The sequence below is a fragment of the Miscanthus floridulus genome, chromosome 3, assembly GCF_019320115.1.
Source record: "Miscanthus floridulus cultivar M001 chromosome 3, ASM1932011v1, whole genome shotgun sequence".
Lineage (NCBI taxonomy): Eukaryota > Viridiplantae > Streptophyta > Magnoliopsida > Poales > Poaceae > Miscanthus > Miscanthus floridulus.
The window spans coordinates 103,325-174,702 of NC_089582.1; the positions used below are offsets into that span (position 1 = coordinate 103,325).

Sequence of the window (71,378 nt, forward strand, 5' to 3'; positions counted from 1 at the left end):
ACTGAACGAGTAAATGCTGTTTTGGAGGATATGTTGAGAGCCTGTGTATTGTCTTCCAAGGGATCATGGGAGTCATGGTTACCGTTAGCTGAGTTTTCTTATAATAATAGCTATCAAGAAAGCATCAAGATGGCCCCATTCGAAGCTTTATATGGCAGAAAATGTAGAACACCATTGAATTGGATCGAGCCTGGTGATAGAAGGTATTATGGCATTGACTTTGTAGAAGAAGCCGAGAAGAAAGTTCATATTATTCAGCAGAATATGAAAGCTGCCCAATCACGTCAGAAAAGCTATGCAGACAAAAGAAGGAGACCCCTTGTGTTTGAAGTTGGTGATTATGTTTACCTGAAAGTCACACCAATGAAGAAGAAAAGGTTTGGAATCCGAAGAAAGCTTGCCGCAAGATTCGTAGGACCATACAAGATCTTGGAACGAAGAGGCCCGGTAGCCTACAAGTTAGAGTTACCTGAGACAATGAGTACCGTTTTCCCAGTTTTCCATGTATCACACCTCAAGAAATGTTTGCGTGTTCTGGAGGAAAGAATAGAACCTCGAGGTATCCAACTCAAATCAGATTTGGTGTATCGTGAACAACCAGTCCGAGTGTTAGACACTAAGGAACGTGCTACTCGGAATAGTGTGGTAAAAACATACAAGATACAGTGGGATCATCATGATGAGGGAGATGCAACTTGGGAAACAGGAGAGTATCTACAAAAAGCTTATGAAGAATTTTATAACAAATGATTCGTAACCCAAATCTCGGGACGAGATTTTTATAAGGAGGGAGGGCTGTAACACCCTGGTGTTATTCTTGCCTAATTGCACTTGCATTTCATATTCATGAGCATCATTCATCAATTCATGAGCATATGTCACTTGAAACATGGGAAACATGACTTTGAAACAAATGTATCATTTCAAGTGTTTTCATCATTTTAGCACTTTTAGTGCTTGATTATTGTATGACCAATGTGTGATATAGCTAAATCTATTGTTAAACATCTTAGCTATGCTTAGAAAGTCATTAGGAACAATGTTCAAGTTGATCATTTTGCCCAATTAAGATTTCAAATCATGGTTTGACTTGTTTTGACCCTAGGACTTTTTGGTTTGACTGTTTAAAAAGTACCACTTGGAATGTTTGCATGTCAGAGCAACCTAAAACAAAGTTGTAGCAAATTACATAAGGAACAAAAGTTATTTTGTGACCAAGTCATGAAAATGTGCACAACATGCTCAAAATGGTCCCACAAGTCAGAATTTGGGTTGATTTCAACACTTAGAAATTTCTAAGTGTAAGTTTCAGTTTTCAGTTTCTTGAACCCGACTTTGACATGATTTTACTCTCTGTCCTTTGCGAATTAGGTCTTGATCATTTAAGATGAATTACAGATGGTACTTAGAGCTACCACTCTTGTGTAGATGGTATGAGCTAATACTTCACGGTTTAGTAGAAAGAACGTTGTCAAATGGCGTCGTCAGGCTCTGATCGCGGGTCTGATGATCGTCTTCGTCAGGCCGAGTGGCCGACCGCCGTCAGGCCCAGTGCGCCAAGTGGAGTCCGTACGCCGTCGCAGCCCCCGCAGGTCAGACCGTCGCTGCCACGACATCGCCACGCGCCCCGCAACTGGCCTATTTGGTTCGCCCGCGCTCCTTCGCATCGTCAGTCCCCTCCGAGCCGAGCTCGCGCTTCCGCCATTGCCGCAGGGAGAGTCGCCGCTGCTCAGCTCGCTCGCCTCCGTGTCGTTGCCGCCTCCAGTTAGCGCTCAGCTCCGTCTTCACCTCCCCTAGCTACTCCATCTCACCGTCGAGCCGGATAACCCAAGGTAGTGGCCTAATTGAGTTCCCGCCGCCACCGCAACTCGCCGGAGTTGGAGCTCACCGTGGCTAGCACGGCACAGCTTCTCTCTGCCTTCCCTACCTCTTGTTTTGTCTTCTCCGTCGCGCGCTATTGCTCGAGTGATGGTGTCACCATCCTCGCCGGCTCCGTCTGGCCGGAACGCGGCCGCGCACCGCCGTGCGCCATGGCCGAGCCGCCGCGCTCCGTGGCTGGAGTGCTTAGGGGTCAGTAGGGAGCAAGGTTAGGGTACCAATCGACGCGGTTCTTCACGTAGGTCACGTTGGTGCCGTCGGTTTCGCCGGGGAGATCACCGTCGGCGAGCTCGATCATCGCCGCGCCGACGTGTGCCGTCTCCCCTGTTTTGTGTCATTGACACGGGGGTCCCGCGTGTCAGCCGCCGAGCCAAAGAGAGCCAGGCTTGGGCTGCGTCGTGTCGTGGGCCGGCCCAGCAACACTTAAGCGAATTGTTTTCCATTTATTATTTGTTATTTGAAATCAAGAATGGTTTGAAAAATGTTTGGATGATCAAACTTGTTCCAAATTTGTTGAAACAAAATTTGCTAGGTTCCTTATCACCAGATCTACTTGGGAAAAATTATGCATGTCATTTTTGAGATACTTTTCTGTAGAACTTTATTTAATCATGAATATTGCTGATCACTTGAAAAATATGTAGAAAAATATATAGGCTTCAGAAAAATATGATTTCAAGTTTGTTAATCTTCTTGTGTCATGTACTCCTTAGGAAAAATATGTTTCATGCATGTGCTGTGGAAAAATTTTGAGGTGTAGTTCAAGCTCCTTTTATAACTGATTTTTGTTATTTTTGCTAGAGAGCAAACTTTGTATAAAACATGCATGTGGTAATTTTTGTACAGTCACTATATGCTATTAAGAACTTAGGAAAAATACTAATTCTGTTGTTTGACACTTTTCATAGTACAAAGTAATTTCATGCTCATTTTTATGCTATAGCTTGTCATTTTTGTGTAGGATGGTTTACTTATCCAAATGCCATGAAATTTTTATGGTAGTCTGTTTAGGGTAGTAGTATGCTACTGCAATTTTCTCAGATTTTTAGGAGCATCAGAAACATAGGTTGCTATTCAAACCTATTATTAACTAGGGTTTAAGCCAGTGTCGCTTTAAGTGTGATTAAGAAAGTCGTAAAGCTTTGGTGTATCTTTGAAGCATTTCATAAGATAGGTTAACTTAACATATTAGTAGTAGAAGAGAATGCAGTAGATGACATGTGCTTGTAGTATAGTTCTTCGATGATGTTGACTACCTTGCATTTCAACATATCCATTGCATTCATCTCCTTCGATGCACCGTTTGCATAATCACTTTCACGCATTGCATCATACAGGATCGCAAACCGAGAACCCAGTCGTCATACCCGAGGAGCCTGAGGAGCAGCTCGAGGTGCAGCAGCAGGAAGTGCCAGAAGCCGACGAGGAGGACGTTGAGGAACTTCCGGAGTGCCCCGATCACCGTCCGAGCTCCTTCGAGAGAGGCAAGCCCCGGAGCATTTTTCTCCCGGTTTGCAATTAATCAATTAAATGCTTTACTTTAATTGATGCATTACGTTCAGGAGTTGTTTGCAACCGTTGCTGCATTATACCTTGTTTACCTTTGTTATACTATATCCTTGTTACCCTGGTATCCGCAGTCGAGTCAATGCTTAGCTGGCTTAGACCGGTAGAAGTCGGGTGATTTCCTGTCACCTGCGAGCTATAGGTGGTTACCTGGATCTGCTTGGATGACTATGAAGTCATAGTATAACTAAGTGTTAAATGAAGTTGAGACCGGACGGAGACTTGCAGAGTTTTGAACTGTAGTGTTTCCGTCTGTGTCGATTAAGGACCGACCGTTGTTGGGCCTCGAGTCATGTTGAACGCATGCCTTACATTTAGCTGGCCGGATAAAGTACCTTCCGACCGCGAAGCTGGGAGATTTTTCGGGCCGAGTAGATTGCCCGCAACGCACTGTACCGGAGCAGGTGTGGTAGGACACGGGGGCGGGATGATAAGACCAAAGTGCAGTCGGTCGGCCCCCGGGTACATGTGGTTCCTGGCAAACTCGAGATTCCTGGAAAGTTGACTCGGTGATCAATATCTCACTTTAGCGGGTGAGTGAGGTTTGTGTAAGGAATAAATCACCAGCTGGTTAGGAATCGATTCGAATCGCCATCGCTCCTGGATAGTGAGCACTTGACTTGAGTTACTTCATCGTAGTAAATGCTATGGAACACTTGGACAGTTATAGTGAATATGACAGTATGGAAGTTGTTTAATGATCATTGGTTATCATTCTCTGCTTAATCACATGTTTACTCTAGCATAGGTGCAAACCTAGTTGACAGGTTAATAATAATTAACTTGGCAATAATGCTTTTAGACAGGTTCTTGAATTGCTAAAAATGCTTCTTTTTGCAAATGAGTCAGCTACCCTACTATAAAGCCCTTCATAATCCTTGGTGTCATTATTTTTGGTTATGTCGGGTAAGTCTGGCTGAGTACATTCTCGTACTCAGGGTTTTATTCCCACTTGTTGCAGATGGGCAAATGTACTATGGCTACTATATCAACTGCCTGTATCCTGCGATGGGTGATGCTTAGGACCATGGGCATGGTCATTCCTTACGTCTCATCTGATGCTTTTGTTGGAGATGATCATTCGCTGGCACTATATTTGAACTCCGTGTGAGTGTGTGTGGTTTTAAGCAAATGACTTCCGCTACTTTTTATTCGAACTTGTTTTGTAATAACTATGTTTAAACTCTGATGTATCTGTTATGCAAACTTTTATGTAATATGTGATTGGTGACCGCTAAACTTAGTACGATCATGGCTGGGACATGAGTTGGTTTGAAATCCTTCGTGATTTCACGGACTACCGGGTTATACGGGCTTAAGTTTGCTAAAGCGTCTGCGCTGGCGGATGATTTTCTTACTTAATTTCGTATAATTGGTCGGTTCTGTCACATCCTTCTTCTCAACAGGCACAATATTAGAGACCCACTCTGCATACCTGCATGGCTGAATAAACCCCGCTTGCAATAGCCGATTAATCTCTTCTTTAATCCTATCATAAATTGTTGAATTAAATCGGCGAGGGTTTTGCTTGAAAAGCCTAAATCCTTTCTTAATGGGGAGTCGATGCTCAACAAGCTCTCGGCTCAATCCAGGCATCTCTATATAATCCCATGCAAAACAATCAACATATTCCTTGAGAAGTGCGATTAACTCAACTTTGTAATCAGCTTCCAAGTTTTGATTAATAAACGTCGGTCGGGGCACAGAGCCATCCCTAATATCAACTTGTTCCAAAGGGTCGGCCAACGTAAAACCTTGGCCCAACTTATCGAGCTCATCAAAATCATCAATAGCTTCACAGGCATCGGTCTTATTAGCCCGATACTGTTCAACACGATGTTTTAACCATTCAACGTTGGCATCCATTACAATAATGATTACATGATGATATTGGGTCGATTATCAATCGGCTTCAAGGACACATGAACAAAACCTTGCCTGGTAACACTAATAAATTCAAAGCTAGAAAGGTCTCTACCAGACAAGCAAGCAATAGCATCATGCCCCCCCGAGCATAGGAGCATCAGCTACAGCAACATCAGCCGATGAATCTGAATGCACAACCTCAACAGCATCTCCCACCCATTGGATGAGAAATTGGTGCAAGCTAGATGGCACGCAGTGATTGGCACGGATCCAATCATGCCCAAGAATCAAATTATAGCTACCTTGCACGTTGGCGACAAAGAATGTCGTAGCCAAAGTCTTGCTTCCAATGGTGAGCTCCGTGTTAGCAACTCCTCTGGCTGGGATGGGAGCACCTCCTCTAACACCACTGATTGTCATGTTGGTCTTGATCAGCTCCTCATCAGTGCCACTGAGCTTCTTGTAAAGCGGATATGGCATCAAGTTCACTATTGTCCCACTGTCCACCAACATGCTATGGACTGGTGTACCATTGATATGGCCCTTCACATGTAGAGGCTTGAGATGGTTGATGGAGTCATCTGGCTTCTGAAATACAGCACTCTGCGTTGCGAAGTTAAATTCCACCGCCGTAGAGTCATATGCTACGATGTAGTAATCGGTAGACAAAAGAACCACATTGATCTCCCCTCGTTCTGGGGTGGCCTCATAATCAACCATCTCCTCATCGGGAACCTCAGGGACCTCCATGCCAACCAGGGCAGTAACGGTAGTAGCGAAATCATCGGAGGACACCTTAGAGGCACCAGGGACAGCAAGAGTTGGCTCAGTCGACCCTGGGCTTCCTAGAGCAGCATCAGCAGGGGAAGTCGGCTTAGCCGACTTGTGAGTCGGCTTAGCTGACTCTGGCACATCCACGGCGATAGGGGCAGGCAAAGTCGGTTTAGCTGACTGACTCTGCACAGGAGTTGGCTTAGCCGACTATGAAGTTGGCTGAGCCAACTGGCCAGCAGCAGTAGCGGCGTTCTGATCTTTCAAAGGATTTTCGACGTGTACGGGGTTGAGAATTTCACCCTCCATCTTGGCAAGCTTCTCCCTCTTCTGTTGCTTATGTCGGGTACGCTGCAACTTATGCCTTTGAGTTTTATTCAACCCACGAGGACACCATATGTGTTGACACAAAAATATGGCGATGTGATCAACACACAGCAAGCCGGGAGATCTGAGTGAAACGAAACCAGAGATCTGCTTGGCTTCAACACAGAACCAGTCGATTCTGAAAACCCAACGACGTGCTAGTCAATTTGACCTGCAATTGACAAGAAGAGAAAATCTTATCAGTAATTTAAGGTGAAACATGTCGGTGTTGCACCAAACAGTTCCAAATGTAAGGCTAGAGAGCTGATTCAATGAGGCTATGCGGATAAATCGACTGTCTGATATAAATGAATCTACAAACAGTTTGAATCTAATCTATTATCATCAACAGTGAGGTTCGATCAGATCAATGCAGCTATGATAATGATAACAAACTAAAGCCAAAGAATCTATAAAACCATCTATATGTTGACAGATTCATAAAAACATGCTATATGCGTGAGGGTATAGGCAAATCGGCTAAAATAGCCGATGTAGTCATAGCAAACAAATAGAGTACATATCTTGATCATGAACAAGACCACTAATCGATAATTTCTAATCTAAAGTCTTACCAGTAAGGTTCGACCAGATCGATGCAGCTATGGTAGTGTCATTAGATTAGATCTCGTTAACTAATGAGTTTATTCAAGATTGAAACATGTCTTTGAATGCATACTATGTTTGATTGGAATAGAAATAGAACAACCGATCTAGCAGAATTAAGCCATCAATCATAAGATTTAAAGCGTGACCAGACTAGAAGACGACCAATTAAGATGATATGATGTCAATCTATCTCTATCTCAATCAGGTGATTTTGTTATAATTAAGAAAACATTAATTATAACAAGACCGATAACTGGTGAATCAACCAAAAAAGCAAGGAAATCCTACTAATCTTAGCAGATTCGATAACTGGTGATATTGTATTAAACGAGTTATTTAACACAAGATCGATAACTTTGATCTATATTATGATTCGTAAGGGATCAATCAGCTAATGCAGCCTTACAAACTACGATACAGATCGATAACTAACTTATATTATGGCTTGTAAAAGGTCAATCAGCCGATGCAACTTTACAAGCACAATACAAGTTGTGACAGTACTCACAAGCAAGCTAGAGGTCGATCAGTCGATGCAGCCCTATTTGCTAAAGAACTCGTCGGGATCTACAGTACTCCTACTCCTAATACGATGGCGAAAGCCGGAAAGATTGTATTGATTGAATGTTCGTCCCTTTTTCAATAACCAGGGTCTAATATTTATACCTAGAACCAAAACATGGATCTTACTCAAATACGACTCATTCCAATTGTTGGAATAAAAGAAAACTTCCTAACTTAATAATAACTTGGACCCCAATTTTGCTTATTCGTAGATTTCGACACGTCTCCATGGCGCCACTCAAGTATAGCCCATTGACGCCGTCTGCTGACGTCATCCATAAAATAGCTGATTCTGACATTACATCTAAATCAGCTGATACCGATTCTCATCCAATCAATTCCTTGATGACACAATCCTAGAAGTTTTGAGTTTCCGCGTTCTTCTTCCCAAATTTTGGTGTAAACAATATAGGTTGCCGATACTTAGAATCTCCTTCGGAGCGCTTCTTTTCTTCAATTCCAACAACATCTTTAGGAGCTTCATCTTGCTTAGATGCTGGAATTTCTTCAATTACAATCGGCCCATCATGATTAATGACAGGAGCTTCCATGGAGCCGATTGTGACGACCGATTGAGCCCTAGCTCTTGGTGGGAAAATAACGGGAACCTCAACCTTCTTAGGCACATAGACTTGCTGCATTGGTGCCTTTCTCGATTCCTGTGGAGTCAGAATTCTAGAAGTAATCACGCGATCTTGACTTGCACCACCAAAGCTTGATTAACCATTATTCAATCGGCTAAACACGGAGGTCCTTGAGACTTGACCAGTAGGCTCTCCCCACCTTTGTTGACTATGCATAGGCGCTGCCGGAGGATATGGCACCCAAACCCCATAGGGACCCCATTGTGGCATAACTGGAGGCGAAATCAGGGGACCCCAACGAGATACACGAGGAACAACTCTCTGAGACAGAGTTGTTGGTTGTACCACCGCCAATTGCTTGATCTTGTCATCTTCCCGCTTAGGCGGAATAGACTCTCTTTTTTTGAATGACTGATTTGCTTATACTTGGTCATGAGCTTGTCAAAGGTGCATTGCTTCTTCATGAACTATCCCTGGTTCTTCTTCTCATTGGTCTTCCGGGTGCCAATCTCTGGTCGCTGTGGAACAAATATGCGCAAAACACGAACACCGGAGGCGCCGAAGTTGTTGAAACCAGGGCAGTCGGCTAAGCCGACTTGGTTGAGGTGGTGGCAGAGTCGGCTGAGCCGACTGGCCCTGCTGTGTGCTCGAGTCAGCTTGGCCAACTGGTGGAGTCGGCCTAGCCGGCCTCTGCTGTGCCACCGTTGTTTCGTACCACTGCTGCCTTCTCAATTATTGCGTTGATCCAACGGTGATCTTCAACTTGTTCTTGCCCTCATCATCCTTCTCAAGCACCACTTTGCACCCTGAATTCGTTTCGACATTCGGTGCTACACGTGGTTCGCCGATAATCATGTTCTTGCCTTGGGCTTTATCGGCTTGCTCTGGACGAATCAAAACAGCGGGCGCCCCTGCTTCAACCATGTGCATGGGAAAAGGGGTCTTATCAACTTGCATTTCAGTAAGACTCAATCGTCCCTCATTAAGGGCCGATTGGACCAGTCAACGAAAAACATTGTAATCATTAGTGGCATGAGAAAAAGAATTATGATATTTGCAATAAGCCCTTCTCTTTAACTCATCAACTGAAGGCAATGTATAATTGATTCTAATATAACCGAATTTCAACAATTCATCAAAGATTCGGTCACATTTAGAGAAATCAAAAGTAAATTTCATTTCCTCATTCTGATTTTTATGAATCGGCTTGAGAGAAGGACAAGTAACTAATTTATTCTCTGCTGACCATTTAATTTCAGCAGCTAAACATTTTTTATTATCATCATCAGAATCATCGGAACATTCACCAACAAAATGCATATTCTGACGATGAGATTTATAAGCATCACGAGACTCTTTAAGGTGTGATTTAATTGAAACGGCCTTTTGCATAAGTTGATTAACATTGTGAAACTCATAATGCTCAAGTTTTTCTCTAATACTAGAACGTAAACCAGCAAAGCATAAATCAGTTAAATCTCTTTCAGAAATATTTAAAAAGAAACATTGGTTCTTAATCTTTCTAAATCGTTTGAAAAAATCATGGACAGACTCATCACGCCATTGACGAACCGATGAAAGGTGAGACAATCTAGTTTCATGAGCACCGCTATAAAAGTGATTATGAAATTTCTCTTCTAATTCAGCCCATGAACCAATAGAACAAGATGGTAATGAAGTAAACCATGCAAAAGCTGTGCCAGTAAGAGATAAAGGAAAATTACGAACTTTCATAAAATCATAAGCACTAGCTTCACCCAATTGTGCAAGAAACATGCTAATATGCTCCATGGTTGATTTACTATCATCACCACTAAATTTCTAAAAGTCAGGTACCTTCCACCCATCAGGTGCTTTTATGAAATCATAAGTAGAAGGGTACGGTTTTTGATAAGTATTCCTACTAGATTTAAGTTGCACTCCTAAACTACTCTCAAGAGATTTAGCCAATTCATCCTTAAACCGATTCAAAGCATCATCAAAATCGGTAGTAGGGACATTAGGAGTAACATTAAATGTAGGAATTTGACTAGGTGACTTCGGCGGGTTTGGTAAAACATTATGCCCGCCGAAGCTCTATTTGTTGATGCTCCATAATCGGTTCGAAGAGCACGACCCGAACTTTGTGCACCAGCACCTGTATGTGTAGATGTGCTAGCACCAGGCTGATCGACCTTATCGGTTTCAGATGCCGAAGGGGGCGATTGAAATTGGCTAGCGCAAGCATGAGGTTTGATTTTCATAAAAATTCAAAGGCATACCGAATTGAGGTTGTTGCATGACACCCGATTGATCACAATCGGTTGTCTTGCCCTCTAAATTATCCATACATGCTTGAAGTACATTAGAAAGATGCTGAAGATTATTATTATGCAATTTCCTTTCATCTATCAACATCTGAGCAAAATTGACATGAGTAGGATAAGCATCACTATTTACCTCCTCCTCATACTTAGCTTTTCCATCTCCCTTCTCCCTGGCGCCTGAAGATGTGGAAGTAGTAGCATCGCCTTAGGCGGGTTCATGGAATTGAGTAACCTTGTCGTGCCGATTCTTGGTGCAGCTCTCCAAGAAAGCCTTGACATTGGCATTGAGCTTGGCTTGTAGCTTCTGGCGTAACTCATCTGGAAGTTCGTCCATATTTTGAGGAAAAATCATGTTAGCCTCATTTAAGGGGCTGGTCTTATCACCCTTGTCGGTGGCAGCACCATCGTTGCCTCCCATATTGCTAGTAGATTGATTCTTGATTCGCTTCGCTTCCCCAGCAGAGTCGCCAAAAAATATGTTGACGTTGAAGATGACCCAAGCCAACACACCAGCAGGGCCTTGGACACCCAAAGAGGTTGCACACAACCTGCAACGCAGCAAGAACGCGGCGTAATCGATCAAACCGATCTAGAGACCGATGAGACCGATGTAGAGCCTGTTCTCGGCCAGAAAAGCTCCCGAACTTCTCCCGGGAAGACCCGTCGGGAAGGAGCACGTGGAGGATCTTCTAGGACCAGTAAGGCCGCCTAGGATGCCGCTGAATCTCGTCGAAAAACTCAACGAAGAGCAAGAGGGGTTGAGAGAGGGGAATTAGGGCAAAAGGAGTTGATAGATTGGTTTATATGACGATCGGATAGATGGAAACAAAATCGGCCATGATTCTCTCATATATATAGAGGGGGTGGTCTTATCCCAGTAGAAAACCTCTCCGATACTTAATCTCCAAGTTTCCCATGAGTTTGAAAGAGTTGAGATCGAGTTTGGACTCTCCCTGATTCAGACTACGAAAATCAGAAGTTCTGACAGGGGGTCAGAAGTTCTGATTTTCGCGCAAAGCCGGCACCTCCAGGCGAACATCAGAAGTTCTAACGAGGGTCAGAAGTTCTGATTTCCGCACAAAGCCAACACTTTTAGGCGAACATCAAGTTCTAATTTTCACACAAACTCAGAACCTCCAAACGAAAATCAGAGGTTGGGGTTAGAAGTTCAGGTAAGGTGAGATTTTCTTAAGAGAATAACTCCTTCATCCAGACTCCGAATTAGACATTCCTTATATGTTTTTTGACCGTCTCGATGAGAGGAACGCAATGATGAAGTCTATTTCACATTTTGACAACTTCACAAAATGGACAATTTTGATTGTCAATCAGAGTCTTTGGTCTGCTTGCTCAAAACAAAGACCAGAGGAACTGACAAAACAAGGTGAGATGCGGTTGAATTCCTTGCACGTGCATCCAACATATATGCTAGTAGTAGTCAATTACTTATCAATTATATCATCCCGTCAGGTTCAAAACCAAATGGACAGCAATACAGATGACAGCCGGGGTCTGAGAAAGCTAACAGTTCGGATTCGCGGCTTCACTTGCCCAGATGAGTCAAGATCCTGCTGACAAGTACCTCTTTCTTACCAGAAACCGGGAGGTCATGCGCGGTCAGGTAGGATTTCAATTCCGCCGCCGTCATTTGCTTCAGCTGCAAATGACAACCTCGGAATTTAGAAAACAATTATAGTAACCAAACAATATTGTATAACATGTCAATGATTATTGGCAATTGCAAAAACTTCAGCTCTAAATTCATTGGCAAATTTCACCTAGAAGTGATATGCTGAATTCTAGTTGCATGTATACTCAGGAGACAAATTTTTAATTAACTTTAGCTTGTTGCTTAAGAAGAATTTGAGTGCATTTAGTGTCTGCAGAATAAATCCAGTGCCTCCCCGTTTATGGATATGGATCTTGCTAAAAGGATCTGACTACTCACTTTTCCATTGTCTGCAAGTTCTGCCCAATCATAAGCAGCACTTATCTGCGCAGCTGCATCAGTGATTTCCTTCCTCTTTTTTGAAGCATCACCACGGGAAGCTTTCCCTGCTGCTGCTTCTGCCTCCTCTTGGTCATAATTTTCACCATAGACTGAAGTCTTGAATTCCTCAATAGCTTTGACTACCCCTGGCCTGAGATAAGAATAGCAAGGAACATCCCACACAAGGCACAAATAAGATAAAGAGATAACTATTGCAAATTGCTTTTATATAACCAACAGGAATTCAGCTTGTTCAAGCATTCAATAAGTTATGCTTCCATCTTGTTGTGCCCTGTTTGGGAAGAGTGACATCACCAACAAGATTACCTATTTCAAAGAGAAAGGGAGTATATAGTTTAGCATGCATATAAATAGACAAGCAAAAGAAGTACCTAGACAAGCCTTCTTCGTCAGGCAGGGTCTCATCCTTTATATCAGGCATCTCATCTTCGCCTAAAGCTAAGGCCTCCAAGATCCCATAGTGTCTTTGCAAAGCTGTTGATGTTGGACAACAGAAGCCGTATCAGAGCATGTACATGTGACTGAATTTTGTGTAATTACGGAAGTGATTCGCAAGTGAATAAAATGCTTGTTATAATATACATCAATGACATTTTAGCCCAACAAGCAACATCGCATGTTCAACAAGCACTTTTCAAATATTGAGCATTTATGTAATCCACCAAAAAAAATGTGCCTGCAATAGGTCTCCTGATCTTCATTAGAGCATCATCTGGTAAATGTAAATACTTTTCAAAGCTATGGAGCATGTTCATAGTGGAGCCTAAAGTAAAGCAGATGATTCTAGATGTTGTGGGCTTATAGTTGACCCTAGACTCTAAAGATAAATTTCTGAAGAAGTTTATGCCCAGGTTAAGAAGACTTTTTCAATCACTTATGGCATGAAACATTTAAGAGGACACAATTTATTCTTGTTCTTCATTTTGCACTCAGCTTTAATATGAGCTAATAAGATAGGGTCAAATGCAGGAGGCAAAAAGATAGCTTAAGAGTAGCATTGTCAATAATGACTTCATAGCTATTTACCTGGGTTAGCAAATTGGCATGCAGAGAAATTTTTTAGATCAATACGTTTGAATAGATTCGAAGCTTTCTTGATTTGTTCATCTGTTGCACGTGGTGCATCATCATAAGTCACATGAACCTGCAAACCAAAGTAAGAAAATTAGCTTAAGGTGATGGTAAAGTTAAACTACAACGCCAGTCCTTACTTCTTCAGGATATCTAATATCATCGGAGTATGGAAGATAGATCATGTGCATGCCAGGCGGTTCAAACTGGCCACCAGAGGAAGTAACCTCTTCCTGTTTTATTGACCAATATAGACCAGAGTTAATTTTGAAAAGCATATTAGGATATATTGATATCAAAATGTTAAATAGACATGGTAGGACAGAATCCCTCACTTGAGCAACAAGGGCTACGAGCTGTGGTCGAGTTGGATTCCCATAAAATGCAAGTGCAAACCTGAAATCATACACATGCTATATTTTACATATATGATTGTTTAAGTAAGTCCATTTTGTTATAGATCACCTCGCCATGTCTGGCTCTCTTGCCTCAACTGGCCTAGCATAAAGTTTGGCTACCTTACCTTGCCCACCTAAGAGTTTCTTGACTTTGAGAGAGACAAATTTACTCTCCCTAACAAGGATTTCCTTGTTCACTGCCAAAGGTTGGTTAAGCAAGGCATGGAAACAAATTATGGCCAACGACTTGCTTCTTGAGACTCAAACTTCCAGACTAACAGCGGCATGCAATTGCATGTCACGGTACCAACCAGTTAACCACAGCTGGTGATGTGATATGTTTTACTGTGCGTGTATTGCATAATTCAAAGCTACTGCAAAATGTCATATAAGAGCATAATAACAATTTACAATGCACTAAGATGATTCAGGCCAGCTTTATCCACATTCAGAGTATTTAGTTTTCTTGATTCAAAGTATTTTCCTTATACAGTTGCTCAAAAAAGGCTGATGGGAAAATAATAGTGGCTAACCTTCCAAGACGTAACATTGAGCTATGTAAAGCAACGAAAACACAAGTGCTTCCAAATATACGCTGCATGAGAGCATAAGGGTGAGCCAACTATCTGATAAATGCACAATAAAAGAAAAGAACACATTATATGGAAGAGCCTCAAAGAAATAACACATAGAATCCTATGGAAGAGCCTCAAAGAAATTTCTACCTCACCTAGAAAACTGCTTTAAGTTTGAACTATCTGTTGATGCATAGCCTTAGTTCTATAGTATGTAATCAGTTCTTGTGTCCCTTGCACATTCTTGTAGTTTTGGTATTGCAGCCCTCTTGTGCAGTAACCCATTGTTTGCCTAAACTGAGTAACAATTTATTTACTACACTAGTCAACGTTCAGTAGGGTCCTCTACTGTCCTTATATGGCCAAAGAATTATTTTGGTTCAAATTAATAATAACTAACATGATGCAGACAAAGTGCTAACTCATTGTTGAAACAAAAGATGAAATTTTATATGAGAAAAAAAATCACTAAAGTTGGTTTAGTATGCACCTAAATACCAAATCAAGTTGGATACTGTGTTCACTTCATCCTTCTACAATGAAAATATATATTCACGAAGAAATTCTTTAAATTTTGAACTTATATTATCTGCCAAAAGCTCAGAAGCAAGATGACATGGAAAAAATAACGATATTCTCAGCATTAAGTGGATAGTTGCAGTACAGCAGCAAACTACAACTGGACACTGAAGCAATCCCAGAAGAACACAATACCTGATCACTCGGATAAATAAATGTCGATGGTCTTAAGTTATGATAATCTTTCAAGCAATCCAATGGCTTGAAACCTAAAAGGCGAAGATGATGGCTTGCAACCCTTTTAACCTCAGAGAGTTCATGTACAGAAAATTTGACAATTGTGCTGCACAAAAAAAATGCATGAATGGATAGTAAAAGTGAAACTAATATATAACAGTGTAATCCAACACAATGAAATCCATCAAAATACTAGTGCAGCCAAAACTATCTTGCAAGGCATGCATGCAAAAATAAGCTTCATGATCTTGCAATATGCAATAGACTTTCTAAAACATAAAAAAAGGTGTTATCAGTGCACAAGTGAGGTTAGTTTGCGATTTGAAACTTAGAAGTGGTTTCAGAGCCATCCATGTCTGCGAATTCTCAGTGCTCCATAGGAATTCATTTCTTCCATCTGAAAACATGCTCACATGCCAGCTCCCATGGCTTTTCTCAATATAATGTTTAATAATGATATGTTCTAAAAGGTGTTTGAAATGAAATTGTTTTGTGCAAGAGTGCAGTTATAAGTATCCTCCTTTTCAACCACATTGATATAGATAGCAAGAAGATCATACAAGTCAACAGTAAACCATCACCCAAAGATCATACACGAGTGCCAGTGTCGTGTGTGCTTACTCATTGTACATCTGGAAACGTGTCTGTGCATCCTGAAGTAGAGCCCCAGTATCATTGCATATGAAAGACCTCTCAGCCTGCATAAACATTCTAGTTATTATATCTTATATGTGGAAGAATCATAAAAGTAACATTGGTCACTAAATAAGACTCAAACCCAACTTAACAATTGTATATGGTTGTGCATCCAAGCAATCATATGAATAGACTTTTGTGTCATGTTAAAAGTCTCTAGGCACTACAATAGTTCACAAAGAAGACTTTGAATTATGGGCCAATTTCCTTTTTGGTGCGGTAGATACCTCTCATCTCAACAAGAATTAGCCTTACATATTCAATCAGATCAGATCACTGATAAACTTTAGCTCCACAGTCATATATTCATGTGGCTTAGCTATTCCTTTGCAGTCTCGTCCCATCCATTAATCAAGGGAACTGGACACTAACATATGTGCCTGTAGATTTTCAGTTTGGTTGTTACTGGTTTTTGCATGTTATTATCTGGTTGTGAAAGAAACACAGATCCACAGTTTTTTAAGAAAAATCACAAAAATGTATTGTAGAGTATCCCAGCACTTGCAAGTTATGATAATGTATATTATACTGTAGAATAATAATAAATAAAATAATTTACAAGTATTTTTTTCATTCCTCTCTCGACGTGTATAAAGTATGGCCGATTATTCCGCAATTCTATACCCATGTCTGTGATAAGCGATAAACTGTGAGGAGCTCAAGATTCAACCAGAGCGAATCCATTTTGCAGCAGGGGGACTGGGACACTATATACTCAAAGCCATACTGCCATAGAGACATTAACATAAGAGAGTCCACCTGCAACATAAAGCCCCTGAGGCGATTTTGACCCATGCAGTTCAATACTTTGGTAAGCACTAATGCAACATTTGAAGGTGAAAAAAAAGGATGACCAAAACCTATCAAGGGTACCATTATAGAGAACCCCCCCCCCACCCCCCCCCTCAGGGTACAAGATAATGCCATTCATAATATGGGTTTGCGAACAACCTGATATATATTTGTATTATCGATGATCCTATAATGTCAGCAATCTCAAAACAAGAGTATTAGGCCAGAAGTATGCATGGTCATTATGGTCTGTGTTGCTGTGACCGGTGAGGTGGTTTACAACTTTTTCTACTCCCTCCGTTCCAAATTATAAGTCGTTTTGACTCTTTTGGTTCATCCATTTTGCTAGATACATAGCAAAATAAATGTACCAAAAAAGTCAAAGCGACTTATAATTTGCAACGGAGGGAGTATGTATCATGTATGAATTAACGACAACTTCTTTCATGAAAGACAGTAAACAAAACTTGTTCACAGGTCAAAGTTTAACCAAAGAAGAGCAACATGGAACTGATTTTAATCATATGCTCACCTTTAATGGAAGGTTACTTAGTGAATCAAGCCATGTGATTGCCCCTAAAAAAATAATCAGCGTATACTTAGATGTTTCAACACCAATAGTTTGTAATAAAGCATGAAATAAACCAAAGTCAGAGCATGCCTGGAGTAGTAGGACGGACCAGCGCATATGTATTCACTTCTATGCACACATCATTTGTGATTGCAAATGAAAGAGTTTTGACTCTGCGCTTCTTCATTATTCGTTTTCTCAGTTGATTAGTCATATCCTCTAGCCTTTAAAGACATAAATGAAAAATTGTGGTTTCCTCAGTTGATTAGTCATATCCTGTAGTCTTTAAAGACATCAATAAAAAAATGTGGAAGAGAGAGAATTTAAACTAAAACGTCCATTCAGAGAAAATACAAACTTCCCAAATGATTAGAGATCAACAGACCAGCAGCATAGCAAAGCATAAAAGACCAAGCAAGACACAAACATATGGTATAATTTTTAACATACTCCTGCATAGCTCTATAGCTGGAGTCTACAAAACCTCTATAGAATAAAACAATCATTTTTAATAGATGCACTAAACACAAATAAGTAATTCATGTTCTACTATTGGATAGTGGATAGTAACACAAGAAACCCACAAAATATTGTATCATATAACATCAAATACATGGATAACTCTGTCCGATTTTTTCTCAAACACGGAGGAGAGCTGCACATTTTTATAATAAGAAAAGATGAGAAAAAAAGAGGGGGGAGGGGGGGGGGGGGTAAGGAGCCCCCACGAAAGAAGACCAGCCCATACACACACACACACACACACACACAAAAACACTACAGCAGACTCACACACTGACAAAAGTCCGTGCAAAAGTGCCCTCCATGACAGAATTTTTGATAGAGGTCAAGGACAAGTCTACATGAGATACTGCTATGAAGCTGTGGTGCATAGTGGTGTGTGGTTGGTGTTTATTCCCGTGTGTAGAGGGGTGGGTGTGTTCAATTAATTGCAAAGCTCTTGCCCTCTGTTCAAAGAAGAAAAGACAAGTCCAAATGGAAACAAAAGAGAGGCAACTGTGATTTCATAAAACATGCTCGGGCCTGTTTGGTTGTGCGTCCAGGCATAGTTGCTTGGCCAGGCAGCAACACCAGGCCATCGATTTTGAGCGCCTGGCGGATGGGATCGCTGCCTGGCCAGCACCCTGCCTGCAGGTCATAATCCAAACAGCCCTGTTATCTCCGTTTATAACTCAAGTGTGAATGTCTGATTTATTTGTGCTAGGAGATTGTAAGAATAAAGTACGGTTAAATAAATATCATCTAAATCCAAAAAATACATAAGTAATATTGATGTTTCAAGAATATAGTACCTAACACCAGCAGATGGCAAATACTCGGTTATCTCATCCCCATCCAGACCAATTAAATCCTGGGCAATTGGAGCTGTTCAGCAGTTAGCACATAGAGAAGAGAAAAAAGCAATTATGGAGACTTACTGCATAAAACAGGGACATGTCGAACTGCTCATCAGGCCGGCTCAGTGGAAGAAGTTCAATAGACAGGCCAAGATCTTGTGCATCCTGGAGAAAAGAAAGTATTGTTATGGTAAACAAAGGACAAGAAAACATTTTGCGATGTGCTGGCAGCATGCAGTTTTAAATAGAAGAATTGCCTTTGCACGTTGAACTGTTGTCCTAATCATATCAGTTTTCACTGCTCCTGTAATAGTACCAAAAGGATCATCTTCATTGGTGAATATAAGAATTCGTTTACTGACGGTCTTCACAGATCTGAAAAGTTTCAAATGAGGAACATGGAATGACTAGATTCAGACAGGCATTAAGTGGTGCAATTGAAGGAAGACAAAGCACTATATGCATGCTACATTCACTTTACCAATCAAATACCTACACAAACTGATGCAGTCTAGTTTGTATAACGTGAACAAATTTTAGCTTCACTGAGTGATCCTACATGAAAGGTTGATGTACAAAGGCTACATAACATGTCAATAGGCAATAGCCCCCACTAAACAGCAATTTGTTATTGGATGCAAATTACATGACACTGCTCAAAGGCCAAAAGAAGGGAAGTAGTCATACCCCTTGGGCAGCAGAGCCTGAGCAACCCAAAGAGCATTATACAGGGTATTCTCTCGAGATCCAGATGTTATTCCATATCGACTTCCAATGGTGCTCATAAAAGAATCTGCAGTTAGTTGAAACAAAGGTTTATAACCAGAAAAGAAAACAGGATTGCTAACTTTTCCCCCTATACATATCTATCAATCCAGGCCAAACGAAATTTATATCTATATCTATATATCTTATAAAAGCGGTCCACACTACATATCTATCTCTCCATGCAAACTATCCACGTCTGCAGCCCGCTAGCATGCAATTATGAAAGCTCTCTCTCCATGCAATCTACCGACATCAGCTAGCCACAACACCTATTAACATGCATTTAGTTGTCCACATCAGCGAGCCACATCATACAGCAACATCCATTTATGATAATCTACCCCTCCATGCAAGCTTTCCATACCAATAAGTCACATAAGCCAATAACTATAGACCGTCCCATTTTCATTCCAAACCATCTGCGATTCCCACAGCAGTGTGCGGGGTATCCTTCTAGTTAACAAGAAAATCTTATGAGTATGATAATCTAGGCAGTATATACTGTTACACACTACACTGCGTCGAATTTGAGAACATGAAACCAGCCTGATGAGAAACTATAATGAGATTTGAGATTTATTTTTTAATTAAGTCTATATGTCTTATGTTTAGACATGTGAAGTTTTACTCACGAGTTATGAACTAATGTTACAACATAAAAGGCGGTAGACTTTCTGTACTTGAGAAAGTGGGTGGAACTTGGAAGCAATATTAGTGACATGGGAAAAACAGGGAGACCCAAACAAAGACACTTGTATGACGAAGAAACATCACTGCACCCAAACGAAATCAAGGATTCTACTGGACGATAAATAACTTTAGCCAAAAATATTATCCACGAACCACATCCTACTGAAAAAAGTTGAGCATGCATATCCCTCAAACTTTGACCATGTGTCACCAAGGAACAATTCATACAGTGGTATTACCTTCTATGGAAGAAAAATCTTTGATAAGTTTTGCAGTGGGTCTATCAAGTTCTTCTCTGTCTCCAACATTATAAACATAAACACCAGCTGAGTCCTGTAAATTCTTCTTCTCTTTCTGCGAGTTGTGAGCAAACCGGATCAAGGAACTGGGCACTATGCTTAGCAATATCTGTGCAATGGTTCTACTTTAAATGCTATCAACACAAAGTTCATGAATAGTGCAAGGGACCTAAGCAGGCAAAGTTGAATATTTGTTGAGAAATGACTAATAACTAATACAAAAAGGACAGTTGCATAGTTAGCTCATTATTTCACTTTTAAGAAAATAAGCAAAATACTGCAACCCATCTGCATCTATATTAAAGAAACTGTCATTCCTGACTCCGACCCTCTCGTGTCTTACTGGATGCAGCAGCACTTGAACTGTATTATTTTCGGCTTCATGCTCGCTAGTCATCAAGCTTAGTGCCTTAGTTCGCTCTATGCAGTAAATAATAAGTAATGTTGGGGGTCACTGAGACACATCCAGTGAAGCTTTCAAATTTTGCCTATTGATGTTTTCTGTTAATAATTAATTGCAATCTAAAACTGTGTTTAGATTCGTCTCACAACACACTATATTAATATTATATTTTCTAGGTTTATAAATGAAGTTACAATAGAAACTAGTGGTCACATTTGTGTTGTTATGAGCATATGGCCCTTTTGGATACCATTTTGGTTTCCAATATCCAATTATTTGACAGGTGGTAGTAATGATATATTGAGTAAAACTGGAAATGTGCAAATAGAGTTCTAACATAAAGCAAACAAGAGTTGACAACATGCTCTTTCCTTCTTGCACTCTTACGCCCCGCAGATGCTTGCGATAAAATCAAAGTAACTCAAACAGGAAAAACAAAACTGCAAACTACAAAAACTGCTAGAAGCAGAGGTGTATGCTTACTGATTTGAGAAAGCTTACAGTGTTAAAGAAACATATTGCGACTTCATCGTAAGATCTACCAATAATTTGTGTCTTTAGAGACTCTGTGATGCAGCTAACAATGGTGTGGAAATGTGTCTCCTGCTTTTCATTGTCCTGAAAAAAAATGTTACATTGTTATTTAGTAATGTCGCAAGCCCCTAAAAGAATGTCAGGGCAAAACTTGGCCACATAGACTGAATAATTGGATACTGACAAAAGGGCAAACTGACAAAGTAGTACATTTAGCATTGCATTACCTAAAGGTTATGAGGAGTACTCATCAGTTGCCTTCTTCCTAAAATCCTATATGGCGATGGATCACAGACAAACTACTACTAGCGAAAATCCAGAACAAACTTAATGATCCAACTTCAGACTAGGTCTTAATTTCCAAATAGAGACATAAAAAACTGATACCCAGAATGTCAAATTAAGTGGCGTAGAGTAATTGTGCCTCACCTGGGTGGTAGCAGGGGTGAACATTTTGGGCGAGGCGTCGACAAGGTAGACAACCATCTCCTTGTTCGCCTCCCTCTCCTGATTCCCCGAGCAAGCAATCCACAACACGCGAAGAATGCGGCGCCGCAGCAGCCAGCAGGGTCAAATTACTTTTCAGAACACTGCTCCAATAGAAGGGGGAAAGAAGAAGAAAAAACGCAGGGAAGAGCCGGTACGAACCTGGACGGTGTCTTCGTCTTCATCGCTGTCGTCGCGGAAGATGCCCTCTGGGTCTAGGTCCATGGCGCCGGCTTCCGAGCGAGGGGTCAGGCTTCTGGAACTGGAAGGTTCTAGAAACTCGCTAGGGTTTAAGACAGAGCAAAGGGACGAAGGGCGCGTGGGAAGGGACTACTGCTGCGCTTGCTCTGTCTTCTCGAGGAAGAAACAAAGCGAAACACTCAGCAGGGCCTACGGCGCGTCTTCTCGAGGAAGGAGGAAGCGAAACTCAGCTGGGCCTACGGCGCGGGCCAGAAGCTGCGGATATGGCCCATGGGCCAACCTACACACGATCGGGGCGACCGGGTCAGGCACGCGGACGACGAGGCACGCGACTCGATGGTGGTATGGCGCTCGGAGGCACGCGGACGACGACGGCAAGGCACGCGACTTTTATGGTGGTATGGCGCTCGGCGGGGATGAGCTCGTCGGCGGGGAGTCGGTCGACGGGCAGGCATTCGCGGTAGCATAGGCGGAGCTAGCTAGGTGGACAGGTGGTCCATGGACCACCCTAAAATTTAGCTCAAGAAACTACAGTAGATAAGCTCTTTAAAATCATGAAAATTACACATGGATCACTCTATAATTTGGTTTTACATCTATAGTGAACCACCCTTGCTCCAGATCCTAGTTACGCCACTGCGCGGTAGGGAGGCAGCCGGCGAGACGACCCTCATCGGTGGAAAGGCTCTCGGCGGGAGGAGGTCATAGGAGCGGAAACAGCCGACGGAGAGCCAGAGGCGCTTGAGGACCATGACGATTGGCGGGGAGGCCCATGCATGACCGAAGGAGCGGACCAATAGCTCAGGTGTTGTTTAGTTGCACTTCATTTTGCAAAAATTTTCAAGATTTCCCGTCATATCGAATCTTTGGACGCATGCATGAAGCATTAAATATAAATAAAAAATAAAACTAATTACACAGTTTAGACGAAATTCACGAGACGAATCTTTTAAGCCTAATTAGACTATGATTGGACACTAATTGCTAAATAACAACGAAAGTGCTACAGTACCATTTTCCAAAAAAATTCGCGAACTAAACAAGGCCTCATTAGAAAAAAAGCGGTGGAGTAGCCAAACGCGTATAATAAATAAAGTAATCAAAAAAGAATATTAATTTTTTTTTATATTTGTATTTCTCAATCAAAAACGAAATGAGTTTTTTTTTAGACTGGGGAGTATACCTGGAAAAAAAAAGGAAATGTTACTCGTTCAGAAAAGATAGATTTTACCTTTTTTTTAGAATTTGATAAAGACTTAATAGAGCATTGTTATGTTATTGCTAACATTAGCTTATATGTTATGATGATCACAGAAAAAATTATAGCTTTTAAATTTTATAGAAATGATAAAAGATAAATAGATATGTACCATTCACGTTGCTGTTTTCTATGATCGTTTGATTTTTTTTTTCTTCAGTTGCAACGCACGGGCATATTTGTTAGTAAAAAAGTAATCAGAAAAGAATATTAATTTTTTTATATATTTGTATTTCTCAATAAAAACGAAATGGGTTTTTTTTGAACTGGGGGAGTATACCTGAAAAAAAAAGGAAATGTTACTCGTTCAGAAAAGATAGATTTTACCTTTTTTGAGAAAAAATAGATTTTACCTGAACACTCTCCAACGTCCAACGGGTCGAGGAAAACCGACCACGGATAGGTGGGCTCGAAACACAGCCAGCCAGAAATAGAAACCCATTTCCGTCCGGTACGTGCCCACCTGTCCATTCCCCGAGAATTCGAACGCCCAGAGAGGCAATGGCAAAACACGGACGGGTCCCCAAACGGAAATCTCCCGCCCCCTACCCAAAAACGGCACCGTTCGCTGGTACGAAACTCGGCCGAAGCCGAGGGTAAGCCGGACATGCATCCGCAACGAGCGCGCCTGCCTACTCGTCCCCTGGCCGCCACCGCGCAACGAAACCGCAATCCGCTCCAGCTCATCCCGCCTGCGGCGAGCGCGCCTCCCCGTCCACGCACACCACGCGGCCTGCCAAATCCCAGTCGCGCAAACCAGAATCTCTTTTGGTTTTGGAAACAACGGCGCCGCTCTGCATTCTGAAATGCCAATCACGCAAACCAGAATCCTTTTGGTTCTTTGGGAAGTATTAATATGTAAGCAAAGCATGATTCTAGAGATTTCGCCAAGATTCCAGCGTCATTTTCGAACAAATCCCGAGCCTTTTCTCCGTATATGATGATGCTACGAACCTTCTCTACATCCAACAAAATCAACTAATCCAACAATTGAACGAAGAACCCGATTACAATTGCAGTCAAATGCAGAAACCAGAACCAAGCATGATGCAATGCTAGGATCCTCCTCTAAAATCCAAATCCAACAAAATCAACCAATGCAGGAATTGAACAGCAACCAGGAATCCAAACACAATCCAACCAAAAACGATCTGACAGCATTACGGCAACAGTCCAGGAATCATGAAATAGCATAATAATAATACTATTATAGCTTAACTCGATGTTCATCATACAGGCAGGGAGGAGCATGAGGACTGATCGCACACGATCAACCATCCCACGTTTTTTACAGACAGGCTACTACCCTTTTGAAGGCTCTGAGGCTCATGCCGGAGCTACTGGCGAATCTAGGAGCTACTGACAAGACGGATCAAAATCCAGATAGGGAGGGGGAAATCTATACTATAGGCCGAATGGAGCGAGGGAGGGGGTGACTCCGGCGCCAAGGCAAGCAGGCAGGCAGCCTACTTCTTGGCCTTCCTGGCCGCGCCCTTCCTGGTCGGAGCAGCAGCGGCAGCGGCCTTCTTCGGGGTCGCCGCCTTCTTCTTGGGCGATGCCACTGCCTTCTTCTTGGCGGCAGCAGCAGGAGCAGCAGCCTTCTTGGCTGCTGCCTTGGCGGGCGAGGCCTTGGCGGAGGTCTTGGCGACCTTAGGAGGGCGCCCGCGGGGCCTGGGCGACGCGGAGGCGGGAGCGGGAGTGGCGGGCTTGGCCTTCGCCTTGGGCTTGGGCGACGCCGCCGCCTTGGGCTTCGCCGCCGTCTTGGCCTTCGCCTTCGGTGAGGCCTTGGGCTTGGCCGCGGTCTTGGCGGCGGCCTTGGGGGCCTTCGGCTTGGCGGCGGCCTTGGGCTTGGCGTCGGTGGTGACAGGGCGGGCGGCCGGCAGCTTGAAGGAGTTCTTCACCCTCGTCAGCTTGCCGGCAGCAGCGAGCTTCTTCAGCTGCACGGTCAGCTGCTTGCGGAAGTTGGTGGGGAGCTTGCCGCCGTGCTTCCCCTCCACGTACTTGGCTATGGCCACCGAGCTCGACCCGGTCTTCTCCTTCAGGGCAGCGATTGCCTCTGAAATCATCTGCAACCAGACCCAAAAAAATGCATCTCAGATTCAAGATCGATTTCGCGATGATAACAAAAACCAGCGCCAAGACCGATCCAACAGATTCGTCATCAAAAACAAGCAATCGAAAAAACCAATCCAGCGTTACAACGAATCAGCTCGATCGCAACGGACTAAACCACCGGCGCTCTCACCTCAGCGTAGGGAGGGTGCGCCGCCGGCTTCTTCCCCTTGTCCTTCTTCTCCTTCGGCGCCGCCTTCTCCTTCGGTGCCTTCTTCGCCTTGTCCTTCTCCGCCTCCTGGGCCGCCGGTGCCTCAGCCTTCACCCCTGTCACCGGGACCTCGGCAACTACAGCCTCTTCCGTCGTCATCGCGACTATACCACTACTACTCTCCCAACCCTCTCCGGAACTGCGCGTGCGCTGGTGCGTTCGCTCGCTGCGTCAGCGGCGGCGGCGGCGGCTGTGGGTGATGACTGGTGAGACCGGAGGCGAGGACGAGGCCGCTTAAATAGCGGAGGCGACTGGAAAGGCTCAGGGACGTAGCACCGCGCTGTGATTGGTCGAGCGGGTTCACACGCGGATCGCTACCCCGCCGTGTCTGCAGCTCCCCGCGGACCGTCGGATCCGCCCAGATCCAACGGGTGGGGACGCTCGCCTCGCGGTGGCTCGGATGCTGCCCTCCTGGGTCGACGCCAGCAGACGCGAACCTGTTCAATCTGTGCTTCTCTCCTAGATCCTCAAGCTCACCTCTCGCGACGTGATCCATCGTTTCTCTTGAAACTCAGTGTGTTTGTAGGGGACTAAATTGTCTTTCAAATGCGAGTGGTTTAGTCTAATTTGGTTGATAATTCAGGGAGAAATTGGGGATTCAGTGAGGACAGGTCTGTTTGGGGGAATCTCCGTGCAAGTGTGCTTCTCTTCCGACTTTGGGGCACGAATTCTCCCGGCGTAGTCAACCGTTTCGAACCAAATTTGGTGCCGACATGGATCCCAAAATTATCTTTCGAATGGGAGCAATCCCGTTCGATTTGATTGAGAATGGACTAAGAAATAGTCGATCAAGTGATGGCAGGTCTGGGCGGTGATTCTTGTACCCGGGGCTGTCACGATACAGCGTCTACGGGCTCGCTTTGCCGTGTACCACATAAAGAGTGTAGGTTCAGTTACATACACCCAGAAAAAATTTAGATTAAGACGCGTCACGTATTAGTATGTAGCATTATTATCAGAATCAAACATGAGGATACTAGTGAATAATAGATTCAGCACAAAGGGGAACAGTGATCAAGTTCTATAAGCATATATTTTTTTCTTCTAAATGTCCAAAATTTTCAAACAAAAATGGATAATAGCCGCGTGATTTCATGTTGAAAACAGCAAAAATGCATAATGGAAATTAGATCCATCAGTCAAGAACTTGTTTTTAAAGAAGTGGATCGGAGTTTCTTACTTCGGACTTGCTTGGCAAAGACAACAGATTCCCATGGCAAAGCTGGCATTTCCTGCTTCTCATCGGATGCTTTCGTGTAACCACCATCATTGAATCTTGCTTACTCCTGCCAAATACAAGATTTTTTACTAGTTAACAACGATGGATGTGACATCAGCACACAAGTATATACTTTGATAACGCGAGAGGAATTAAGTGAACATATCAAAGTATAGAATGTTCAAATGTAAAAAGAAAAACATCATTCCTTTCTGATGGAATGCTCGAGTGATTAACTGGGCATATCGATGCTAGATATAGATGTCGAAAGGTCTTTTAAGCTGCTATGCAAGCACGTTGGTTCTGAAGTCTGCAGTGCTCACCAAAATAGGAGTCAACATTGTACCAAAGTTTGCCAATGTCGAAAGTAGTGAGCAGTGAAATTGTATTAGGAAAACTTTAGGCATTCAGGTCAGTGTCCCATGTAAGGCGTTCAACATTTTTGCTCCTTTTTAAGCAAGTTGGGTGACACGGGGAGATGTTCTATAAAAATTGAGTAGTTTCCATGTAGATTACTCTAAGAGAGAGAGAGAGAGAAAAACGCAGCTAAGCCGACAACACATAACTACAAAGAAAGAGAAAAAAGAAGAACGATTTGTAATTCAATTCACGTCATTCGCCACCGCTGACCTCAGCCACTTCCAGCAGGCCAACAACACCCTCGATGTTGAGCCACCCTACCCACCTTCTATCGTCACCCTCCTACATGCCCTCTACTGACTGAGCCAATCGCTCGTTCCCATTGTTGACCTTCCCCGCCAAACATTCTCCATCGTAAGTCACAAGATGTTGTCGTCACCTGGCCTACCTACTCACCCTGACTCCAACCATCCTCTTTAAGATCAATGTCCTTCCAAAACCTAAGACCGCAAATCTCCAATCCCCAAAACCATCCAACCCTAAATCTAGGGTTTTCATTCTTCTTCAACTACACATCGCAAGATCTAACTTCTTCTTCAACCCCAAACCACCATGCCTCCAATATAGGAGTGAGAGAGAAATAAAGAAGGGGAAGAAGAAAGAAGGTTGACTTGCCTGGGGTATCTATCGTAGTTCGCCGCCGCTGCCACCAAAGTCTATGCTACTTGATCTTATCCTCACCAGATCTAGAAGGGAGAAAGAGTTTGGATCTGGGCCGCTAGTAGTAGCACCGCCGGATTCGCACCTGGATGCGCAAGATACACATCTAGACGCGTCGGTGGTGGAGGAAGGGGAGTTGGATCGCTGGATCTGTGCTCGTTGGTAGGGAAGGAGGCGAGGGGCCACCGGATCCACGGTGTTGGAGGTGCTCCGACGATGGTGGTGGCGCCAGATCCGCTTGATCATCGGGGTGAGGGAGAGGTCGTCTACCATTGCCGCTGCTAGAGGTGTCGCGCCCACGGCGGAGGGGTCGTGCACCCGCCACGCCGCTGCTGAAGAGCCACGCCCGTCGTGTCGCCTCCATCACGCCGGAGAGCCGAGCTAGGGAGGGGGAGGGGGCGCGCGTGGTGGGCGCCCCTTGTGTAGTCGAGGGTGAGGGAGATAGAGAGGAGGGCAAGTGAGGGAGTGAGAAGAGTGCGGCGGTCGGGTGAGACAAAGAGAGAAGGAAAGGTAGATTGAATAGGTGAGAGAAACCCTAACTCTGCTATTTATATAAGCCTGATAGGAGGTGTGGTTATGTGCTTTGACTGGGCCTCGACCACATTAACGGGGATGGGTTTTTTAAGCGGACCGCCTGCAAAAATAAAGGCATTTTTGGATCCGTAAATATATTTTAGGAGGCGTTTATTTTTTAACCACCTCCGTAAATCGATTTTGCGAGACGGTTAATTGTGACCACCTCGGTTAATGAAAACGACCACCTTCGTTAATCGCCATGTATTAACCGAGGCGGTTGGATTTTGTAAATGCCTCGGTTAATAAAAGGGCACTGCCTCGCAAAATAATTTGTGTAGTAGTGTTAAGGCCCCAGATTTGAGAGGTTGACGTGCCTAGGATCCATCGTAGTCCACGGCCGCTGCCACCAAAGCATGTGCTACTTGCCCTTGCTGTCACCAAATCTGAAAGGGTCAGAGAGTTTGGATCTGAGAGGAACTGCATCAGTGACCTTGTAAAGAGTTAATAAGTTAAGGCATCAATGGATCTAAGAGGTTGACCTACCTAGGGATATGTTGTAGTCCACAGCCGCTGCCACTGAGCCCATGCTATTTGCCCTCACTATCACCGAATCTGAAAGGAAGAGAGAATTTGGATCTGAGAGGAAGTGGAACGGTGACCCCATGAAGAGTTAATAGGTTAAGGCATCATGAGATCTAAGAGGTCAACTTGCCTAGGGATCCATCGTAGTCTGCAGTCGCTGCTACCAAAGTCCGTCCTGCTTGCCCTGTCCATCACCAGATCTGAAAGGGAAAAGAGTTTGGATCCAAGAGAACGCGTCAGTGACCCTGTGAAGAGTTAATGGGTTAAGGCGTCACCGGATTTGAGAGGTTGACTTGCCTAGGGATCTGCTGTAGTCTGGAGTCACTGGCACTGAAGACTGTGCTCTTGCCCTCGTCTTCATCGGATCTAAAAGGGAGAGAGAGTTTGGATCTGAGAGGAAGTGCGTCGATGATGCCGTGAAGATTTAATAGGTAAAGATGTGGTCCCTACTGCAGAGGAGGAAGGCTAAACACATGATCGATGCAATTAAGTCTTTACTAAATAAAAGGCGTAGGATTCCTACCACATATCCAATGGGTGCAAAAAAGCTTAGATTGACTCATTTATTTGTTCTGTATATGTCAATTTAGAACTCAATTATGTGTTCCCAAATTTTATTAAAACATTATTCGTGTAAAAAAAGACTTTGCATTAGAACAAACCAATACTCCTAGAGAAGTTGCATGTGTATCACAAGTGCATTGTGACACTATCTATCTACTATACGCATCATCGCCCTAACAAGAAAACCAATGATGTTATGTATATGCCACTTTAATCGGAGCAAGATAGGAGGGACGTCCTTACTTGGTTATCAATAAAATTGACATAAAATTTTGGCAAGAAGGCACAAACAAAGTGTCATGCCTTCTTCAAAGGTAGTTGTGTCAAAGTCACATTGTCATGTTTGATAGCTTCAAAACAAGTACATTTCTACAATCATGTTTATAGTATGACATGGAGGTTTTGTGTTACTCTCTTAGTATATATACCAACACAGTGTATAGGATGCATGCAATCAATCTCCCTTTGATCCACTAAAAGATATACTTATGAAGGTAGTAATGGGTAAAGCACATTGTTTATAATGAGAAGGCCAACCTGAAGAAGGTCAAAGTCAATATTAAAATAGGTCCCATCAATAACCTCAATGATGCCTAGAAGCTCACAGGGTGCATGATGGCCCTTAGTTGATTCATCTCCAACGGTCAACTTCCACTATGCAGCATTGTATTAGTAAAAGGATCTATGGATGGCTAGAGGGGGTGAATAGCCTATTAAAATTATCTACAATGACAACAACACCAGGCAAGTTGATTAGAATAAAAGACAATCCTAACAGCCACTAAAAAGCAAGCCTTTCTACACAATACCGGTAGCAAAATTTACTAGAACAACTAAAGCACATGTTGGAAAGTAGCATTTTCTAGCAGGTGATACGGAGAGGGCCTTCACCCGGTCGGGCACCCCTGGTGAAGGTTAAGAAAGTGGTAGGTGGGTCCTGGCAGAATTAGGGTTCTATAAATGCACTCACCAACCTCTCAAACAAGCTTCAGCTCTCCCCTTTTATAGGGCGCTATTCACTACTTTTCCTTTTTACATCTTTGTCCTACAACTGCTACGGTACATTCCCTGAATATCCTCTTGTTAGTGCAGGTGGCCCGGGGAAAACTGGACCTTCCCTTTCTTGCACTGCCTTGTCTCCTTGGGCCTGGATTGCCGACCCAAAGGAAAGCCCATTCCTGGCCCGAGGTCGCCTCTGCGCCATGACCCTCCTACTGTGGTAGAGCCAGCTTCCACTACCACCCATGGCACTGCGGCCTCCGCCTTTGCCAAGCGGCCTTCGCTCGTGGTACCGCGGTCTTCGCCTTCGCCAAGCGACCTTCGCTCACCTTTGCTGGGCAGAGGCCTTCTCATAACTTTCCTGCACATCACACAAAAAACCATTTTGCTTGTTAGTCTCTGTTGTCTCCAGACTTTATGGCCTCCGTGGCTCGTGGTTATTCCCCAACAGCACACAATCTATTAGAGGCAAGAACTACAACTAGTAAGTTATATAAATTAAGCTACTAAAACTACTCCACTCACTAGAGAGCTACCACTTCACTATCAGACAAGCACAAGTAATGAATGTAATTCCAAGTGTAATAGAGAGCAAACCAACAAGGGCGGTTGCTAAAAGCCCTATGTTTGGTTTTAGTAATTGAGACAACTAGTGGACTAACTTTTTGCTAAGTGTGTGATTAAGATAGGTTAGATCCACACCAAGGTGGTGAGCAAGGCATGAAGATGGATGAAGGGTGATCAATCCAATTGAAGCAAGCTCACACTTGAAAAAGAAGAAGAGAAAACAAAATCCTATGGAGTGAAGGCAAAGTTATAAGCTAGAGATATTGTTTTGCTAGTTAAGACGCAACAGAGAGTGTGATTAGGTTTATGATAGCAGTCGTACTATTAAGCGGGGAACTCTAAAGTAAAACCGGTTATCTAAGTGCCACTAGGTGTGAAATGATATTGCATATGCTTTAGACCTAGTTACATGGTAAGATGCAAGGAAAACCCTTTGGGAAAATGTTTGAAAAATGCTAACTCGCATCTAGTAGACACTTGTGGGAGTGAGAACATTTGAAAAAGGGGGCGAAATGGAGATGTTTGGGGTGCCTCTATAAGCACCGGATTGGTCCGATGGTAACCTGTAGAGGGCACCAGACAAAGCACCACGTGTAGGGGTGTCCACACTATGCTAATAGAGGCTAGGGTTAGCCATTGAATTAGTCCGGTGACTAACCCCGAAGACTAGCGGACAAAGCGCTAACTTAGTCTCATGCGTGGGAGTTTCAAGGGAGGTCATCGAACTGGTGATGCTAGGCACCAAACCAATCTGGTGGCCCAAAAATGTCTCTAGTCACTCTTTGGATTGCATCAAATTAGTCCTATGTTCCAGCCAGAGGTGACCATCGTTCAAATGCGCTACAACTCGACTGTTGGGGAGTCCAACGGCTAGTTTCTAGGTCTCAAGCACGTGAAGCCACTGGATTAGTCTAGCGGTGCTAATCAAGGAGCACTGGACAAAAGCGCTAACATGTAATGCTTGTCTGGTGGTGCTGCTCGGTGGTCACTAGACTATATGGTGACTACACAGACAACCCACCAGGACAGCCCAATGACTAGCTTTTTGGGGGCCTCTTTAAATATGTGTTGGCTAGCTCTTTGAGCTCTCTCTTGCCATTCTAAGCAATCTAACACACTTGTGAGCATCCAAGAACACCCCCCCCGCTCATCTCTTGACTTGTGCTTGATCCAAAATGGTCTTAGAAGAGATCTAGAGCATTTGCTTTGTTGATTTGCATCTAGTGGCACTAGTTCTTTGATTGGGCTATGGATTTCTTGTTACTCTTGGTGGTTGCCACCACCTAGATGCCTTGGACCATTGGTGGTCATTAAGGGGAGTGATTGTTCTCTACCTCTAACTCATGATTTTTGAGAGGTATTGATCCCACCTCACGGAGTTGCAAAGGGATACTCTAGTGGATTGCTCATGGCTAGTTGAAGTGCACTATTTGATTGATTCTTGCAGAACCCAGGTTGTGGGTCTAACTTGTCATGCTAGTTATCATGTGAATCATCACTTGGGGACTCATGACAACATGGACGTAGGTTACTGTCGGTGTTTCGTACAAGCACCGGCAAGTAAATCTATAGTAATGCGCGTTAGGCTCGGATGGTGCGCTAATGGACACAGGATTTATACTGGTTCGGGCAAAACGTCCCTACGTCCAGTTTGTTGCTGCTTGTGTTATTAGCACCGTGAACGGTCTGTAGTAAGGGATACAAACTGCCGAGAGAGGGACTGGTCCCAAGTCTCTGATCGAAGGATTGAAAGGTGGTCGAGAGCTTCGTAGCTGCTCGTGTGTTTGAGTGCGTTCTATTGTTCGGTCCTATTTTTTCCGTCCCTTTGATGGAGGATGCGCATCCCCTTTTATAGATGAAGGGACTGGCTTTACAAGGGTGAGGGCTCCAGGATGCGTACTCTACTTAGCCTTGGGGCTCATGTCTACCTGGTCAGGTCCTCAATTCTGATGAGTGCGAAGGAAGATAAGTGCTTACCATGTTGTCGATGTCTCTGTAGGATGTCAGGTTAGTCACAATATGCTGCCCTGTGCAGGGTATGGGCTGTAGTACAGTGGTTTTGACTTAGGAGCCTCCCCCCAGCCTTGCTCCATACGCCTTCTGGTTCCCATGATTCTTGTAGGGAGAATTCGGGGTCGGGGTCCAGTGTAGCGCTGTGGCCAAGGCCCTCTGACTGGGAGGACCTGAGGGGTCGGGAAGAGGGCCCCGCTCCTTCGGGTCCACAGTGCAGTGACGGAGTATCCATCGTTCGTGGAGATAGCAAATCCGTTCTTAGAGCGTAGCGGTTGTCGTATATCTTCGTTGGGTTCCGTGTCCCAGAGCTGAAGGTGGCGCCTACAACTCTACAGAGTGAGATGCACGCACCTATAATACCTTTTGGGCTCAGCGGCGCCCGGAAGGGTCTAAAGCATCAGTCCTATTGCTCCCTGGCAGTCCTTTTCCTGCCAAGGCGCAGGGTATGGTCGTTGGAGCCATGGTTGACCCAAACGTCTTGTCTCGTCCTGTATCCATCATTATGAGGGATAGATATCGATCAGGGCGAGGCTCGTTCTGGGCCGTCGGGTGAGGCGGAGATCAATCCCTATCTCTTGGGCGAGACTAACCCTATCCCTCTGGGATCGGGCGAGGTGGAATCCATCCCTTAGCCCTCGGGCGAGACCGAGCCCGCCCTATAGGCGTCGGGCGAGACGGAGTTTGGCTTTGAGCCTTTGGGCGAGACAGGGTTATCCCATAAAGGCGTCGGGTGAGGCTGACCCTGTCCCTCCGGGATCGGGCGAGACGGAACTCATCCCTTAGCCCTCGGGCGAGACCGAGCCCGCCCTCAAGGCATCGAGTGAGACGGAGTTTATCCCTCGGCCCTCGGGCGAGACCGAGCCCGTCCCAAAGGTGTCAGGCGAGGCGGAACCGAACTCCTGTTACTCGAACAAGGGATGACATGACGCCTTTATGCGTTCGGAAGTTTTTCACATTTGGTGGTTATCGGTTCCACCTCCTGGGGTACCCTGGTATTAGGTCCCCGACAGTAGCCCCCGAGACTCTAGGTGATTCGCGTAGAACCGCCTGGAGGATGTTTTTGATTTCGTCGAAGGTAATTTGCCGGAGGGTGCGCGCGAGCGCACCCGATGGGTGTAGCCCCCGAGCCTCCGGGTGACTCGAGTAGAGTTGCCCGGGGGGTTGTATCGGCCCCTTCGCGGGTAAGGCTGAAGGACTTAGTTTTTTATCAACTGGATGTTCTTCCGAGTGGGTCGTGGCATCCCGTTCGCTGGGAACTGATTCGGGGCTGTCCTAACTGGTGCTTCTGCCCTTGATGACGGATCGTTCGTGGATTCCTTCTTGGTTGGGCCGATGGCGAGTTTCTAGGCCCTAGGTGGGCTAGAGAGAAAAAGAACAGGCCTTTGTGGCTTGCGTTTCCCGGGTGGGTAGAGAGTCCGGATTTGCTTGGGGAAGGCGAACCGTCCGCTGAGATTTTTGGGGTGAGAGGATAGGGACTATGGGCGCGTGTCCCGCGACGTGACGCGGTGGCGCGCGTGGCAGGCCCAGAGATCGAGGCGGACGGTTGCCCTTCTCGCGTCCGTCGTCCCCTATAAAACCACGGGGTTTGCCCCCAGGGTCCCGTATTTCGCTCCCCTTCCTTTGCGTTCTGAAACATCCACCGCCAATCTTCCCAGCCTCTCACGCCCGCATCGCCACTGTCGACCGGCCTGCGTTCGTGTTCCAGCCGCCATTAAGCTCACGCCTGCCCTTCCCCCCTACTGCTTTAATGGAGTTGTGGGGTAGATCAAGCATCACCTCCCAGCGTCTGGAGGGCCTCGTCCGCCGTGGCCTTCTCCGCCCACTATCCGCCGTCCAGGAGTGGTTGCTTCCTGGCAACGAGGGTGAGCCGATGCCGCCTAAAGGGTATGTCGTCTCTTTTGCCCTCTTCCATGAGCGGGGATTTGGGGTACCCGTGCATAGATTCCTTCGGGGGCTATTAGATTACTATGAGGTAGAGCTGCAGCATCTAACTCCCAATGGGATACAGCATATGGCAGCGTTTGTTGCCCTATGTGAGGGTTTCCTAGGGATCGATCCCCATTTTGATCTGTGGCGGTATTTCTTTAGCGTTAGTCTGTCGAAGAGGAAGATTGGGGGGACAGAAGTGAACGCGCCGATGGGGTGTGCCAGCATTCATCTGCGCCATACCCGGTCGAAGGGTTACCCGTACATGCGTCTGGCTACATCCAACAAGGGATGGCATTCGCAGTGGTTTTATGTTAGGGATGATGTGAGTGCCACCCTACCGAAGTACACCGGACGTCTTATTATGGATGCTCCGGCGTCGTGGGGCTGGGGCGTCCAGTCTAAAGACAAGAAGCACATCTCTGACCTTCTCTCCACCCTCCATGCCCTGAAGGGTCGGGGTGTAAAGGGGTCAGGGATTATCGGTGCCTACCACGCGAGGAGGGTGGCGCCACTGATGGTGCGTGTGCTTCCCCTACATCGGATGATGCCAGGGATATCATTTGAGGGGACGGTGCTCGTTGACGAGGCGCTCCCTTATTCAGAAGTGGCGCAGCGTGTCAAGGAGGCGACGGAGCCGACGAAGGATTCTGCCGGCATGGTCCTCGACATCATGTATCCGGTGCCCGAGCATCCTCCAATGCGGCCGGAGCCTGGGTTCTTCGAATTCGTAAGCCCTCTTCTCCTGCACTCTTTTCTTTCTCCTGAATCTCCCTTTTTTAATACTTGCTTTTGTGATGTTGGGGCTAGCTGAGAGGGCTAGTCTTCAAGGATAGTCCGGCTCCACTGCCGAAGGACAGGGCTGTGGCGGCAGCGAATCGACTCGCGGCCGAGCGGGACAAGAAAGCAAAGGAGGAGATGAAGAAGGCGAAACGACTGAAGCAGGAGGCACGGGATCGGGGAGAGGACGTGAGCAGTGAGGATGACGACGATGACGATGATGACGACGACGACGACGAGGTAGCCGTCGACGTGGATTGGGGCGTCCTGGAGGATGAGGAAATGCTGACAAGTGGCCACCCACCCGTGCAGGGGCCCTTCGCTTTTCACGCAGAGGGAAGTGAATCAATGAGGTCAGTGGAGGCCGGCGAGTCCGCTGCTTCGCACGGCATGCCGGTTGAGGATCGGTGGATGGGGGATGCCGGGCTTGCTGCCGCCGACCCTGAGGCGATCGTGGAGGGGGGTGGTATTGGAGCCGCGCCCGGCTTTGGTGCCACGCCTTGTGAGGTGATGGAGGGGAGCAGCTCCGATGCTACGCCCCATGAGACGATGGAGGGGGACAGCTCCGATGCCGTGCCCGACAAGACGATGGAGGGGAGCGACTCCGACGCCGCGCCCGACGAGACGAACCCCCCTGCCCCGGAGCAGGGGGCAGGCATGAAACGGTCCCGTCCGGACAAGTCAGGGCAGGGATCTGGGGATCCGTCCCCAAAACGCTTCCGCCGGCCGAGGACGTCAACGTAAGCTCTTGACTCCTCTGTTTTCATCTTTTTTCCATTTTTATTTTGACTTATCGGTTATTACCTTTGTGTAGGTTCTTGCGGACGGGTCACCCCCTGGGGCTGGCGCCCAAGAAGAGCCTCGCCCTTCAAGTGGGACAGACGGCGTCGCCTGGAGTCACCCCTGTTTTGGGCAGGAGTGGTGCCGATGTCGGGGCCACGTTGGCCGAACCGACGGCGTCCATGGTGGCTCCCACGCCCGCGGAGGTGGAACAGCCGGCCGAGGACCGTATACCGCCGGTGAAGGTGATCGTGACTGCGCCAAACCAGGATCAGCCGGGCGCGGTCGTGGTGGCACCCGAGGGCGTGGTGCAATCCGCGCCGCCAGGCGCCCATGTGGATCCGCCCGTGGCGCCCGAAGTGGTCTAGACGGAGGAGGGTCTAGCCGGAGGGTCCTTGAGTGCGGCGGTGGTGCCGCACAGGGTCAGGAGGGAGCCGCCACTAGCCCCTTTGTCGGGAGGAAGTTGCTCCCCTGTGCGGGGGGAGCCGCCGCTCCAGTGGATGGCCGCTTAGGACCCGACGTCGGCTCTTTTCTCGCTCGATGATCATTCCGAGAGTATGGAGCGAGAAGGTCTTGACATCGGGATCTCGACCATGCTGAACGCCCTGGACCAGGCTAGAGGAGCCCTCCGTGAGATCGTTATCCCTACCTCTTAGGTATTTTCTAGACTTTCTTTCTTCTTTCTTCGTGTGTTTGTGTGTTCTCGCATTTCTGATATCAGTCTTCTTCTTCTTCAGATTCTTGTTGCTCGTAGCCGAAAAAAATCCCAATTCCTCCGTGAGCAGAAGGCGGAGCGGGATCGCCTCTCCAAGGAGGCCCGGCTGCGAGCAAACATGGCCACCCAGCTTGCTATCGTCTAGGAGCGGGAGGCCCAGGCGCGTCAGGATGCGGAGGAGGCGCACGGGATGTTCGAGGACCTGTCAGCGAGGTCTAAGCTGGATGGAGAGGAGATTGCTAGGCTCCAAAAAGAGCGAGACGAGCTGTTGCAGAGGAATGCCACGGCCAATGAGAAGGCCAGCGAAGTCCTGAAGGAGCTGGAGATGGAGCGGGACCTCCGGCGGAAGGCCAAGAGTAGGGCCACAGCCCTCCAGCAGAAGGTGGACGAGGACGTCGAGGTGGTCCGCTCTCTCCGGGCGGAGCTTGATGACGCGGTGAAAGGAAAGTTGAGTGCCGAGAACGTCGCCACCAAGCTGGAGAAAGAGGCTGCCTATACGCGCAGGGCCCTTCAGGCGGAGAGCGATGAGCATGATCTTCTACAAGCTGCGGTCGGGGTGGTCCTTAACGCCCTGAATGTGACGGAGCCGGTGGAGACCAGCCCGCTCGCGGCTCGTGTCGGAGGTATCACGGCTCGGGTGGGCCAACTTGAGGAGAGTGCCTTTCACGCCGGGATTACCCAGGCCTTCACCGTCGCCCACGCCCATTATGAGAAGGAAATAAACCTGAGGGTGATGAGCGAAGGCTTTCCGTCCACCTACGAGGATGAAGAGCTGGAGGAAATGGAGAAGATGGTCGCTCCCCTTGCGAAGAACCTGGCAGACAGTCTGAAAGAAATGGTTCTCCCTTCGCGGGAGTAATTAATCGAACAATTTTGAGAACAGCTTATATGTAATATGTGGACAAGTGTCAGTACTTTTCGAGTCTGGACGCCTTTCATGCTTTTGCGTCTTAATTTCGTTTTGTTTGATTTTTTGCGATTTGATTTTTTACGGTCTTACCAATATGTCCCCCTGAATTATGCCGCTGATTATAATGCGAGGAGATTGTTCCGAAGGGAGGAAAGGAGGTGGCCGTACCTTAACAGCCCCCGAGTAAGGTCCGACCCCCGCACCTGCTGGGGTCGGGTGTTACTGGAGACCGAAATCGTGGTTTTGGTGACAATTGATGTCATCGCAATAATCCCCACCCTGTCTTCCAACAGAAATCCCAACTGGGGACTCTATGGGCTCGGCAAGGTGGGGCCTTTGAACCTGTGTCCCTGCATTGTTTGGCCCGAGCCCCTGAGCCTTGTTAGGGTCTGATAGGGGTCGGCCATTATTTGCGTGTTACCCCGTCCTCGGTTTTCGCAATCGGAGGGGCTGAGTGAACGACACTTGCCTCGACGGCTTGAGTACCGCGCTCAACGAGCTCGCTAACGGGTACGTTCGTGCGGAATCCGGGTCCATCATTTGCTGATGGGGTCGGCAGAGCCCTCTGGTGGCACTCCACAACTTCTTAACCCGCCTCCCGGCAGATGCCTGAGTCGTTCGATAAGCTCAGGGGGCCCGATGGCCTCTCCTCGATGGAGACGTCCCGGTTCGCTTCTGAGCAGGATCGGGCAGGGCTGTTGGGGCTCATCTTGGTTATCTCTCCCTAGCCCTGTTCGGCATGAGGCGGCCTCGAGCCCTTCGCGGGCCGACCTTCGAACCTCAGCCTATGGTTGCCTATATCGAATAAGGCGACAGTCGTTTCGTGGTGCGACACGAATCGTTGGGATGCAATTTTTTGCATATGAAATGTTTTGAATGCAAGATTTAATTGAAAATAAAGGTGGTGACGTTACCTTGGTGGTATGAGTGGCGGAAAAGCTCCTACCAGATGGGTTCGGGCCTTGACGTCTTTCTTTGGTCGTTCGTTCGTCGTGTCTTCTGGGCCGAACGACCGACCCAGGAGATCTGAAAAGGTCCCATCGTCGGGTCGTCCGTGGTCCTGCATGGGGAGGCGAAAAGTTGTCTGCCTATGTGGGTGCCTTAATCGCCACGTCCGGAGCGGGTCAGTGGCGGGCCATACCCAGGTAGTGTTCAGTTTGACCAAAGAGGGACGCCTCGTAGACCGGGGTTTGTCCCGTCACTTCTGGCGCGTCCCCTCAGATATCAATCAGCATCGATTGCATATTAAAAAAGAGGGAAGGGAGAGGGTTTTTTGTCCGACCTTTCGCCTTTCCTTAGTTACAGCGCTTCCTCTTTAAATAGGGAGGGGGAGAGGAGCTCTCATCCCACCTCCCCTTCTGCCTCCGAGCCGCTATCTCTCCTTCTTCTTCCTTTCCGCCAAACGCATCCGTGCGTCGCGGTGGTTCCTGAGTGAGGAAGAGTAATGCCAGAGAGAGATAGAGAACTTACAAACTTGCTCGTGAGTCTGGTGCGTGATGTCGAGCCGGAGGTTATCCAACGTAGATGAGATGGTGCGCGCGGCCCTTGCTGAGGAGTCGTTGCTGCCAAAGGAAAGGAGGCATCGGTGGGCGTCGTACATCGTTGACTGCGCCGTCGTTCGCTGTGCTCCTCCCTTAGCGGGAGGCGTTTCCCGCCCATACGCCGTTGTCAGGGTTATGGCTGGGGATGATGGCGTAGTCCCCGGACGCTCCGGCGGAGGCATCGTAGATGGTGGCACCTTCAAGGATCCAGCGAAGATGTCGCCGATGGAGAGCGTGGCACGGCGACCGCAGTAGACGAGCTGGCCCGTGTACACGCCCCGGACGTCACCGATGGAGAGCGTGGCACGGCGACCGCAGCAGCACTTGTGGTAGAGCTGAGCCGAGACTGTAATGAAATAACGTTGTGGGGAAGCCCCCAAGTAAACAGTCCTCAGAGTATATTGTTCCTTTTTGTAATGACATTGCTTCGTAAGTGGTGAATTCGTGCAAAAAATGAAAAAAATTACATCCTTTGCTTATGGCAAGTCATTTTAGCGCTTTCCGACTCTTCTCATGGTCTAAGTCATAGGAAGCTAGGAACGTGGGCGAACTAATTCTGATTGAACTGGTGAGCAAAGAGGTTGCAGCCACTGGGGCATGGGTGTCTCGCAGTCCTACCAGTTGTATTCAGAATTGGTTCCCAAGATCTTAGCCCTCGAGACTTATTTACGAGGCGAATGGAAAACTTATAGAATGTTTGTAAGTATAACACAGGGATTTTTTGCAAGCGCGATACTTGTATTACACATAACATATGTTACGATCACATGCCAGCCCCCGAGTGAGGTCTGACCCCTCGCGATTTGCAGGGGTCGGAAATCACTAAGGATCGGGGTTCTGTTAAGACAAAAACTGATAAAGAAAAGTGTAAGCTTATTTTAAGGATAGAAACGACGTAGCTGCTCAATGTTCCAGGCGTTGGTGAAGACCTCGCCTTTGATGGTTTTCAACCGGTAGGTGCCTGGGCAAAGTATTTCCGCGACGATGTAGGGCCCTTCCCAGGGCGGGGAGAGTTTGTGACGATCCTTGTTGCTCTGCACAAGGCGGAGGACGAGGTCTCCAACGTTGAAGGCTCGACTCCACACCTGTCGGCTGTGGTACCGCCGTAACGCTTGCTGGTACTTGGCTGAATGGAGGAGGGCGATGTCGCGGGCCTCGTCCAGCTGGTCCATGGCGTCTTGGTGAGATGCCTCGGCTCCCTTTTCGTCATATGCTTTGATTCTTGGTGCTCCATAGTCGAGGTCCGTCGGGAGAACGGCCTCGGAGCCGTTGATCATGAAGAAGGGTGTGTAGCCGGTGGTCTGGCTAGGAGTCGTCCTTAGGCTCCAGAGCACAGCCGGGAGCTCAGCGAGCCAACGCGCGCCGAACTTGTTTAACCGGTTGAAAATTCTGGGTTTGAGGCCTTGAAGAAGCATGCCGTTTGCGCGCTCGACCTGTCCGTTCGTCCGGGGGTGCGCGACGGCTGCCCAATCGATTCGGATGTGTTGTTCATCACAGAAACGAATGAATTTCCTACCGGTGAACTGCGTACCATTGTCTATGATGATGGAGTTCGGTACTCCAAAGCGATGGATGATGTCGAGAAAGAACAACACAGCTTGCTCGGATTTGATTGTGGATATTGGCCGAGCTTCAATCCATTTTGTGAACTTGTCTATGGTGACAAGCAGGTGGGTAAAGCCTCCGGGCGCTTTTTTAAGTGGCCCAACCAGGTCAAGCCCCCAGACCGCGAAGGGCCACGTGATGGGGATCATCTGGAGAGCCTGGGCCGGGAGGTGTGTTTGCCGAGCGTAGTATTGGCACCCTTCGCAGGTGCGTACAATTTGCTCGGCATCGGCTACTGCGGTGGGCCAATAGAAACCCTGTTGGAATGCCTTCCCAACCAAGGTTCTTGGTGCGGCATGGTGTCCGCATGCCCCACCGTGGATGTCGCTCAGTAGGAGTTTTCCTTGTTCGCCAGGGATGCAAAGCTGAAGAATTCCGATGTGACTTCGTTTGTAGAGTTCGCCCTCTACAAGAACGAAGGATTTGGCGCGTCGCGCGAGCCATCGGGCTTCTGTCTTATCGGTTGGTAGTACGTTGTGGAGGAGATAGTCGATGTAAAGCGTTCTCCAGTCATTAGGAGGATCGGGCTCCATTGCTGGGTCTTCTTCAAGCTCCATGACCTCAGGGTCGGGAGGAACAGTTGGCGGATCGGCCTTGGGGATCAGACTAGAACGGCCATCGTCGGCTTGTTCCGACCCCGCATACCGTACCGAGGGTTTGTGTTGATCACTGGCAAAGACGCCTGTTGGAACCGGCTCTCGGCTGGATGCCGCTTTTGCGAGTGTGTCGGCCGCTTCGTTGAGGCGCCTGGGGATATGATTGAGTTTGAGGCCGTCGAATTTGTCCTCCAGACGTCGGACCTCTTGACAGTATGCCTCCATCTTGACATCGTGGTAGCCTGACTCTTTCATGACCTGGTTGACGACCAGCTGAGAGTCGCCCCTGACGTCAAGGCGTCGGATGCCCAGCTCGATGGTGATTCGTAGGCCGTTGATGAGCGCTTCGTATTCTGTAGTATTGTTTGATGAGGGAAAATGAAGCCGAACCATGTACCTCATGTGGACCCCGAGGGGGGATACAAAGACTAGTCCTGCTCCGGCGCCCTTCTTCATCAGCGATCCATCGAAGTACATTATCCAGTACTCTTGATCGACGGCTGCTGGTGGCATCTGGACCTCGGTCCACTCCGCGATGAAGTCAGCTAGTGCCTGAGATTTGATCGCTGTTCGGGGGACATAAGAAATGCCCTGATCCATCAGCTCGAGTGCCCATTTTGCGGTTCTTCCCGTAGCATCATGGCTACAAATGACCTCACCAACGGGGAATGACGTTACTACTATCACGGGGTGTGACTCGAAGTAGTGGCGTAGCTTCCTTTTGGTGATGAGGACGGTGTAGAGGAGTTTCTAGATCTGGGAGTAGCGGGTTTTGGAGTCGGATAACACCTCACTGATGAAATATACAGGGCGCTGCACCTTGAAGGCGTGCCCCTCTTCCTCTCGCTCTACTATTAAGGCGGAGCTAACCACTTGGGTGGTGGCCGATATATATAGTAGGAGGGATTCTCCATCGCATGGAGGAACTAGGACCGGCGGCTTAGTTAAAAATTGTTTAACCATGTCAAGTGCCTCCTGAGCCTCGGCCGTCCACTCGAAGCGGTCAGTTTTCTTCAGGAGTCGATAAAGGGGGAGTCCTCGTTCGCCGAGGCGTGAAATGAATCGGCTGAGGGCGGTGAGGCACCCGGTGATCCGCTGAACCCCCTTTATGTTTTGGATCAGGCCCATCCTCGTGATGGCTGATATCTTCTCTGGGTTGGCTTCGATGCCACGCTCGGAGACGATGAAGCCAAGCAGCATGCCCCTCGGGACCCCGAAAACACATTTTTCGGGATTGAGCTTGATGCCGTTCGCCCGGAGTTTCGCAAAGGTGCGTTCAAGGTCGGCGACAAGGTGGTCAGCCCGCTTAGATTTGACTACGATGTCGTCGACATAGGCCTCAACGGTTCGCCCGATGAGGTCTCCGAAGCAACTAAGCATACAGCGCTGGTACGTTGCCCCAGCGTTCTTCAGACCAAACGGCATTGAAACGTAGCAAAATGATCCGAAGGGCGTGATAAAAGATGTCGCGAGCTGGTCGGACTCTTTCATCGCGATTTGATGGTAGCCTGAGTATGCGTCTAGGAAATAGAGGGTTTCGCACCCCGAGGTGGAATCGACTATTTGGTCTATTCGTGGTAAAGGAAATGGATCCTTTGGACACGCTTTGTTGAGGCCAGTATAATCAACACACATTCTCCATTTCCCACTCTTTTTCCGGACAAGAACAGGATTTGCTAACCACTCTGGGTGGTATACTTCCTTAATGAATCCTACGACCAGTAGTTTGGCTATCTCCTCGCCGATGGCCCTGCGTTTCTCCTCGTCAAAGCGGCGCAGGCGTTGTTTTACTGGCTTGGAGCTCGGGAGGATCTGGAGAGTATGCTCGGCGACCTCCCTCGGGATGCCCGGCATATCCGAGGGTTTCCACGCAAAGATGTCCTTGTTGGCGCGGAGGAAGTCGACGAGCGCGCTTTCCTATGCAGAGGAGAGCGCGGTCCCGATTCGGACTTCTTTGCCCTCGAAGCTACTGGGATCCAAGAGGACGCCCCTAGAGCCCTCTGCCGATTCGAACGATCCAGACGACTTCTTTGCGTCGGGTGTCCCTTCAATGACCTCCTCCCTGAGGGTGGCGAGCTCTTCGGATGCGATGACCACGGATGCGTGTCCACAGCATTCGACCTCGCACTCGTAAGCGCGCTGGAAGGAGGTGTCGATGGTGATGACCCCATGGGGGCCCGGCATCTTCAGTTTCAGTTATGTGTAATTGGGTACGGCCATGAACTTCGCGTAACATGGTCGCCCCAGAATGGCGTGGAAAGTCCTCGGGAACCCTACTACATCGAAGGTGAGGGTCTCAGTCCGGTAATTGGATTGATCCCCAAAAGTGACGGACAGGTCAATCTGCCCTAGCGGCACGGCTTGCCTTCCTGGCACGACGCCATGGAAAGGTGCTCGGACGGGGCGGAGGCGCGTTCGGTCGACGCCCATCTCGTCGAGCGTCTTGGCGTACATGATGTTGAGGCCACTGCCCCCATCCATCAGTACCTTGGTGAGCCGCTTTGGACCGACGATCGGGTCGACGACAAGCGGATACCTTCCCGGGTGCGGGATGGTATCCGGATGGTCGGTCCGATCGAAGGTTATGGTGGATTCCGACCACCGGAGATAAGCTGGCATAGCCGGTCCATCGGTATAGACCTCTCAACGTGCGACCTTCTGGCGGCGCCTAGAGTCGTAGGCCGCTGATCCTCCGAAGATCATGAGGGCACCGGTCGGAGTTGGGAAGGTGTCGTCCTTCTCCTCCGTGTCGTTAGTGGTGGGAACAGGCTGCTTCCCCTGCTCCTCCTTGTTCAGACCCCCGGCCAAGTATTTGCGCATAAGGCCGCATTCCTTGTATAGGTGCTTGGCCGGGAAGGCGTGGTTTGGGCATGGCCCCTCGAGCATTTTCTCGAAGTGGTTCGGAGTGCCCTCCGCGGGCTTCTAGCCACCTTTGCAGTCGGCAGCGGCCGCGAGTGAGTTGTCGCGCCGTTGCTTCTTATTTTTCCCTTTGGTGGGACGGTTGGAGGCGCCTTCGCTGGCGTCCTCATCCCGCCTAGTCTTTCCGTCGGAGCGATCAAAGATGGCTCCGACTGCCTCTTCTCCAGAGGCGTGACTAGTGGCGATGTCCAGAAGTTCCTTAGTAGTTCGCGGGCCCCTGCATCCTAGCTTGTGGACCAGGGATTTGCAGGTCGTTCCGGACAGAAAGGCTCCTATCACGTCGGCGTCGGCGACGTTCGGGAGCTCGTTGCACTGTCGGGAGAAGCACCGGATGTACCCGCGGAGGGTTTCATCGGCCTTCTGACGGCAGTTCTTGAGGTCCTATGGGTTTCCAGGGCGTTTGTACGTGCCCTGGAAATTACCCACGAAGATCTCAGTCAGATCCGCCCAACTCTGAATAGCATTGGACGGTAGGTGCTCTAGCCATGCTCGTGCCGAGTCAGCCAAGAACAGCGGGAGATTGCGAATAATAAAATTATCATCACTCGCACCACCGGCCTGACATGCAAGCCGATAGTCTTCGAGCCAAAGCCCGGGATTTGTTTCGCCAGAATATTTAGGAATGTTCGTAGGCGGTCGATACCTTAGGGGGAACGCAGCGTTGAGGATGTGCCGGCCAAAGGCCTAAGGGCCTGGCAGAATGGGGCTCGGGTTTCGGTCCTCATTGCTGTCGTAGCGCCCGCCATGTCGGGGATGATAGCCGCGGCGCGCTGCTTCTCCATCGTCGCCGTGGGCACGTCTCCGGGCGTCGATGATGCTACGTACGTCGTGGCCACGGCCGAGGCATTGATGTACAGGGATGACGGAGGGCTGCCCGCCGGCTAGCGGTGTTTGGTGTACGGATGCGTCTTTGGTGGGATGCACTGAGGGCGCGCGCTGGCTGGTGTCGGGTTCGCGTCGTCGAGACAACGAACTTTCCGCCTGCTGCACTGCTGCACGCTCGAGCAACGTGCGAATCTCCCGATAAGCGCGTCGATCCTCGGACGTCGCGGCCTCCGGGAGGCCATGCAGCAAGGCGGTTGCTGCGGCGATGTTCTGGCTGGCTCGAGCAAAGTGAGGAAAGGCCCCATCGTCGGTGAGGATCCTTTGATGTACGGTGCGGGCTGTGGCGCGCGCGCGCCCCCCGTCTTTGCGGCGTTCAATCTCGGGATTGATGTCCGCGTATTCCCGTGCGAGCCCTTGCCCGGCCTCATTGATTTCCTGTTGACGAGCCTTTAGCTACTCCATCCTCAAGTGAGATGGGGCTGTCCCCTCCTCCCTGGATCTGCTGTCAGGATTGTTTGTAGGGGTGGCCTCTTCCCTGGAGGCGCTTTCGACATGACCCTCGGGGGTCTGCGTCATGTAGCATTCCCGGGAAGGGTGGTGACTCCCCCTACTAGAATCTGAGCTGGAGAGCGATACGGGCTCCTCATTGAGGAGCTCGTAGAGGGTCTCCATATCCCGCTCCATCGCTCCCACGAACTCGATGTCCCTGGGTGGTTGAACCACACGTAGCGCCAGAAGGCAGCCAGCAGTTGCCGCAACGTTGCGGAGATCGAACGGAAACGCTATCGGGGCGCTCCATACGGACCCTTCCGGACACATGGTGGTGTTGTGAGAGGCCTCCTTGGGTGACGGGTCTCCCCGGGAGTTGCCCAGTGGACCCTCAAGCCTGAGACGGTTTAGGTTGATGGAAGGGAGAGACGGAGCGGCTGAGTGAGTCAGCGCCAGCTCTCCTCCTAATGTGATGATGAAATCCAGGTCGCCGAAACGCAGGTGTGCGCCCGGGGCCCAGGTGATTGCGTGGGCGGCCATCCGAGACCTGATTTGGAACGCGCAAAGCCCCTACCTGGCGCGCCAACTGTTGGTGTTTCGTACAAGCACCGGCAAGTAAATCTATAGTAATGCGCGTTAGGCTCAGATGGTGCGCTAATGGACACAAGATTTATACTGGTTCGGGCGGAACGTCCCTATGTCCAGTTTGTTGCTGCTTGTGTTATTAGCACCGTGAATGGTCTGTAGTAAGGGATACAAACTGCCGAGAGAGGGACTGGTCCCAAGTCTCTGATCGAAGGATTGAAAGATGGTCGAGAGCTTCGTAGCTGCTCGTGTGTTTGAGTGCGTTCTATTGTTCGGTCCTATTTTTTCCGTCCCTTTGATGGAGGATGCGCATCCCCTTTTATAGATGAAGGGGCTGGCTTTACAAGGGTGAGGGCTCCAGGATGCGTACTCTACTTAGCCTTGGGGCTCATGTCTACCTGGTCAGGTCCTCAATTCTGATGAGTGCGAAGGAAGATAAGTGCTTACCATGTTGTCGATGTCTCTGTAGGATGTCAGGTTAGTCACAGTATGCTGCCCTGCGCAGGGTATGGGCTGTAGTACAGTGGTTTTGACTTAGGAGCCTCCCCCCAGCCTTGCTCCATACGCCTTCTAGTTCCCATGATTCTTGTAGGGAGAATTCGGGGTTGGGGTCCGGTGTAGCACTGTGCCCAAGGCCCTCTGACTGGGAGGACCTGAGGGGTCAGAAAGAGGGCCCCGCTCCTTTGGGTCCATAGTGCGGTGACGGAGTATCCGTCGTTCGTGGAGATAGCAAATCCGTTCTTGGAGCATAGCGGTTGTCGTATATCTTCATTGGGTTCCGTGTCCCAGAGCTGAAGGCGGCGCCTACAACTCTACAGAGTGAGATGCACGCACCTGTAATACCTTTTGGGCTCAGCGGCGCCCGGAAGGGTCTAAAGCATCAGTCCTGTTGCTCCCTAGCAGTCCTTTTCCTGCCAAGGCGCAGGGTATGGTCGTTGGAGCCATGGTTGACCCGAACGTCTTGTCTCATCCTATATCCATCATTATGAGGGATAGATATCGATCAGGGCGAGGCTCGTTCTAGGCCGTCGGGTGAGGTGGAGATCAATCCCTATCTCTTGGGCGAGACTAACCCTATCCCTCTAGGATCGGGCGAGGCGGAATCCATCCCTTAGCCCTCGGGCGAGACCGAGCCCGCCCTATAGGCGTCAGGCGAGACGGAGTTTGGCTTTGAGCCTTTGGGCGAGACAGGGTTATCCCACAAAGGCGTCGGGTGAGGCTGACCCTGTCCCTCTGGGATCGGGCGAGACAGAACTCATCCCTTAGCCCTCGGGCGAGACCGAGCCCGCCCTCAAGGCATCGGGTGAGACGGAGTTTATCCCTCGGCCCTCGGGCGAGACCGAGCCCGTCCCAAAGGTGTCGGGCGAGGCGGAACCGAACTCCTGTTACTCGAACAAGGGATGACATGATGCCTTTATGCGTCCGGAAGTTTTTCACGTTTGGTGGTTATCGGTTCCACCTCCTGGGGTACCCTGGTATTAGGTCCCCGACAGTTACTGACAAGCAACTGAACAACAAGGATAAATCTTTGCGTTGATCACTTGCCCTCGTTGGTTTGCTACAACTCTCACTTGTGTTTACTTTCTTATCTATTGCTTGTGTGGACTTGGTGAAGTGGCCTCTAGTTAGTGTAGCTTTAGTAGTAGAGTAGCTAGTTCTTAGTACGTTGCTCACTAGTTTAGCTAGCTAGAATTGTTTAGCCTTGCTAGTAGCTTTGCATTGTGTCGTGATCTAAGCTAAAAATCTCTTGCTACTAGAATTGAGTAGGAGCTTGCTAGGGTGTTTGTAGAGATAGAACAAGTAGTGCCTATTAGGATCTTTTGTTATACTAATCACCTTTGCTCTAGTGTTGTGTTTTATATAAAAAAATTCATAGGCTATCCACCCCCTTCTAGCCATCTAGATCCTATCAATCGAAAGAAATGTTGCACCAAATATGAAAAGCAGTAGTCCTGCGCACACTTCCTAGGCCATGATGGTTTGACTGGCCACCTGTTGTGGTCAGACCATGCTCTACTTGTAGGGTCGAGATGATGGACTAGAGGGGGGTGAATAGTCCTTTCTAAAGATTAAACGCACTGGCTGACCAAAATAAATACAGAATTAAAATTATCGGTATAGCCAAGACTACACCCCTGTATCTAAGTTCACAAGCACCTTATAAGGATCCTAATTAGGTAACAAAGGTGCCGGGCTAGCTAGAACTCACCTAACCAATCTAGCTTGCAAGGTCACACAAACCTATGCAACTAGTACTTTAAGCAACCGGGGGAGCTCCTACACAATTCTAGTAAGCAAAAGCACAAAGCCCCTAAGCTCACTAGCAATGCTCAATAACAAGGCTACACAATCCAAATTAGAGAGCTCAAAGTACTTAGCTACATAAACTAAGCAATGTGACTAACAAGGTTACTCAAACCAAATTAGTCACGTAAGGGAGCTACTTCTATGCTACACAAGCTTGAAGGTAACTAGCAGGCTACACAAGCTAACTAATTACAAGAGCAACTACACAAGCACGATGTATATGAAAGTAAATACAAGCTTGTGTAAAGAGGATGCAAACCAACGGGAAGACAAGGATGACACGGTGATTTTTATCCCGAGGTTCACTTGGTTCCCACCAAGCTAGTCCCCGTTGTGTCAACCGCACACTTGGTGGTTCGCGAGCTTATTGGCACCATGCCAAGCCCACATGTTGGGCACCGCAAGAACCTACCCGAAGTGAGGGTAGCTCAATGATACGCTCTACTAGAGTTGCTCTTCGTGGCTCCGCAGAGCGAGCACAATACCTCTCACAATCACTTCTCTGGAGCACTACACAATCTTCTTTGCATGCTTCGACGGAGACCACCACTAAGCCATCTAGGAGGTGGCAACCTCCAAGAGTAACAAGCACCACCTGCTTGCAACTCGATCACCAAGTGCCACTCGATGCAATCTCACAATGCAACGCACTAGAATCACTCACTCGCAATCGATTCGCACTCTTGCAAGCACAAGTGAGTTAGAGGGCTCCCAAGCACTCTCAAGCATGGACACAAAGTCCCCCAAGGTGTTCAACCTCAGCCAAGCCTGAGCACCCCTTCTATTTATAGCCCAAAGGAGAAATAGAGCCGTAGTTCAAAAGCTGGCTTTGGGGGCTCTGGACCTAGGCTCCGGACCCATGGTCTGGACCATGAACAATGAAGGTCCAGACCCCCGAATGATGCCACGTGTCCACACATTCAACTGCTTCCACTCGATCCCAACGGTCACTAAAAATCGTGCCTCTCAGCTTTACTCTAAACCAAGGTCTAGATCAACTCAACTCAGGGTCCGGAGGTGTCCAGAGAGGTTCCAGAGAGGGAAAATCCCTCTCGACCCAGTCCGGACCTGACTTCTGGACCATCTCAGGGTCCAATCCCTCCAAACACATGTAAAAATGCTCAACTGGACCCAGAAAACATGGTCTGGACCCACTACCAAAAATAGTAGCTTTGTCGTGTGCCATAGGCACATGGCAAAGCACAAAAACACTCGGCAAAGGATTTGCCTAGTGTAACACTCGACAAACAGCACATGACATCTACAGTGCCAACAAACATCTCTTTGTCGAGTGTTTTTTATCGAGCACTCAGTGAATACTTTGCCGAGAGCTGAAACCGATGCTCAGCAAAAAAAAAGTAACATTATGGCTCAGAGATGGTCACGGCGCATTTGCCGAGTGTCTGGGATTTGACACTCGGCAAAGTAGCCATGTTTGCTGAGTGCCCAAGCCCTGACACTTGGCAAATATGCCCTGGTTTGCCGAGTGTCCAGGCACTAACACTCGGCAAACATGGTTAATTTGTCGAGTGTCAAATCTTAAACACTCGGCAAACATGGCTGTCTTGCCGAGTGTCTTGCCGAGTGTCAAATCCCGAACACTCGGCAAAGACTGGCCCAGAATGTACATATTTTGGCCATGTGTTCTCTTTGCCAAGTGTTTTTACCTTAGCACTCGGCAAAAGGCCTCTTTGCCGAGTGTAACACTCGGCAAAAGGCCTCTTTGCCGAGTGTAACACTCAGCAAAGCGACCATATATTTCCAATTTTTATAGTTCGGTCATGTATAACATACCCCACTCAAATATACATTATAGGCATCATACATAGTTCACAATAAGCATCACAGGTAGTTTATATAGATATATCGATAACACATAAAAGCAAATAAACTTTAGAATCACAAGTAGGTTCATTCACAACCACAAATGCAAATAAAATTCACTGAGTGCAATGGTGTCCACTGAGTAGTCACTAGTAATCCACAAAAGCAAATGCAAATGCAAATGCAAATAAAATCACAAGTAGTCACTGAGGAGGCCACGGTGTCCACTGTGACCACACTGGGTCATGAGGCTGATTCGATGCCACTGATTGAATCTGCACAAAGGAAAAGAGATAAATCATTCTAGTTTCTAGTTTATTTCTAGTTTGTAAACTATAAATCATTCTAGTTTCTAATTTATTTCTAGTTTCTAGTTTATTTCTAGTTTCTAGTTTCTAGCGTCTGGGCATCTTTGTAAGATTGATTCTGCATAAACTAGAAATAGTGATTATAAGGTTGTGAAGTGACTCATAGTGCCTGAAACAGTATTTGGAGCAGGTTGAGGAGGAGGGACTGGCATCGGTGGTGGAGGTTGACCGATTGCAGCGTAAACACCCCTCATATATTCAAACATCTATAGCCGCTCTGCCTCCATCCTCTACCGCTCTGCCTCCATCTTTGCCTCTAGCTCCTCCCGGTGCCTCGTTTCTTGTTCTAGTTGAGCCTACAATATTTCATCCCAATGTTACAATGCAATGCAAAAGTATGTAAAAATTAATGAACGATGAATAAAATAGAAATAACCTGGAGTATGCTCATCTAGAACCGTGTAGAGTCCAGTCGTGGGTGTATCGTCGAGCTAGAACTCGTGCTCCATGCTCGAATCTAGGAGAGAGTGAGAGTACTGGCTGTGTTGATTGTGCCATCGCCAATCTAGAACCAGCCATGCTTCTTGCCTCCTCCCACCCTCATGACCACTTCTCCATCAAGGTCATGGGCGCTCAGATCATACTCTGGGCCATGGATCGCCCTTGCCATTGATGTGTATCCATCGAGGCGGCTATCGATGGACTCATTGTTGTACGCCGAGGGTGGGTCCTCTGGGTTGTAGGCGACGTCGGTCGTCACCTTGCCCTTGTGGGCCAAAGCATATGCCATGAACTCAGGCTCGCCACCATGTGTCGCCAACTGCAAAAAAAGCAATATGATTAGAAATTATGAAGAATTGAGCGTTAGAATAAAGAAATGAATCCGCATACCCATCTAGCCATGTATTCTGAGAGGTTGAGATTGCCTTGATGGTGTGGTGCACCTGACATTAGCAAACGCCGCTCCTAGCAAGCATTGTGATTCTCCTCCCACGTGGGGTCGCACCACCTGTCCACCATCCGGGCCTAGCATTGCAGATCATAGGCGCACCACCACGGAGGCACCTACGTCATCAAATATATGATATATAAGAAGATGAAACTAAGCATAATTAATCTCAGAAAAATATTAATGTTCTATATTTACCTTCAGGTATTGTTCTGGGGTCAGCCTCATGGTTCTTGCCGCACTTTTAGGGAGCCTCACTCTAAGAATTTCCACGTGGTATTAGATCACGGCCTAGATGCACACCTCATAGTGCATGTCCTTGACGAGTTTCTTGGTGGCTTTGTCAGCCACAACATCTGTCTTGGCCTCATATCCCTCCTCGCATCTAAAGAAATCCTACATATAGACGCGATGTATCCAGTCATTATTTCAAGAATGTCCAATCAATGCGATGCATTGAGCAATGTAGCGCGAGAAAGACTTACCCAAAGCTCATCCTTGACATGCTGTGCCTTGTCAGCGAATACCCTACCATCTCGATCAGGGACAGCGGGGACGGCGGCATAGTGGGCCCTCGTGTAGATTGGCTCGATAGTTCCGCCGAACTGCACTAGGCCAGGGAACTTTTCCTTGATCAAAAGACCAAGGATGCCATTCACATGGCGTGCGTGATCACCCCCACCGACCTTCCTCCAACCCCTGCCCAAGTAATTAAGATAAATTATTAGTTTCTATTGTAATTTTGAACATATCAAACAAAAAATTAGTGATAACATCTAAAGTTACTTGTCTCCATCGGGTTGAATCAATGGGGGTCTCTCAAGAGTTATCGGTCGCCTCGGGAGGGTCGAGGGACCTCGCAACCACACACCAGAGTCTACCTCTAGGAACCTAGAGGATTTACACTTCACATAGTACTTTGCTTCCGCATGTTCTTTCCTAAATAAGATGTATCCCTTCGGACAAGCATGTATCTACTCATATGGCATCTTAAGTGCACAAAGGAGTTTCTGTGCCTCATACATGCTCTTTGGCAGGATGTGACCATTCGGGAGTAGGCTACCAAAAACTATCAGCATAACATCGAAGGCTTCTCGACTCAAGCTAAATTGGGACTTTACAGCCATTAGGCATGCAATGGCATCTAGTTGAAAAACCTTGGTATGCCCATGAAGGGGTTGCTGTGCCACAGACAACATATAGTAATACGTCTTTGCGGTTGCCTCTGGCTCCTCCTCCGTATGTTCTTCATCAAAGTGTGCTTCATGATAGTCATTTAACATGTCTCCTACCTCAGCATCGGCATCATAATCCTCGATGCATTGTCTCACGACCTCGTCTCTCACACGATCGAATTCACCATGATAGACCCACTGGGTATAGTCCACCGTAAATCCATTCTTGCGAAGATGTTTACCCATGACCACCTTTGTTTGTCGACGCGTGTTTGCACAAATGCTGTAGGGACACCAAGTGGCATGCGCTCCTTTAACCCTTGCAAATGCTAGTTCCAAGAAAGCATCGGTCTTCTTAATCCATTCATCTATGAACGAACCCTGACTAGAGCAGCCCGTGTACATCCACTCATGGTCATCCATCCTCTAACATATCAGCAAGTAATATAAAAATCAATTGCATCTACAGGTTCCTACGTGGTGGTCTAATAGGTGAAGATAGGTCCTAATCCCACCCAACGATGTGTAGATAGGGTTAGTTTCCATGCTCTACTCTTATCCGAGACAAAATTTCAACAGCACCTCCCCGTTGTTCTCCAAATATACATCCTGGCAGGGAGATTGTGTACCCAGAGAACAACAGGGAGATGCTAAAGAAACTCTGTCTTGGATCAGAGTAGAGCATGGAAACTAACCCCATCTACACATCCTCAGGATATCCAAAAAACGTGGACAATTCAAAACAGATACGGTTATAGATATGCAAAGATCTGCATATTTCCAACCGTGTCTCTTTCGAACGGGAGATGCCTAGCTAGGTTATGTGATATATGAACATCATACGAAAAGAGGGGTGTATGATGCCTCACCTTGCTATCCCACAAAGTGATGAGTCGAGGACGGTGGGGAATGATCTTTGTAATAGTCTCTCCTGCAACAAACAAACATAATAGTGTCAATTATAAATTTTGGCAACACCTCTCCTTCATGGTGAGGTAACCAAAACCTACAACAAACTAATGGCACGATGGCCGACAACCACATACACATCAATATAACACTCATCAGACCATCAGATTGAACTAAGAATAAAATCTTATCGAACCTCTAGCAATAGTAGGTACTATCTAGATTCAGATATGAAAGTACACAAGAGTTTATTCTGCTTCCAATCCTAGTAGACAAAATCATGTTAGCATTTGCTATGTGGCTTCATCCTCATTTGACACATCATATGCTCCAAAACATGTAACTTTTTCACATGAAAACAGATGGAGTTGTGCTAAATAAATGATGGTCACACAACGATATCAAATTCTAGTGCTTACCTAATTGAGGCACAGGGGGCGGCGGGGCCAAGGGGCCGGTGGCCGCGGCGAGGTGGTGGTGGGTGCAGCGCAGGGGCCCGCGGCTGTGGGGCAGGGCAACGGGGGGAGGGCGCATGGGGCGGCGTAGGGGGGGTGATGCATGGGGTGGCGCATGGGGCGGTGATGGGATGGTGCAGGGGGTGGCCGGGGCATGGATCAGCACAGGGGCACAGGAGGTGCCGGTGGTGCAGGGGCACGGTGCGGATGTGGGAGTGGCGGGTGCGGCTGAGGTAGTGCGTGTGTGTGAGGGTGCGTGTGAGTGCCGGCGCTTGTTACCAAATTAAGATGCTTTGCCAAGTGCCCATGATCTGGCACTCGGCAAAGCTAGCGTTTGCCGAGTGCTAGACATGGGACACTCGACAAACCCACTCGGCAGGTTTTGCCGAGTGCTAGATCACGGGCACTCGACAAACACATTTTGTTTTTTTTCATTTTCAAACCCTAAACTACCGTGCGTGTGTGGGGCCGGGTGAGGGGGTTTGCCGAGTGTCCCATGTTTGGCACTCGGCAAATGCCAGATTTGCCGAGTGCCAGATAATGGGCACTCGACAAACCTATTTTTTTTTCATTTTCCTTCTTTTCCGGGACGTGTTTTCTCAATTTGTTCCGATGTACTTTGAAAATACCTTGTCAAATTGACTCAACAATATATATTTGATTTTTCTAGGAATATTATTCCATTATTTAATGCAGTTACAACTCAAATTCAATTTGTATCAATTAAAATTCTATAATTGCACTTAATAAATTAAAATTATCAAACAGATCCAAAAAATTACCAAAATTTCACATGAAACAATCTATGTTCTCTATTACCTATCCAAAAAGTTTTGAAGCCAAACCCCAATTCGACCATCACTTTGACTCTAAATCTTACCAAATCCTTCTCAACGCTACGATTCTTCTTCTGAGATGCTTCGGTTTGTAAACATCATACATGACAAATTGTATGAAACCTTCTCAATTTTTTACCATAGCCTCCATGTATGATATCATCACATCATGACAAATCTCATAATTTTCAGACTTTGTTTGCTTTTTTTAGAATTTAAAAACTATTTGGCCACACGTTCGTGGTCGTGTTTCCTGAACAAGATGTTCGAAATTTCTTTTTCATTTTCTAGGTAAGGCCTCACAATAGACTTAATAACATGAGTAACATTTTTCTACTCATTTTATTCTATTATTTGAATCACTTGCAGTTCAAATTTGACTTATACAAAAAAATTCCTTGAAATACAATAAACTAATAAAATATAGCAAACAAGTCCAAAAATATACCAAATCTTAACATAGAGTACCACATGTTGTATGTGGAGAGTAGAGAAATTTTCAAGGTCAGAAGAGAAAAAAACTTGTTTCTTTGCTGAGTTCCAAACAAATACACTCGGCAAACATATTTCTTTATCGAGTGCTAAATAATTACACTCGACAAACATATTTCTTTGCCGAGTGTATTTGTTTGCCGAGTGTTTCCACTAACGGACACTCGACAAACGTATTAACGGACGACACACGGACTAACGGTTGTCCACGTGGTGGTTCTTTGCCGAGTGCCTAGCTTTTGCCGAGTGTTTTTTTTCTAGTTTGCCGAGTGCCAAACTTTGCCGAGTGTTTTTTGCCTTTTTTGTCGAGTGCAATTATTTTGCCGAGTGTTTTTTTAAAGCTTCTTTGCCGAGTGACTGATATAATGCACTTGGCAAACATTCCTACGCTCAGCAAACACCCAGTTTCCGATAGTGACCCTAGCTCCGGACCTAGGTGACAGGGTCCGGACCCAGAGTCCTGAGCTCTGGACTCAGCACTAAAATGACGATAACTCTTAGCTCCAAACTTTAATTTCAATGATCTTGGACATTTTAGAAAGCTTATGTAGAGGGCTACACATCCCACATGCATGTTTGATCCAAAGTATAATGGATCAACACAGAATTCCAAACCAAGAACCATCACTTCTCTTTTTCAACTCAAGTTTCTCCAAAACTTCTCCAACTTCTTCTCCTTTGCAAATCTGCCAACACCACTAAGTGTACACCACCATGCACAAGTGTGTTAGCATTTCACAAACATTTTTTCAAAGGATTAGCACTCAATTCACCATGCCACTCAATCCTAGCAACTATGCATAATTAGATCACTCGAGTGGCACTAGATGACCGATATGCAAATAAATTTGCCCCTCTTGATAGTATGGCCATCTATCCTAAACCCGGTTATAAACTTCTCTACACACCTATGATTGGTGAAATGAAATGCCCTATAGTTATTCCTTTACCTTGCGTATTCCATTCCATCTCCTTTGATGTCGATGCAACACATGCACCAACCTTGATCAACAAATGATATGATCTACTTCATATTATCACAAGATGAAAGGTCCTAATATGGCTAGAGGGGGTGAATAGCCTATTAAAAACTCTATAAGATCAGTAGAGCAATTTGATTAGTATAACAAATGGTGAAATGCAAACTTGCTCTAGCTCTACAAGGGTTGCAAGCCACCTACCCAACAATTCTAGTTGCTATGATCTCTAAACACACAAGTGGCTATGTCACTACTCACTAAGAGCTCTCAACATGGCTATACTAAAGAGCTCCACTAGATGAAACTAAGCTACAAAGCAAGCTCTCAATTCTAGCTACACTAAAGAGCTTGCTATAACTAGTTTGCAGGAAAGTAATGGAGTGAGTAGGGTGATTATAGCGCCATGTTGAGGGATGAACCAATCAAAATATGATGACAACCAATCACCGAGAGAAATCCAATCACACAAGAGACAAGATTTTTCTCCTGAGGTTCATGTGCTTGTCGGCATGCTAGTCCCCGTTGTGTTGACCAACACTTGGTGGTTCAACGACTAAGAGGTGTTGCATGAACCTCATCCACACAATTGGATACTGCAAGAACCTATCCACAAGTGAGGTAACTCAATGACACGAGCAATCCACTAGAGCTACCTTGTGGCTCTTCGCCGGGAAAGGTGCAAGATCCCTCACAATCACCGGAGCCGGCCACGAACAATCACCAACATGTGTCAAAGCTCCTCTGCTGCACCGAGCTGTCTAGGTGGTGGAAACCACCAAGAGAAACAAGAAATCCGTAGACACAACGATCCCCAAGTGCCACTAGATGCAATCACTCAAACAAATACATATGGAATCACTCCCAATCTCACTATGATGATGAATCAATGATGGAGATGAGTGAGAGGTGTTTGCCTAGGTTCATAAGGATGTCAAGTATGTCAAAGTGCCAAGAGAGTGAGCCCCAAGTTGGCCAAACACTATTTATAGACACCCCCAATGAGATAGAGCCATTATGCTCAAAGGGGTGCCTCTGCGCATCGATCGGACACGCTAGTCGGTCTGATCGGATGCAGCCTCTCTAGTGTCTAGTTGCTAGATCACCACCACATGTCACCCCCTTCAAACCTCAGCCGCTAGATCCCAACAGTCAAAACTCAAATGATTGCGCATTAAGTTACGACCGGACGTGATGCTCCAGTGACCTAACACACCACCGAGTTGAGTCCAATCGTTTCCAGAGATGATCTAGAGCGCAAAAACTATGACTAGACGCGCCCGGCATCTGGTCATCTTCTCTTCTCTACACGCGCAATGAGACCTTGACCTGATGCATGAATAGTGTTCACATGACATCAGGTCGTGCGGCACCTCCAGTGTCCGATCGTGCCACCGAGCGGTGCCCTCTTTGGAACTGCTTGACCGGATGCACCGCTTGCGTTAGATCCCCGCATCCGGTCGCAACCTCATGCCCTTGGCCAAGTCATGTGCCATTGCTATAAAAGACTGGATGCTACCTAGGGTCAAGTCCCACGTCCGGTGCAGTGTCCGGTCAGGGACCGATGCCGCCTTTTCTTTTTCTATCTCCTCAAACACTTCGCCCTTGCTTCCAACTTGCTAACCACAAAGTGTAGAACTTGTGTGCACAAATGTTAGCATTTTTTCAAAGCATTTTACAAGGGTCAAAGTTAGTACACTAGGTTTCTAAATGCATATGCAAGAACAATGTCAGCTAGTGGCACTCGATAACCTCTTAGCTAAAGATTTCTCCTCTTTATAGTACGGCTATTGATCCTAAACGTGATCACACTCTCTATAGTGTCTTAATCAACAAAAAACAAACACATATCTTATACCTTTGCCTTGATCTCCTTGGTTTTGTTTTTCTCTTTTTTCTTTTCCAAGTTGGAGCTTGATCATCTTCATTTCATGTCCACCTTCAACTCCATGGACCTCATCTTGCTCCATCACTTGGATTGGACCACCTTGTCTAATTCACACACTTAGATCAAATGTTAGTCCTAGGTTTTATCAATTATCCAAAATCAAACTAGGGCTTTCACATGACCATTGGCTCATCGATCTTGACCTCACTTACTTTTCATCGTTGCCTTGGTCCATCGGCGCCAAGTCCACGACTTGCCCTTCACTTTTGCAACTGGTCCATCAAGCCAAGTCTTGTCTTGATCTTCTCCACCTTAGTCACATGACTCCATGTTATGTCTCATATTGTCGGTGCGAATTGTGGCCAACAAGTAAATATTTGTAGTTTTACCGTGCGTTGTGATCGGATGTTGCCTAGCACTCAATGACACAAGATTTATACTAGTTTAGGCAACATACCCTATGTCCAGTTGAGGTCGGTTGATGACTTTATTCCTAAGTCCAGGTGCTCGAAGTTTGCTATGGGGTTACAAACTAGTAAGGAATGAGAAGGGGGGTGTTAGAGGCCCGGTCGGACTCTGAACCGAGTGGAAGAGAGTGATGGATGCTCAAACGTGCGCTCAGTATTAGAGCATATACCCTGTGTGTTTGAGCTTATTAGTTGTTGAGAGGATGTAGACTATGTAGCCGTCGAGCTCTAGAGCCATTGTGCTGTTGAGTTCTCGAGTCCTCAAGTCACCGAGTCTTTGAGTCTTTGAGTCCTTGAGTCCTTGACCTTTTTTTAGAGGAGAGAGCGCATCCCCTTTTATAGATGAAGGGGATGGCCTTAAAAGTCATGGATGGAAAGGGAGAGAGTGTGTACGTGTGCTACTAGTCTTGTTGCCCATGCCATTGGGTATGGGATGGTAGCCATCGCCCACCTTACTGTTGATGCTCTGTTATATCTGGCAGGCTGTACAGTGTTCGCCTGGTATGGCAAATGACGACACCCACAATGCTGTTTATGCCCTAAAGTGTCTGGCAGGCTCTACCATGTCTGCCTGGTATGGCAAACGACGATGCCCACAATACTGTTTTATGCTCTGACGCGTTTGGCAGGCTCTATTGTGTTTGTCTGGTATGCCCCGATGGCACCATCTTGCAGGTGCACAGGGCATGGCAGGGTACGGTCCTCGGTATTGTGGTTGACTTGAGCGCCTTACCTTATCTGCTCCGCCTGCTCCCTAGGCCCATACCGAGTGGGCATCCCCGGTCGGTCGTTCCCAGTTGGTCCCGACCGTGTCGGTCAGGAAGAGCAGCGAGCAGAGGTCCGGTGTATTCTCGGTCGGAGAAAGGGGGTCAGAGTCGGATCATGGTCCCATCACGACTAGGACTTCTGGTCGCACCTCTGATCAGAACTCCTGGCCAGAGGTACCAGTCGGGGACCGGATCATGGCCTTGGCCTATCATTGTGTATCTGGGCCAGCCCACATGCTATTACTATGCCGCCTGCTGGGCTGACTTTTGTAGGGAAGCAGGTCCATTGGGGACCCCGGGTTTATGAACCTGACAGGAGCCCTCGAGCCCCTTTGGGACTTCTATGAAGCCGTGAAGGGGCTGTTCACACACGCTTTGTGTGATATTGTAAAAGCCAGGGGCTTGTGTTTTTAGCTTAATGAATGCTTGTATTTCCTTTGTAATTCCTATGCCCATTGAGCCATGGAGGCAGGCTGTTATTGGAACTTCGGTGTTTTTCCTCCTTGGTTTGTTGTACCATGTAGGGTAATCGAGTAGGATTTAGGCACCCAGCCTCCATGTGGAGGACTAGCAAAGGCCATGAAGGCACATAGAGTGGATACAGATGCCTAGCCTCGGTGGGGAGGACTGGCGAAGGCCGTGGAGGCACGCTAAAGGGATATTGGCACCCAGCCCCTGAGGAGGAGACTAGCGAAGGCCATGGAGGCGTGCTATGCAGACATATAGGCGCCCAACCCCTGAGGAGGAGACTCGCTGGAAATCCATCGTGCACACCCGGTGGGTGTAGCCCCTGAGCCTGTGGCCGACTGGGGAGTCGGGTAGAGGCTGAGCACCTTGGTGCTCTTTTTTGGGCTGTGGACTCTTGTGTCTCTTCCGGTCGGGGTGTTCGCCCGTGTCCGTTCTGACTGTAACCTGTGCGGTTGGCTGGATTCCCGAGTCAAGGTCGGGTGGCCTAAGCCCCCAAGCCCCATTGGGCTTGGTAGGGGTTGGTCAAGTTTCATGCATCACCCCATTGGCAGTTTCCATAACTGGAGGGGTGAAGCTAATGTCGCTTGCCTTGATGGCTCGAGTGATGCGCTCGGTGAGCTCACTAACAGGGCATGTCCGAGTGGAATCTGGGTCCGTCGTTCATAATAGGGTCGGCATAGCCCTCATGTGGTATTCCACTACTCCTTAACCCACCTCCCGGTAGATGCCTGAGCCGTTTCGGAGACCGACTCAGGTGGCCCGCTGGCCTCCCCTTGATGGAGATTTTGTGGGCATGGCTCGAGGTCAGGATCGAACGAGAAGGTCGAGATGACCTTGTCCGCTTTGGAGCGGATCAGGCGAGGGACGCTAGGGCTCATCTGTGATGATGTTGAGGCCGCTACCTCCATCCATCAGTACCTTGGTGAGCCGCTTCGTGCTGACGATTGGGTCAACCATGGGCGGGTATCTCCCTGATTGAGGGATGCTCTCCGGGTGGTTGGTCTAATCGAAGGTTATAGCGGACTCCGACCATCGGAGGAAGGTTGGCATGGCTAGCTTGGTCGTATAGACCTCATAGAGTGCGAGCTTATGGCGGTGCTTGGAGTCATAGGCCGCCAACCCTCCAAAGATCATGAGGCAGCCATCCAGCGTTAGAAAGCCATCGTCCCTCCCCTCGGTGTTGTCCACGGTTGGGTCAGGGTCCTTCCCGTGCTCCCCTTTGTTGGAGCCTTAGGACAAGAACTGCTTCATGAGGCCATAGACTTTGTACAGATGTTTGATGGGTTAGGCATGGCCCCTCGAGTAGCTTCTCGAAGTGGTTTGGGGGCCCTCCGTGGGCTTCCGACCCCCCTACGGTTGGTGGCGGCCACGAGCGAGCCCTCGCATCGCTACTTGTTCTTCTTCTTAATGGGACAGTTGGAGGCACCTTCACCGACATCCTCGTCCCGTTTTGCCTTTCTCTTGAGACAGTTGAAGATCACTCTGTCCGCCTCCACACTCGAGGCATGGCTGGTAGCGATGTCGAGGAGCTCCTTGGTGGTTCACGGGACCTTACATCCTAGCTTATGAACCAGGGACTCATAGGTGGTCCCAGATAGGAAAGCTCCTATAACGTCGGCGTCGGCAACATTAGGCAGCTCATTGCATTGCTGGGAGAAGCGCCGGATGTAGCCACAAAGGATTTCTCCAGCCTTCTGGCAGAAGTTCTTGAGATCCCATGGGTTCCTAGGGTGCTTCTACGTGTCCTGGAAGTTGCCCACGAAGATCTCCTTCAGTCCGCCCAACTTTGGATTCTGTTGGGCAGAAGGTGTTCCAACCATGTTTGTGCCGAATCGTCCAGGAATAATGGAAGGTTGTGGATAATGAAATCATCATTATCCGCTCCACCGGCTTGGCAGGCCAGCTGATAATCCTCGAGCCACAGTCCAGGGTTCATTTCCCAGAGTATTTTGGGATGTTGGTTGGTGGTCGGTACCTTGGTAGGAAGGCGGCATTGAGGATGTGTTGGCCGAAGGCCTAAGGCCTTGGTAGGCTAGGGCTCGGGCTTTGGTCCTCACTGTTGTCACAGCATCCACCATGATGAGGGTGATAGTCACGGCTAGCTCCCTCTCTCGGATCATCGTGGGTACGTCTACGGGCGTCGAGGGTGTCACGTGCATCATGGTTGCGGCCGAGATGCTGATGCACCAGGACTATGGTGCGCTGCCTGCTGCCTTGTGGCGCCTGGTGGACTGACGCGTCCTTATTGAGGCACTCTGAGGGCGTGCACTGGCTGGCATTGAGCTCATGTCATCGAGACAGCGAGCTCTCAGCCTATTGTGCCGCCACACGCTTGAGTAGCGTGTGAATCTCGTAGTGGGCTCTATGATCCACGGGCGTCGTGGGCCCTAGAAGCTCGCAGAGCAAGGCCACCACAGCAGCGATGTTCTAGCTTGCTCGGGTGAAGTGTGGGAGGGCTTCATCGTCCATGATGATCCTCTAGTTCATGTCGCGGGCCATGGCCCATGCGCGCCCACCGTCTCTGTGGTGCTCGATCTCCCGATCGAGCTCCGTGCGTTCCTGCTCGAGCTAGAGTCGTGCTTCCTCGAGCTCAAGCTGCTAGGCCTTCAGCTACTCCACCAGTAGGCGGGGTGGGGCCCCTATCTCCTCCTCGACCTCATCGTCGAGGTCATTCATCAGGGTAGCCTCTAAAAGCATCTAGGCCCCTAAGTGGATTTCGGTGATTAATGTCAATACAAGATTACTATGACTAACATGTGTTTTGCAGAGGCAATTAAATTAGGTCATGGTAATGGAGATCGATTGGGCAATCGAGGTTGTCATGCCCCTACGATGGAAATTGTTTCGGTTTTCAAAGGATGGACGACAAGGTTAAGGATGACTAGTTCTAAGTGTCGATTGAAGTTGGAGAGACACTTAGAGTAGTTTAGGACTTTGTTTTTCCTTTGGCCGTACTATGAAGGGGGGTATGAACGGGTAGCTTGACCTAGTTGAGTCTAGTGAGTTAGGTGTGGTGCACACTTGTTAAAACTAGCTCTAGGTAGCTCCTATGAATGCCTAAGATCCTTTGGAGCAAACTTCATTCACATATGATCGAAAGTTGGAAGTGAATGGAGGGTCAAATACTGACCAGACGCTGGCTCCGGTGCGACCGGACGCTGGCCACAGGGTCCGGTCAGTTCATTTGACTGTGAAGAACAAGTCTGGTGTGACCAGACACTGGAAGGTCATGTGACCGGATGCCGAGGGCCAGCGTCCGGTCGACTCCAGTAAGGGTCCAGACTTGAGAAAGTGTGACCGGACGCGTCCGGTCAGTGGTGACCGAACCCTGAGTATCCAGCGTCCGGTCGTTTATAGTAAGCATCCAAGAGCGACCGGACACGTCTGGTCGGTACTGACCGGACCCTGTCAGCGTCCGGTCATCACTTGAAAACTATTCGCGGGTTGAACTGACCGGAGCGTCCGGTCAAAATGATCGGAGCATCCGGTCACCCCGTAGAAGCTCATAACAGTTCGTTTTTCAGGCTGCCTTATAAATAGAAGCTCCACTCGTGAGTGGAGTCACTTTAGCTCATTCCAATAGCTGAGGAACACGTTTGTGAGTGCCAAGAAGAGCAAGGTCCTAGTGAGGTGTTTGTGATTTGAGAATCCAAGAGTGAAACCTCATTAGTGAATCAAGAGTAGACAAGTGTGCATCCATCTTCTCATTAGGCTTCGCGTGGTCAAGTGAGAGTTCGTGCTTGTTACTCTTGGTGATCGCCATCACCTAGATGGCTTAGTGGTGATTGGGAGTTTGGTGTTCACCTGGCAGAGCTTGTGGGTGACCCAACTCAAGTTGTGAGCGGTTTTGGGTGATTCGCCGCGACGGAGTGTCGAAGAATCAACCCATAGAGAGCACTTGATCCTTGCGCGGATCAAGGGGGAGCTACACCCTTGCGCGGGTGCTCCAACGAGGACTAGTGGGGAGTGACGACTCTCTGATACCTCGGCAAAACATCGCCGCGTTCCTTTCTCTCCCTATTTACTTTGAGTATTTACTTTGAGCAATTCAATACTTGTTTTACATTCATAGAATTGCTATGCTAGAGTAAGTTTGGAACATAGGGTGCAAGTCTTTTGTGCGTTGATTTGATAGAAACACTTTTCTAGGCACAAGGGGTTAATTGGGCTATCCGTAGGATTTGATTATTGCAAGAAAATTTAGAATTAGCCCAATTCACCCCCCCTCTTGGGCATCTTGATCCTTTCAATTGGTATCAGAGCCTCATGCTCACATTTTTTAAGCCTAACCGCTTAGAGCAAGATGTCTCACGGGGATGGACCTCCTCCTATCTTCGAGGGGGATGATTTTCCATATTGGAAAATTCGCATGGAGGCTTACCTAGAAGCTCTAGATGTTGGAATTCTTAGAGCCGCCTCTCAAGGGTTCCCAACACCTAAAAATGCCGCACAACTTCAAGGCGATGAAGTAAACTATGAAAAATGGAATGCAAAGGCTCGCAACACCATCTTTAGAGGCCTTTGCAAAGATGTGTTTAATCGTGTAAGGAACCACAAAGACGCCCATGCACTATGGTCGGACGTTTGTGCGCTCCATGAGGGAACCAAGAGTGAGCATGAGGAACGCTATCATCTTGTGATTAAAAAGCTAAATTCTTTTGAGATGCTTCCCAAAGAAAGTGCTAATGAAATGTATTCTTGTTTAAATGTTCTTGTAGAGGAAGTCAATGGGCTTGGACTTACTCAAATGTCAACATCCGATGTTGTGAGAAAGATCTTGAGTGTCCTCCCCATTGACAAATATGGACACATTGTGACCGTGCTACATCAAGGTGATCTTTCCGCCACTACACCGACACAAATCTTGGAAAAGATCAATGCTCATGAGATGTACATGCACATCACGCCACAAGATGGCTCATCCTCCACAAAGAAGAAAGAGAAGGACTTAGCATTCAAAGCTAGCCAAGATAAGGGCAAGGCAAGACTTGAGTATGAGAGCTCAAGTGATGAAGATGATGAAGAAAGTCTTGCTCTCATGGTGAAGAAGACCGCCAAGATGCTAAAGAAGCTAAACAAGAGTGGCATCAAGTTTGACGGCAAGAAGAAGAAGTTCTTCACCAGCTCAAGAAGAAAGCCAATCTCCGAGATGGATTGCTACAATTGTGGCGAACTTGGTCACCTAGCTCATCAATGCACAAAGCCCAAGAAAGACAAGCTCAAGAACAAGGGCAAGAAAGATGATTCAAGTGATGAAGATGAAAAGAAAAAGAACAAGCCATACAAGAAGAGAGATGGTAAAAAGAGAGACTTCTACAAGAAGAAGAAGAGTGGCAAGGCCTATATTATCGGTGATTGGCTCACGGACATTGATTCATCAAGTGGATCATCCGATGATGAGAGTGACAATGAGAAGGTGGCTGCCATTGCTATTGATCTTTCATCCTCACCGCCACCATCGCCATCATTCTCTACACACCTATGCCTTATGGCCAAGGGTGAATGCAAGGTAACTAAGAGTGATGATAGTAGTGATGATGAGCAAGCTAGTGATGATGATAGTGATAGCGATGATGATTCACCCACATATGATGATCTTGTCAAAATATTAAGAAAATACACTAAGATCATTAGAAAGAGTAGAGCTACAAATGAAAAACTTGATGCTAAAAATGATTCACTCTTAGCTAAGTGTGATACATTAGAAAAGGCTAATGATGAGCTCAAAGAAATAAATGATTCTATATCATCCAAACTCAAGGAGCTCAAATCTTCTAAGAAAGAGCTTAAAGATAAACATGATAAACTTGAGTGGGTGCACAATGAGCTTATCACTAGTCACAACAAGCTAAAAGATGAATATACAACTCTAAAGATCAATTATGATACCCTTGTTATTGCACAAGAATTCTTACCGAATGAGCCACATGATGCTACTAACCATGTTGTTAAGATTGATATAGCTACCTCATGTGATGATTTAATCGATGAGAGCATTGAGCATGGATCTAGTAGCAAAGGCAAGCAAGTGGTTGAGTGCAATGACTATGATGAGTATGTCAAGCTCAAGAGTGACCATGAGAAGCTCATGAAAGATCTTGAAGAGATGAAAAGTCACAACACCATTGTGCTAGAAACTCTTGATCATGACAAAGAGTTGATCCTTGAGAATGAGAAGCTCAAAGAAGAAAACAAGAAACTCAAGGAAGAGAAGAACAATGATATTCTCAAGGAAGAGAACAAGAAGCTCAAGATGGAGAAAGAGCATCTCAAGGTGGGATTGAGCAAGTTTGCTAGAGGCAAGCATCTCCAAAGTGAGCTACTCATGAATACTATCATGGAGATGGATAGAAGTGGCATTGGATATATGGCAAGTGTAGAGAAGAAGAAGGCTCAAGCTCAACACCAACAATCAAAGCCAAAGCTAAAGCCAAAGAGATGTTTTGAGTGTAGACAAGAAGGCCACTTTGCTCATGAGTGTCAAACTCCACCACCACAACCCTTGCCCAAGCATGCTAGACCTTTTGCTTTCAATACTCACTACATGCTTAGAAAAGATTCTAGTGGAAAGATGAAAGTTATATTCTTAGGACCCCCCAACAAGAGTAGGCCTAAGAAGATTTGGGTGGCTAAGTCACTTGTTGAGAAGGTGAAGGGCCCTCAACAAGTTTGGATCCCTAAAGCTTGAATCTCTTGTGTGTAGGTGAACTACAAGACCGGTGGAAGTCATTGGGTTATTGATAGTGGTTGCACTCAACATATGACCGGTGATCCTCGTATGTTCACCTCACTAGATGAAGAAGTAGATGGACAAGAGAAAATAACTTTTGGAGATAATTCAAAGGGCAAGGTTAAAGGATTGGGCAAAGTGGCAATATCAAATGATCATTCCATCTCCAATGTGCTCTATGTTGCCTCATTGAGTTTCAACTTGCTATCCGTTGGGCAATTGTGTGATCTTGGCTTCCAATGCTTATTTACCGAGAAGGAGGTTGTTGTATCCAAAGTAGATGACAAACAAGTGATATTCAATGGATTTAGATACAACAACTTATATCTAGTTGACTTCACCTCCGAAGATGCAAACTTGAAGACTTGCCTATTCACCAAAACAACACTTGGGTGGCTATGGCATAGAAGACTTGCTCATGTTGGGATGAGCTCACTCAAGAAGCTTATGCAAAATGATTTGGTGAGAGGGTTGAAGGATGTGAAGTTTGAGAAGGACAAGCTTTGTAGTGCATGTCAAGCCGGCAAGCAAGTTGCAAACACTCATCTAACCAAAGCTTTCATGTCAACCATAAGAGTGCTAGAACTCCTACACATGGATTTATTTGGACCAACAACATACAAGAGTTTGTGAGGAAATCTCTATTGTCTTGTGATTGTGAATGACTATTCAAGGTATACATGGGTGTTCTTCCTTCATAACAAATCCGAAGTTGCATCTTGTTTCAAGAAGTTTGCTAAGAGAGCTCAAAATGAATTTGAAGTGAAGCTCAAGAAGATAAGAAGTGAAAATGGCAAAGAGTTTGACAACACAAACATAGAAGCTTATTGTGATGAAGTTGGAATCAAACATGAAGTCTCCGCAACCTATACTCCTCAACAAAATGGTGTAGTTGAGAGGAAGAACCAGACTTTGATCACTCTTGCAAGGACAATGCTAGATGAGTACAACACCCCCGAAGCTCTATGGGCGGAAGCAATCAACACCGCATGTTATGCATCCAACTGCCTATTTCTTCAAAAGTTCCTTATCAAGACACCGTATGAGTTGCTCAATGGGAAGAAGCCGGACGTCTCCTTCTTTAGGGTGTTTGGTTGCAAGTGCTATATCTACAAGAAGCGGCAACACCTAGGGAAGTTTCAAAGATGTTGTGATATAGGTTTTCTTGTTGGTTACTCATTGAAGTCCAAAGCATATAGAGTATTTAATCATGCCACCGGCTTGGTTGAAGAAACATATGATGTGGAATTTGATGAATCTAACGGCTCCTAAGGAGCACATGAGAATCTTGATGATGTAGGTGATGAACCATTGAGGGAGGCTATGAAGAATATTCCGGTGGGAGACATCAAGCCAAAAGATGATGAAGATAATGTACAAGTCATTGACCAACCTTCTTCATCAAATGTACCACAAGATGGTGAAAAAGATGGGAGAGTAGAAAATGAAGATACTCATATCTCCCATGAGCAAATGGTGGTACAAGCACAAGATGTTGATGCTCCACAACCTCCTCTCAAGTGGTCAATAGAAGAAATACACCTCTCCTACAAGATCATCCACAAGATCTCATCATAGGGAGTCCAACAAAGGGTGTGATGACTCGATCTCAAAAACTTACTTCATTTATTGCTCATCACTCTTTTGTCTCTTGCTATGAGCCTACCAAAGTAGAAGAAGCTCTTAAAGATCTAGATTGGATCAATGCCATGCATGAAGAGTTGAACAACTTCACTCGTAATGAAGTTTGGACTCTTGAAGAGCGACCAAAAGGTGCAAGAGTCATAGGAACAAAGTGGGTGTTCCGCAACAAGCAAGATGATCAAGGTGTTGTTGTGAGGAACAAGGCAAGACTAGTTGCAAAGGGGTTCTCTCAAGTTGAAGGTTTGGATTTTGGAGAGACCTTTGCACCGGTTGCAAGATTAGAAGCCATCCGTATCCTTCTTGCATATGCATCACATCATGAAATGAAACTATATCAAATGGATGTGAAAAGTGCATTTTTAAATGGCTTTATAAATGAACTAGTCTATGTTGATCAACCTCCCGGGTTTGAAGACCCTAGATATCCTAATCATGTTTATAGGTTGTCCAAGGCACTATATGGGCTTAAGCAAGCCCCAAGAGCTTGGTATGAGCGCCTTCGGGACTTCCTCATTGAGAAGGGCTTCACCATTGGGAAGGTCGACACCACACTATTCACCAAGAAGCTTGATGGACATATCTTCATTTGTCAAGTATATGTTGATGATATCATCTTTGGAATCATCAAATGAAGACTCATGCAAAGAATTTGGTGAATTGATGTCGAAGGAGTTTGAGATGTCAATGATTGGTGAGCTTACATTCTTTCTTGGTTTTCAAGTCAAGCAAATGAAAGAAGGCATCTTCATCTCTCAAGAGAAATACACAAAAGATCTTCTCAAGAGATTTAAGATGGATGAATGTAAGCCAATCAAGACACCAATGCCTACAAATGGACATCTCGACCTAGATGAGGGAGGTAACCCAGTTGATCAAACTCTCTACCATTCTATGATTGGTAGCTTGTTATATTTAACCGCATCTAGGCCCGACATCATGTTTAGTGTGTGTATGTGTGCTAGATTTCAAGCTAGTTCTAAGGAAACACATTTAATTGCCATAAAAAGAATCCTTAGGTATCTTAAGCACACACCAAGAATTGGTCTTTGGTATCCCAAAGGAGCTTTATTTGAATTAATTGGCTATTCCGATTCGGATTACGCCGGATGCAAAGTTGATAGAAAAAGCACATCCGGAGGGTGTCATTTGCTTGGTAGATCACTTGTGTCTTGGTCCTCCAAGAAACAAAATAGTGTGGCTTTGTCCACCGCCGAAGCGGAATACATTGCCGCGGGTGCTTGTTGTGCACAAATATTATACATGAAATAAACTTTGCTAGACTATGGAGTAGTTCTAGAGAAAGTACCTATTTTGTGCGACAATGAAAGTGCGGTAAAACTTGCAAATAATCCGGTTCAACACTCTCGCACCAAGCATATAGATATCCGTCATCACTTTCTAAGAGATCATGTAGCTAAAAATGATATATCACTAGAAGGTGTAAGATCCGAAGATCAATTAGCGGATATCTTCACAAAACTGCTAGATGAGGCTACATTTTGTAGATTGAGGAATGAGCTCAATGTACTTGATTTTAGTAACTTCACTAAAAATTGAGCTTGTGTTGTCCCTTGCATTCATTGTAATATACAACATGTTTAACTTGTGGCAATGCATATAGGGCTTGTCTAACATGGTTAAGATAACCGCCGAAAAGCATGTGACGAAGCTTAACCTTGGATCAAACTTGACAAGCAACTAGATTTACTTACAAGTATTACATATGCATGAATGTCGTTTTGTCGTTTTGTTCCATTTGCCCTCTTGTTGCCTATTTTCTTAAAAAGAATTATAGCCTAAGGCAAAATATCTTGAAAAATATGAGGGTTTGAGAGAGGTCACTCACATCAGTACCAATTGGTGTTTATTTGGATCTTATTCAAGTTGGGACTTGATTGGGAACAGGCAGCGCGAAGGAAGTTTGAAGATTTGCTGGAAATGGTGCACCGGACGCTGCACCGGACGCTGCTGTCCAGCGTTTGGTTAGTTCACAGGAGGTGAACTGCTGTTGAAGGAGTGACCGGACGCTGTGTCTGTGCGTCTGCTCAAGAAGGGTTCAGCGTCTGGTCGATTGAAGGAAGACCAAGTTGTATTGACCGGACCCTGCCTGCGTCCGGTCATGGACCACCGGACACGTCCGGTCCCGATTCCAGAGGATTTGGACCTCTCTGGAATCGACTGAACGCTGGGTGGTAGCGTCCGGTCGCTACCACCGGAGCGTCCGGTCAGTGGATCTCGCACGGCTTCAGGACTCTTTTCGGTTTCCTTTTC

The 71,378-nt window shown here is 46.9% G+C and overlaps 2 protein-coding genes across 2 annotated transcripts; both read right to left on the reverse strand.

Annotated features, from left to right (window-relative positions):
- Positions 1 to 11,910: 11,910 nt before the first annotated feature.
- LOC136544728 (ATP-dependent DNA helicase 2 subunit KU70) lies at positions 11,911 to 22,444 on the reverse strand. The gene is made up of 19 exons (XM_066536791.1): positions 22,081 to 22,444; positions 21,862 to 21,939; positions 21,400 to 21,516; positions 20,436 to 20,550; positions 19,426 to 19,531; positions 18,996 to 19,113; positions 18,820 to 18,903; positions 18,694 to 18,752; positions 17,471 to 17,604; positions 17,342 to 17,385; positions 15,943 to 16,019; positions 15,280 to 15,427; positions 14,524 to 14,585; positions 13,928 to 13,988; positions 13,733 to 13,825; positions 13,548 to 13,665; positions 12,893 to 12,995; positions 12,459 to 12,651; positions 11,911 to 12,167 (listed from the first exon to the last, which is right to left on the reverse strand). Exons 1-19 carry the CDS (start codon positions 22,141 to 22,143, stop codon positions 12,054 to 12,056), a joined length of 1,887 nt encoding a protein of 628 aa, XP_066392888.1. The 5' UTR covers positions 22,144 to 22,444; the 3' UTR covers positions 11,911 to 12,053.
- A 2,110-nt stretch (positions 22,445 to 24,554) lies between these two features.
- LOC136544729 (histone H1-like) lies at positions 24,555 to 25,919 on the reverse strand. Its single transcript, XM_066536792.1, has 2 exons — positions 25,623 to 25,919; positions 24,555 to 25,443 (listed from the first exon to the last, which is right to left on the reverse strand). Exons 1-2 carry the CDS (start codon positions 25,797 to 25,799, stop codon positions 24,844 to 24,846), a joined length of 777 nt encoding a protein of 258 aa, XP_066392889.1. The 5' UTR covers positions 25,800 to 25,919; the 3' UTR covers positions 24,555 to 24,843.
- Positions 25,920 to 71,378: the final 45,459 nt, after the last annotated feature.

Bases quoted from the DNA above. Each gene is read 5' to 3' on its own strand.
- LOC136544728 (XM_066536791.1), bottom strand. From the start codon at position 22,143: ATGGACCTAGACCCAGAGGGCATCTTCCGCGACGACAGCGATGAAGAC. The intron at 19,532-20,435 runs GTAATACCACTG...AACTAACTGCAG, and splicing joins AGATTTTTCTTCCATAGAAG to ATTCTTTTATGAGCACCATT. The intron at 15,428-15,942 runs GTAAGCACACAC...TTTTTTGTGCAG, and splicing joins CGTTTCCAGATGTACAATGA to CACAATTGTCAAATTTTCTG.
- LOC136544729 (XM_066536792.1), bottom strand. From the start codon at position 25,799: ATGACGACGGAAGAGGCTGTAGTTGCCGAGGTCCCGGTGACAGGGGTG. The intron at 25,444-25,622 runs GTGAGAGCGCCG...GTCTGGTTGCAG, and splicing joins CGCACCCTCCCTACGCTGAG to ATGATTTCAGAGGCAATCGC.